The sequence below is a fragment of the Saccostrea echinata genome, unplaced genomic scaffold (genome assembly GCF_033153115.1).
Source record: "Saccostrea echinata isolate AGI-Se365-2 ecotype Australia unplaced genomic scaffold, CSIRO_AGI_Sech_v1 ptg000023l, whole genome shotgun sequence".
Taxonomy (NCBI): domain Eukaryota; kingdom Metazoa; phylum Mollusca; class Bivalvia; order Ostreida; family Ostreidae; genus Saccostrea; species Saccostrea echinata.
This window is the reverse complement of record NW_026889772.1, coordinates 15348080-15420168: the sequence shown is the minus strand read 5'-3', so window position 1 is coordinate 15420168 and position 72089 is coordinate 15348080. Positions and strand designations below refer to the sequence as shown.

The window sequence follows — 72089 nt, the reverse complement described above, 5'->3', positions numbered from 1 at the left end:
CTCCTCAATGGCCCTTTAGAGCCGAGTATAGGTAAAATATTTGCAGCTCTCCACCGGCAAGCGAAGGCGTCTCCATATAAGTGAAAATTCTCGAGAGGGACGTTCAACAATTAAAAAAACAAACAAAAGAAACAAACATAAAAGTAGTATTCAATTAACATTTACAACAAATTTTACACAGTAAACTTTGCTAGGAAATAAAGATATATTTATTGATTGATTGTTTATTGTTTAACGTCCTTCTCGAGAATTTTTCACTCATATGGAGACGCCACCGCTTGCCGGTAGAGAGCTGCAAATTTTGTCCTATACTCGGCGCTTATGACCATTGAGCAGTGAGGGATCTATTTCGTGCCAGCACCTACTGCGACACGGGACCTCGATTTATACGGTCTCATCCGATGGACTGGTCTCCACGTCCCACAGTGGGATTTGAACCCGCGACGTAAGGATCAACTCCTTGCTTCGCGACTCTAGAGCAGACGCTCTAACCACTGCGCCACGCAGGCAACTAAAGATATATTGAAGAAGTCAAGATAAAATTTACATTTTTTTTAGGAAAATTGTACATTTTGACCAATATCTCAGAATTTAAATCAATAGCCCTTACTTTTTCTTTCATTATTTTAAACTACACGATACGTCCAACCAATCAACACTAAAGTCATGAAAAGCTTGCACAAGAAAATGTCTTATTTACTGTTAAGATTTTCAATACCCCAAATATGCTATTTTGTAGTACAAAAAGATCACACAATAATAATTATTTATGTGCGTGAATTTGGAATTTTTTTGGGGGGAGGGGGGTAAAGTATAAGAACAAGTATGCATCCACAGACCAAAATCAATGAGTGTGAGTGAGAAGGTGAGAGCGAATGGTTTGTGAAAAGAAAAGAATTTAGTATTTCATACTGTAATATGTTTGTATATAGACGAAAAAATAAATAATTTAAAAAAGAATATATTTATCAACAAGATTACATCTTGTAAAATATTATACACGTTAAATTAATGTACTTAAAACTTACAGTTTTAGTGCCAAAAAGTCAAGTTAATGGTACTGTTGCCCAGTAATATGCACACTGGCCCCTAAATTTCTTTGTGATATTGACACATGTTATATGAGTACTTATCTAATTAAAATATCCTTCGAAAGAAATCCTTGATATAGCTCATCTCAAGAGTGACATACCTTAATACTTAGTGCCTGCATACAAATAAACGACAGTTTCAGTTCACGAGGGAATGCAAAGAAAATAAACGAATACATTCATAAAAAGAAATTAGTTTAATTTCAAAGACTTTGAAAATCTTCAAATAATATTTTATTTAATTAAGAATTTTTTTGTTATAAATATATTACTAGATTCGCCTCCAACTGCATACGAACTGTTTCAAATTTTACTTGACGTCATATCGACAAGTGCATTGCGGCCACTAAGATGTTCATACTGAACTATTGACAAAAAAGCAAAATTACGTTTTACTATAGTTAAATGCTATCCTACAGTTTAAAACCTGACATTTCATTTTGTGGTATTTTTAAGAATTGTCAGTTTTGTATGATTTAATAGTTAATACTTCTCGTATAAATTAGGTTCTGCCTATAGCTAAGTTAGAAATGAAATCTAGTACAAAGCAGATATCATCTGAATTTCCTCTGACCTTATTTTAAATGATAAAGTCATGATCTACACTGATTGTAGAAAATAATAAAGCCTTACCCTGAAAGTAACCTTTTTCCGTTGAATGTAAATTATTTTAGAATATGGGACAAATTGATCTAAATAGGATGTAGATTACTGTATATTCAGAGTCTAATCTCCAAAAAAAAAATGCAATCCCAAATTCATCTATTTAAACTCAAACTAACACTTAGAAGCTTTATCTGACTAGATGAAAGGCCAAAGAATAAAACTGACATTACCAATGACATACTTTTAATATGCTCTACTTGAAATAGTTTAAAACTCTACAACATATGGAGTAAACAGTCACCAGTATAAAATATCCATCTCAATAGAGCATAAACTGTAAGTTCTCTTCATACAGAATGGCATTTTTCTACAGTCTTTTGTAGAAGAGCGAACTTCCTTGACATAATGTATCTTTTCTTTTTCTTTTCTTTCTTTTCAACTGCAAGTTTCTTTGCAACTGGCTTTGTTGAAATATTGCAGTGGTGACTGGTTTAGGTCTTTTGAAGCAAACATTTCGATCATTGTGACAAGTGACAAAACAAAAACCGATGTGATTCTTAGTCTTGAAAATAAATTGTATTTCGATTTTAACCTTAATGCTAAATGGACATGGATTATACATTTAAATATTTAATATCTATTTGAAACTTTCTAGATTACTGCTTTACATTTTGATAATAATAATAATAATAATAATAATAATAATAATAATAATAATAATAATAATAATAATAATAACAATAATAATAATAATAACAATAAAATTAATATAATTTGTTACCTTTGCAATTATTAATTGAATATATACACGTCTATATATGTACTAGTGATACTCCTTAATGTTATACAAGTATTATTAGTCTTTCTATGATAGTTTCAGCTAATTAAAGGGAGGGGAATTTGATTCTGAAGGCAGATTTTGGTAATTGTCTGACATACAAGATGATCAAAAGATATTTAAATTATACTCGACTGGCGAGATTCTTTTGCTTGTCTAATTTTATTCATTGAAAAGAAAATAAATAATCTGTCGTAATCTGTCTTTGGTGATCTGGGAATTAAACCTGTCCTACGAAGGTTTGAATTAAATAATCTGATTCCACCCCTCGCATCAGAATCAAATGGCAACCCCTTATCTTTTTGAGTTTGAATAAACACATTATTAATTCATTCTAACCCATTTATATGGCTACAACATAAAACAGATCTATCAATGCATCTGGATAAAAGTAACATGCCATTAAGAGTCGAATGATGTGTGAGGTTTTGACTGCTGACTGATGTATTCCCTCTAGAAGTTATTTGATACCTGTTAAGGTAACAAATCAGCCACAAAAGTATATAATATACCAGTAAATTTTCCAGACATTCCTTGAATATGTACAATGTATGTCAATTTCTTATAATAAAAGAGGCTCGTAATCAGCCAGTGAAAAAGTGATAATACTCTTCGACAATACACCTAGAATTAGATCATACAATAGGCCAAATACATGGTGTTTCATATAATTCACTTTTACATTACGTCAAAAAGCAATTAGGTCTTCATCACATCGTACTAAACTTTACTTGAAAATTTTGAGTTGACTATTTGAAAAAGCTAAAACAAGTCCATCCTTCGACTTTTCAACTACAGAATACAAGCTAGTGTTTGTGATTATTGTTGTTCCCCAGCATAGGCATAGCACCACGTGTGCCAGAAGATAATAAATCCGATTCAACCCGTCCGTTTCTTAAACTTAAGTTTTTCATCAAAGGAATAGATGCTGTAGACATTAGTAACATTCTTAATCATAAAAAAACTTCAGTCATGCATTAACCATTTTCTAAGTTGAAAGTCCACAGTAAGCATTTCCTACAGATATTCCTCAACTGTTGATTCCACTTTTCAATCAATGCAAACCCTACAGTACTTACATGTAGATATCGATCGTTAATAACAAAATCACTTTAGGTGATCTTGATCGTCCTCTAATTTCAGCTAAAGTCTTGATGGACACTTCACTACTTGTGATGAAAATATAGTTGAAAATGACACCCTATAAGCAATCATTTTACGAGGGGCATTTGAAAAGTTCTGAGAACTGTTCGATGAAATATTAACCGTTTAACGGAAATTACTGAGTTTGATATCATTGGACAGATCACAAAAATATACACATATTGTGACGTCACTTCGTCATTTTTATTTCGTAATGACTCCAAAAATGACGTCAGAATCTCGAATGTCTAGCATATTGACCATAAAAATGACGTAACAAAAGACACAATTTCACAGAAGTAAAATTTTAATGTCAACTTTTGTTCGTTACTGGGATGTACGCTAACGGGCACAACTAACAGTTCTAAGAATGTTTACATAGACTACAATCTATCATATGCAGATTATATTCAGGAGCTCCTGTAGATTTTAGGTGGTTTAAGAGTCTGTCAAACATAGCTAGCATGTTATTATCGAATCTCGCGAAAAATATGCCGTAAGAAAATCAAAAATTGACATACACAGGAGAATAGTAAACGGCGTTACAGAATTTACTAGCATTAATTCGTAAGGTGTTTTAACCAATTTTGCCGCAACGATTAAAGCTCAAGAGAGGTTAAGCTACATGTAAGAATGTCCCATATTTTCTCGTAAAAACCAAAATGGCGCCGGTGTAGTTCTAACCCGTCTGTAACTCGATATGTTCGAAAATTTTAAATCAAGAAAAATAAATAAGATTGTACATGGCAATGAAACTCAGATTTATTTTTTGAGTCGAAAGTTAAAAGCAATAATGAGTTTTGGATTGCTAAAGTTTAAATAATATGAGCAATTACGCTCAGAAACTTGTCTAGGGGAAAATCTTTGTACGTCTTATTCGTATATGGTAAGAGTCCTAATACTCAAGATACATTTGTGGAAAACTGCATTATTACACTTCAGTTTTATACAGAATATGTTTTATTTAATACAGTGGAGCGCTATATAATAGACCGGAAATCCAGCTAAATCATACAAATAAAAATCTGTTATGAACGCTTAAGATAACATTACTGTGTTTATTAACCAAGCAAAAAATAAAAAATGGAATCGCTGATTTACCATACCATTTTTATAGTATTACTCTACTTCCATGCAATTTTTCTTTGAAATATCTTTTCAAAGAAGCCTTTGACAGCAGTTTTTCTATGTTCTCATGTTGACAAAAAACGCGACTTTTCAGTATGCTAAACATTCGATATTCTGACGTCATTTTTGGAGTTATTACGTCATAATTATTAGAAAATGACGTTCATGTTAGTGCAAATTTCCCAGCTCTTTTCAATGGTATCAAACAAAAAATTTCTGTGAAATGGTTTAATTTTAGCCAGAACTTTTCAAATGCCCCTCGTAAAAAGTAAGAATACATGGAGCCCCGAGAAGATCGGGACACTTTGTCAGAATGGATTAAGTGTTTTAAGAAATATATTAATGAATCTTGTTAGAAAGTAAAAAAAAAAAAAGCAATGTGTAGACCATTTTCACTAAATCTGAAGCGGTAAAAGAATTAGAAAGACCACATGAACAATACCTGGTTCAGGCAGACATGGCTTGTACCAATATTGTCCTTGTTCGTAATTCTCATTAATACAACTGTATTATAGAAGAACTTGGTATTAAGAAACCAAAGAGTCTGACACATCTGTTTCATATCTGGATATTTTACTAGAAAAAGATGTTAATGGTAACCTAACAAGAAAGCTTTATGATAAACGTGATGTCTTCAACTTTTCAATCGTCAACTTCCCTTACTTATGTAGCAATATACCCTTATCACCTTCATATGGGGTTTATGTCTCTCAGTTGATTCGATATGCAAAAGCATGCTCTACGTATGAACAATTTCTAAAATGAGGCAAGCTATTGACAAACAGGTTGATGAAAAAAAGATATCAACAGTCTCGTTTGAAGTCATCATTTCGCAAGTTTTATGGTCGATACAATGACTTGTCAGCACACTATCATTGAGTCAAACTTTGACTGACGTTTTTCGTACTAATTGTTAGGCCATTATTTTTTTTTACTGAAATGTATACAGATTTTTTCCGATTTTCTTTTCAATCATGTCAAGGAGCACATGACGGGTGTGACCGATTGGCAGGGGATGCTCACTTCTCCATTGCACCTGATCCCACCTCTCAATTTTGATGTTCTTGTTTGCTCTGCTCCAAATTTGTATCGTTTCATTGGACTTTCGAGATTGAATACTGTTCGTTATCTTCATATTTCAGTGATATAGCAATTAGATATCGGCTGTTCCTTTCGTTGAAGTGGACATGAAGTGGACGAATTATCTTAAGCTGGATGTATGATAATCATTGTTAAAGAACAAACGGAAAAGGATACAGCTGAAAAACCATAAGCATAACTGAAATATTGCAGGATAGAGCAATGTTCTCTATGCACTGGAGACATATAAGCCTTTATTTAATTCAATTTTCCAACATTATTGGTTATTCTAAAGAATATTATCTTTTTGGAGATTAAATATATGGAGATAACGAACAGTGTTCAAGCTCAAAAGTCCATTAAACATTACAAAATAGGTGCAGAGCAAACACGGACCTCCAAAACATCAGAGGTGGGATCAGGTGCCCTTACAAAAATATTAACTGCAATGCAGAGAAAACTTTTAACTTCACACTGTTTGTTTTGTGCAACACAATATTACAGAGGTGGTGCTATTCAAGTTTTGATAAAAAATATGTATATATAAAAAACGTTTTTAAAAAAATTTAAATCACAAAATGTCTCCAAAATTAACAGCATTAATACAAATTTTGCCAAAATCAACAGCATCAAAACGTACGTATTTTCGACACTTTATTTTTTCCATTCCCACGAAAATTAAATGCCTGTCTCTTTGACATCATAGACAACAGCATCTTCAATACAAAATGGAGCTCGCAAATCTTTTACATATTTTGTTAGTGGTAGGCTACAAACTTAATTAGAAATGTTCTGTTTCTACAAATCAGTATCTAAGATTTTTAATCTAATTTTAAGATGAATTAAAATCTCCGAAAACGACAGTATCCTAAAACATAACCAATAATGTTAGAAAATTGAATTAAAATTAATGCATACATGTCTCCAGTGCACAGAGAGCATTGCACTATCCTGCAATATTTCGCTTGTACTTATGGTTTTGAAGCAGTATTCTAACATTCTTTTCCATTTGTTCTTTAACAACGATTATCATTCACCCCGCTCAAGATCATTCGTCCACTTCATGTGCGACAGGAACAGCCGATGTCTAATTACTATATCAATTGATTTTAATTTCCAGCCTCAGCAATTTGATTTTGGAAAATTATTAAATAATTACTGTTAACTTACTTTTTTCTTTGGGGCCTTTTGTTCAGCGGAATATCAATTTCTGTTCAATCCGCGGTAGAAAATTACGCTGGTTGCTTGCTTGATTGATTGTATATTGTTTTACGTCCCGTTCGAGATTTTTTCACTCATATAGAGACGTTACTATATGCCGGTGAAGGGCTTCAAATTTAGACCTTTACTCGGCACTCAGGGTCATTGAGCTGTGAGGGTTCTTTACCGTGCTAACACCTACCGTGACACGGGACCTCGGTTTTTAAGGTCTCATCCGAAAGACCCGCAACTTTCACTTTATAGTGCCGTGACGGCCACTGATTTCTTGGATTGCCACTGTATGTCCTAAATTCGCGTTTACATGTGACCGTTTACATAGCGTAAATTAATCCCACACGGAAAAAATGTACCTCTACAGTATTCAGATATTGTTTCCACTGCCGAAAAATAGAAAAAATAACAAAAGGAAGAACATTTTGATTTAAAAAGAAGTTTTCTATTTTTTTTTTAAATAATAATCTAAAATATTTTTCTCCGAAATGGAAATGACACTTGTGTTATTATAAGATCCTAAGGTCTGAAGTTGTTGTGGCAAACTCTGTCATGTCTTTTATTTGAAGTTCAATGAGATAGACCGAGTACGTATAAATGAAAGTTACTACTAATATCCTGTTGAAGAGTTTTCTTCCTCTGATACAGAACTTTATGAAGAAATTTTGATTCATAAGAACATTAAAAGAGTTAGGTTAATAAAAGAAAAATGTTAGTGTCTATCGAAATGCAAACAGAATATTGAAAGGCCTGTTCTCCAAAGTCTAAATAGATATTGTTAATTAGGAACTCCAGCATTTTTAAATATCAAGTTCAGGGTACCCTTGCGTAAAATAAGAATGATTTTGATTTTTGAATTGTAATTTTCAATTTTCCAAAAGATATTTGGGTTTTCAAGAATCCATGTTTGATTTACACCACTTCTCAAACAGCAGTTAAAGTTTTTATGAGGAGCAAATCAGGGGCTTGGTTGAGCAGTTGCTGGACTTGAAATGTATTTTTGTAAGGATTTTTATGACGTTTAGGATTCCAGAATAGGGGTAGATCGAACTCGGTTTTTTTTTTGGTCTGGAATGTTAAAAGTTTAAAAGATTGACATGTGCCTTTGAAGAATTTTATCGTTAGAAAGTGAACTATGGGTATAAGTTTGATTTCTAGATGTTAAATAAAATATGAAGATAACAGTAGTCAAGATCAAAAGTCCATTGAAACAAGACAAATTCGGACCACTAAAAGCATCAGAGGTAGGATTGAGTGCTATGGAAGAGTAAGTATTCCCTGCTGACGGGTCACACCCGTTGTGCAATCCTTATCATGATCGGATAAACGGAAAAATCTGTGGACAATTCAGTGTGAAATATTGGCCTTACAATTTGTATGAAAAGTCCATCAACATTCGACTTAATGAAAGATTGTATTTGATGGGATGTCATTGTATCGACCATACAACTATCAAAATGTTGACTTAAAACGAGACTGGTAATATCCTTGTTTCATCAACTTATTTGTCAATAGCTTGCCTTGTTTTAGAAATTGTTCGAACTTAGAGCTTGCTCTTATGTATCGAATCAACATGGAAACATAAACCCCATATGCAGGTGACAAGGGTTTATTGATTTATACCTAAGGGAAGTTGACGACAGAAAAGTTGAAGTCATCTTGTTTATCACTAAGTTTTGTTGTTAGGTTATCATAAACGTCTTTTCCTAGTAAAATATCCAAATGTGAAACAGATGTGTCAGACTCTTTGGTTTCTTAATACCAAGTTCTTCTAAAATACAGATGTATTTATGAGGCTTACGAACAAAGACGATATTGGTATATGCCATGTCTGCTGGTACAGGGTATTGTTCAGATGGTATTTCTATTTCTTTTTCCATTTCCGATTTAGTGAATTTGATCTATATATTGCCTTTTTACTTTCTAACAAGATTCTTTAATATATTTCTTAAAACACTTGATCCATTCTGACAAACAGTGTCCCGATCTTCTCCTTCATATTTCGCCCATCGTCAAGCATAAACCTCAGCAGAATTCATTATAAAGTTCCGTCGGAAGATCGGGGCTCCCTGTATTCTTACCTTTTAAAATGATTGCTTTTAGGGCGTCATTTTCATCACAAGTAGTGACGTGTCCAGCAGGACTTTAGTGGAAAGAAGAGGACGATCAAGATTACTTAAAACACCCCTGCCAATGTTCGCGGTAGCTTTGGCAGTAGTTCTGGCGAGATGTAGCGAGTCTACAGCGAAATAAGGTAAATCATTCACGGAAATGTGGCTGTCATGTGGAGACATTGTAAACTGAAAAGTTATATGTCTTTCAGTTTTCACCACTGTAAAATATCTGTAGAAATGTACTTCAATCTCTCTTAGATTTATTCAAACTTTTTGGACAAACATATATTTGCATGGGAACTGAGACTATATTTTTGGCTTCATGATTAGCAAATGAGGTAGCATGGTTTGAACAGGTATATCAGCTGAATGAGTTGAATTGCACTGTGGATTACTACAGATACTACAGGAATTTTAAGCTTGAAAAAAAAAAAAAAAAAACAACAAAACAAATCTACATTGCAGGCGATCGGAAAGGCACAAAGAACTTTCTTTTCCATGCACTTCGTAGATGAATAGCAACCTGTCCATTTTTATTCTATTCCGTGCTCAAAATTAAAACAATTCATTTGTTAAATAAACGTGGAATTCTAGGTTTCTCAAAGCCATACTATAAGGCGAACTGCGTCTGTATTCCTTTGTTGTACTATTGGTGAAAACAATCGTCAGGTGAGCTCCGTGGCCAAAGACAAATGTGATCACGAATATTGTAATGTGAAAAAAACTCGGTTGTTCATTTAAATGCCTAAGAGATGCTCGTTTTCCTTAAACTTGAAGGTATCACACCGGTAATTGACCAATCAAAATGAACTTAGTCAATTGTAGTTCCATACATAATAAAGAAATATTTTTTTTATTGTGAGAAATTTTTTAATTTCCCTTATTCTATTTTTACATTTTTGGTATCTGTGCTTAGGATATTTTATGTACTTTGTAAAATATTAAAGGTTTTTGACAGGAACTATTTCTTTCGGGGCGTAGGAGGCCACTTCCTGGGGTGCACACAGGATGTTTATAAACACATTGAATACACGTGGTTTTGAGGGTATTCCTGTTTGCGGATGGAAAAAATCAGAAAATGCCGTGTAGGTACCCTATTTTTTGGTGTCAGCTGATGTGACTGGTAACGTTTAACACTTCCTGCTAAATATTTTTTCATGAATTCGAATACCTGATTTTTAATGATTGTTTATTCTATATAGAATTACATAGTGAAAACAATTACCGGTGTGATACCTTGAAGCGCTATTGTTCTGAACGTACGGAAGCCCAATATTGCAAATCAAAAAAATAAGAAACAAAAAAACGAAATTATTATATAAAGAAAACGAAATTATTAAACAAAAAAACGAAATTATTAAATAAAAAACGGAATTATTAAATAAAGAAAACGAAATTAATAAATAAAAGACAAACGAAATTATTAAATAAAGAAAACGAAATTATTAAGTAAAGAAAACGAAATTATTAAATAAAGAAAACGAAATTACAAAATTAAAAACTGAAACTGAAAATACAGAATTTATAGATGTGCATGGTAAGGGCCTGAACCCATGAATCATTCCATAAAGCGCACGTGTTATAAAGCATCACTTAGTAATTCTATAGACCTGATTTTTTTCGACATTGAAACAAGTGTGGGGGAAATGAAAAAAAACTTAGATAAATGTCAAATCGACAAACGTAGAAAAACATTATGTGCTCACAGCCTATAATTCGCATTTGTAAAGTAAATGATTAATAACTGTTCAATTTTGTTTACGGGAATTTGATGCTGTGTCGCATCCCCACAACGTCAAAGTTTGAGCCTGTAAGCCTGGACGTAGCGAGGATGGCTGTTTCTGCTTACATAAAATTAATGACATTCCAAAAGAGCTCATGAATCGCTGAAAGGTCAAGGCCTTGCGTATCGTATCGCTGAAATCCCCCCGAACTAAACCTAGTGCCCTATCTGTGTACCCATAAATCTTAGGTTGTTGAAACAATAAAGAGAATGATTTGAATACTTGTTGGATTTGTTATGCAAGTGTGTGCATTGTTTGTTCACAACTACCACTGACTTATAAATACAGATTGAGAATTTGTCATTTAGAATATGTGAGAACAAATAGTTAGTGCATCACTTATAATTATGCTTTGATAAATGACCAAGAAATCACAGGCGCTCCCCATGTAATTCTGTAAATGACGAATGATAAGTGATGAGTAGTAATTAGGTTTAAAAGTAAAGAAGTGACTTATGATTAAATGTTCAGAGTTACAGGCATAAGGATGCGTTGCCCAGACTATTCGAGCTGTGTTAGGGTAATTAAGAGTAGAGCAATGTCTACTGTGGCCAAGAATAATGAGGTTTTAATCAGTGGAGCAGTGGGAGCTATTGTTCGTAGAACTGGGAGCTGTGTATTGAGTTAAGGTCAAATTAGAGTTAGGACAGTTTGATAAAGATATATGTAGAGTTGGAGTTAGTTAATTAGTAGATTGGAGCTAATGTTTTAGATAATCATCTATTAGAGCTAAGATTCGTATATAATAAGTGTGAAATGTTCAGAAGTCGGGAGTGCTTTACTAGAATTTAGACAGTACATATGCTAGCATAAATGAACATCTTTCGTTTGTACAGTGCCTCCTCAATGTATATATGTAAATAAATTAGTGCATTGTTTACTGACTTTTTATTTGGAATGAGAATTACAAGAGTTACAAGGATTTACTAATCACAGATTTATACCAACAATTGGATATATATATATATATATATATATATATATATATATATATATATATATATATATATATATATATATATATATATGGAAATCATAAAAGTTATGATTGCTCGGTCACCTCCGTGACATAAGTGTATATATATAGGTCTACCCCTCAATACTATAAAATCAACAAGGTTGATTTTATAGTATTGAGGGGTAGACCTATATATATATATATATATATATATATATATATATATATATATATATATATATATATATATATATATATATATACTTATCATTCATCATTTACAGAATTACATGGGGAGCGCCTGTGCAAGAAATTAGAGGTGTTTTGCTTAATTTTTAATAAAGTAAGCAATCATTAAAATCTACTCATTGTAACAACTTTGTCTTGTTTAATTTTTGCACTTGCTTTCTTTAAACAATAATTTATAATGGGTTCCGATCGGTAACGTATCATTTTACAGCATTTTTTGTACTGTGCTATAATTGAAAAAAAGATGTATAACCATGGGAATTTCCTAAATGTTATAAGGTTCAGCAATTGTAAACAACGGAATCTTAACATACATGTATATCTGTGCAATTTATTAGCATAATCTCTTTGATGTTTCATGTCCAGATTCATTGTTTGTTAATAATTAGACCTTCTGAGTTGAGGGTTTAAGAAAGCTAATACTAACGTAAACTTGTCATCACTGGCCAATTCATCAGACTGGTCAAATTAAGTTCACATTAATCATGTTAATGTAAGATAAAAACATAGATCTAAGCATATTGGATAACCAAAGGTAAAATTCTCCCCTATTCATCTATTATGATTGTCTACTCCAACTGGTTATGTTATCGATACGGGAATAGCTGAGTGTAAATGCAAATATCACACTTGTTTTAATGTCGAAACAAAATCAGGTCATAGAACACGTGTGCTTTATGGGATGATTCATGGGTTCAGGCCCTTACCATGCACATCTATAAATTCCGTATTTTAGTTTCAGTTTTTTATTTAATAATTTCGTTTTCTTTATTTAATAATTTCGTTTGCCTTTTATTTAATAATTTCGTTTTCTTTATTTAATAATTTCGTTTTTCTTTATTTAATAATTTCGTTTTCTTTATTTAATAATTTCGTTTTTGTTTATTTATTTTTGGTTTGCACTATTGGGCTTCTGTATGAACGTGACACAGACTACATTTTTTTTAATATGTACATTTTCTAGTTAACAACATAACAACGAATTAAAACGCCCATGACATCTTTCATAGTCTCTAATCTTTGTATTTTTTCATATTAGTTTTTTTCAAATTGGTTTTTTGCAGTCAATTTAATATCAAATTGACCTGAATCACGTGTTCGAAGTAAAATGTAAATATGTAGTCGTTCAGTAAACATTGCTATTTATTTAACGATTGGTCAATTGTTCGTGGTAAGATCCTCTGTGCGCATTAATACATGTAACAGTGGTCATATAAGGTAAACAAAGGTTTGTCATTGAAGAAGATATTACACATCTTTTTTTCTACCAGCGTATCGGGCGATTTTTCGAAAAAGAAAAAGTCAATACTGAGCTGTTTTGCCATAAATGATCACAGAAGCGAGGATTAAGTAGATTGTGATCCCCTCCCCTTTTTCTGTTTAAAATTATGAAAATCTTTCAGAAAGGTCTGGAAACACATTTTTCGTAGGACATGTTTTTAAAAGAAACAGAGTATAGTAATTTCCTGTTTACTGCCAATTTTATTTATTAAACAGGTTCCACCCTATAACCTTTGAATGGGTCAATAGTAGGGGTGTAAAAGGGTTTTGTTTTGAATGATCGATATCTAGCTACTGTAAGTTTTGTTTGCGATTGAAAAGTGGAATCAACAATTGAGGAATATCTGTAGGAAATGCTTAGTGTGGGCTTTCAACTTAGAAAATGGTTAATGCAAGACTGAAGTTTTTTATGATTAAGAGTGTTACTAATGTTCACAGCATCTATTCCTTTGTTGAAAAATTTAAGTTTAAGAAACGGTCGGGTTGAGTCGGATTCCTTATCTTCCGACAAACGCGGTTCTATGCCTATCCTGGGGAACAACAATAATCAAAAACACTAGCTTGTATTCTGTAGTACGTTGAAAAGTCGAAGTATGGATTTTGCTTTAGCTTCTTCAAATAGTCAATTTAAAATTTTCAAGGGAACCTAGTAAGGTTTAATGCGAATGTGATGAAGGCCTAATTGCTTTTTGACGTAATGTAAAGTGAATTATATGAGTACATCATTTATATTTGGTCTATTGTTTGATCAATGCCCATGACCACGCCTACTTCTAGGTGTATTGTCAAAAAGTATCATCACATTTTCACTAGCAGATTATGAGCTTTTTACTTATTATTATCAAATTGACACAGATGTAAATATTCAAGGAATGTCTAGAAAATTTACTTGAAAATTGAATACTTTTGTGGCTGATTTGTTACCTGAACTTAAGGAAGAGATTGCAAGGGTCCATGAAAAAATCCGCTCTATGAATTTTTCTCATTTTTACATATAATTTGCCTTACGTTAATGGTATCATAATATGAAAATATCAACCATGGTCATCCCGGTTATAAAGAAGATATGGTTGCCATGGTAACCACCGTTTTTCAATATTTTGATATTTATGTAGTGAAATTTTAAGTATGTCATACAGATATCAAAATTGAAACAAATTATATAATTTTCACCAGATATTAAATAATATGTTTTATATTCATTGAAAATAAAAATTGTATCGGAAACAATTGATAGATATAGTAATGCCACAGTTGCTTTGGGGAGTTGTCATTGTAAATTTGCAGTTATATTTTCACCCCAGGAACAGTTTTCAACGTCTTGACAAAAAATTGCCCAATGAATTTCCCTTAAAATGATATATTTTGTAATAATTATTATAAGTGAGTGACTTATGGTTAAAATATGAAGTGGGGTCATCACATTCTTTTTTAAGCTACATGCATTTCAATACCCCCCCCCTTCCTCAAATATTAAAAATCTTCATAAATTTTAATCTGATGGTTTGTTGCTGAACTTTCAAAAGTGCATAATCTGTTAAAAGACTATATAAAAAAAACAATAGGTACAGATTAATAAAATATTTTTTTTCTGAAAATCTTGTGGTGGTTGCTCATTTTATACGTAGAGCAGAATGATATAAGTATCATATACACAAAAAAAAACACCAGTATGCACATTTTTTTTATTTTTCCATCTCCAAAATATTCATTCCGTTATTATTTCAATAGAAATATATACATTCTAAACCAGTGCACAGTGGCCCAAGGGCCAAATTGTTCATGCTCTGAACACTCATCGAGGTCTCTGCACTGTGACTTGGAATTGGAAAGGGGGTAGGGGGTTAGTCTCTTGAACATATTATTTCAGAGAACTTTTATTTGCGATATATACCGTATATAAAATGAATTCTAGCTATTATCTTATTTGACAAATTTTATTGATTTGCTATATAATATTTTCATTTGCAAATACTTTTCCTACACAGTCATTGCAAGTTAGAAAACAGTTCATTTTCTCATTCAACTAGGTAAGCCCACATATCTCCATTGTGACGTCATAATGCCACATTTGACGTCAAAACTATAGGCCTAGTGCAAACTGTTTTGTTTCCAAAATAATGGTTGAATGACTTTTATAAATTTGCGCTTCATGATCACGCGGTTCATGAAATATGCTGAGGTGAAGCGTCTTTGTTCATGTCCTCGTGAATTTTCAAAAATTAAATTAATTTTTCAAATATATTCCCTTGAGCATGATGAGTTGAATTTTTTTTAAATGTATATAACGTTATGCTCAAAATAATTTCCTTTCTCAGGTATGCCTGGTACCTCCGTAGTTCCTCGATTGTCAGAGTTAACCTTCTTACATGCGTATTTATTGCTAGATTTGTGAAAACTTGCAAAAAGAAACCTTTCTTTTCTTTTCAGAAGAAGTGTGTTGAGTTTCAATTCTTTTACCAAATACGACGCATAAAACAATTTACTACAACAAATGTTTACGTAATATATGTGCCGATGATTCAATGTTTACAATGTACATGGTCGATGTAAGTGTTGAAAATGGTAGAGAAGATCTTACAGGGGAAAACAATTTCCTCTGCGATTTTTTTTTAAAATACGTTCTTGTCCAGCATGCAACCTGAAACTGGTCTATACACGTATGAAATATTATATGAAAATCGCATTCGTTTATGCTTCCATATAGGCCTATATTCATTATAATCACTGAGAAAATCATGCCGTCTGAAGCTTCTAGGAAATGATTGTCTATTCATAGATGTAAACCCTATAAAAAAAGATCTCAAATAAAAAAAATAGTATTTTAATTAAAACTAAAGGACGTAAAGATCCAAGCATGAATTAAATTTATTTATGAAACAGATTACAGCGTTCAGAACTACGACAAAGGCTAGACGTGTCAAAACGAAAAACAAAAAAAAAAAAAAAAAAACATGGATAAAAAAAATCTGCGTCGACGCTCACCAACACTCTGCAACATCACATCTTTAGGGCCTATCTTATTCTTTCTCCGTTTTAAAAATAATGCCACGAAAACCTTTTGTCATGGACGTAATCATTATCACGCTCCTTATTCCGGAAATGGTTACCATAAATCTTCTTTTTTTTAAACATCACACGAGTCGATCACGTGACGCCATGCAATCGCTTCCTTAACTTCATCAGTAAGCAGTCAAATTCTCACACCTTGTTCAACCCTTGACAGCATGTTACTTTCATCCAGATGTATTGAAAAATCTGTATTTTGTTGCAACCAGATAAATGGGTTAGAATGAATGAAGGAATGATGTGTATATTCAAATTTAAAAAGATAAACGGGTGGCCATTTGATTCTGATGCGAGGAGTGGAATCAAATTTCAAGCCTTCATGGGACAGATTTAATTCCAAGATCACCAAAGACAGATTACGACAAATTAATTATTTTCTTTTCACTAAATAAGATTAGACAAAAAAGAATCTCGCCAGTGGAGGATAAATTACATATATTTTAATCGTCTTCTATGTCAGATTTTTTTTCTTCCATAATCTGCCCTCAGAATCATATGATCCTCCCCTAGATTTGCTGACGCTAGAATTACTCAGAATATAATATTTAGGAGTTTCACTAGTAGATACATGTATATATTCCATTAATAATTGCAAAGATGTCAAATGAAATTATTATTATTAAAATGTAAAGCAGTAATGTAGAAAGATTTAAAACGATATTAAAAATTTTAATGTATAATCCATGTCCATTTAGCATTAAGGTTAAAACCGAAATACAATCAATTTTTCAGGCTAAGAATCACATTGGCTTTTGTTTTGTAACTTTTTGCTTCAAAAGACATAAACCAGTCATCAATTGCAAAATTTCATCAAAGTCAGTTGCAAAGATACTTGCAGCTGAAAATGAAAGAAAAGAAAAAAAGATACATTATGTCAAGGAAGTTCACTCTTCTAGAAAAGACTGTGTAGAAACTTCTGTCGAGGTTAAGAACGTCATTCTGTATGAAGAGAACTTAAGGTTTATGCTCTTCCGAGATGGATATTTTATATACTGAAAGGAAAAAGAAACGCAGGGTAACATAATATGCGATTTTTTTACTGCTTAACTGAAAATTATGAAAATTAGTCAATGGGATATCTTGGTTACTGTGCATTAAAATAAGTGTTCAAAATTACTCAACCGTGAAATGTATGACGTCACGTAGGGAAAGTGGTAAAAAGCCGAAAACACGTGCATATTGATGACGGCATGTTTTTCAACATATCTCTTAGTACCACTTGCTGCACTTAAGATATACACATCGGTTTTCGGTATTTACAGACGATGTGCATTTCTTGCAATCATGGTACGGTTGACGGAAGTTCCATGGGGTCTGGCTATTGCATTGCCTAAGTAAGGACAAAGGCAACAACAGGTTTCTAAGCAGTTTTTTTTTAATTTTTTCACCATAGAACGTCTTATCCGTCGTCAAAGAGGGCCTAGAAAGGTTTCCACGCAACCGTGACGATGACGTTGACATGTAACAACGCCACGTCATGATCGGGCGATTCATCATGCCACCTGTATAATCACCATCACATTACCCTAAAACTGCTATTATTACAGAAGGCTATGATAGTCGTTACATTCACCCCAAAACTGAAGGAAATCGATTGCGCGATTTTGGTTTGTGAGCTTGTCAACTTGACGTTGGTGTTCCTCTCACTCGAGCACGCATGCATCGTTTGCCTATTTTATTCGGTATGTTAACCCTCGCTCAAATTCTGCTTGGGTTTGTCGACTTTCTCGCAAACTGTCACATTCATCCACTCCACTGGTCTCCGTAAAGTCCATCTTTTCCGCATCGAACATCCTTGGGACTACGTGGACGATAGGGTTCAAAATGCCCAAGATGGTGTCAATCAACTTAGGGATGCCTTGTCGAAAGGGTTGAATAATATCCCTATGGGAAGGATAAACACACTGATGAACTCCTTGCATGGGGGATTCAAGACTTTGACAGATGCGCGAGGGAAACGTGAGATAATGAGAATTTCCAATTTTCACTTTTGGGGGGTACCGTCATACGAGTTTCAATAACTCATGAATTATTGAGGAAAATCAAATGAGATTTTGGTTACATGTTTATTAAAGATGATTTAATGTTAGATAGGAATACTGAAAAAAACGTCTGAAAAATATAACCTTATTTCACCTAAAAAGTTTACCCTGCGTTTCTTTTTCTTTCAGTACTTATGACTGTTTACTCCATATGTTGTACATTTTAATATTAATTCCAAGTAGAGCATATTAAAAGTATGTCATTAGTAATGTCTGTATTCTTTGGCCTTTCTTCTAGTCAGATGAAGCTTCTAAGTGTCAGTTTAAGTTTAAACAGAGGAATTTGGTATTGCAATTTTTTTTGAGATTAGATTCTGAATATATAGTAATTTACATCGAGGCGAATCAAGTAAAATTTTTATAACAAAAAAAATTCTTAATTAAATAAAATATTATTTGAAGATTTTAAAAAGTCCGTTTAATTAAATTGATTTTTTTTTATGAATGTATTCGTTTATTTTCTTTGCATTCCCTCGTGAACTGAAACTGTCGTTTATTTATATGCAGGCACTAAGTATTAAGGTATGTCACTCTTGACATGAGCTATATCAAGGATTTCTTTCGAAGTATATTTTAGATAAGTACACATATAACATGTCTCAAAATCGCAAAGAAATTAAGGGGTCAGTGTGCATATTACTGGGCAACGGTACGATTAACTTGACCTTTTGGCACTAAACTGTAACTTTTAAGTTAATCAATTTTATCATATTTCACAAGAGGTAATCTTGTTAATAAATATAATCTTTTTTAAAATTATTACCGCATATTTGAGTTCCTCTCACAATATGCGTCGTTATCAAAGCTCTACCCCGTTATTAATGTCATCATTCGTCTCTTATTTTGTGAGAAACTGATGATTGAGTAAAGTCAGAATTTAGTTATCCATCCATACAGTGTCGGTACTTTGTCACTATGTTTCAGGGTCATCTCCCCTTCTCTATGCATCAATGAAAGTGAAAGGTAGGTGATGAAAGTATCTGATTTAATTTCTGTATTTTGAAATTGTCTATCACAATTTCTGTTTTTTAAAGTTAATTTACAGTCGAAATAAGTAGCATTAATTATTTTGTTGACATTTATAATACTCGATGGCGAATATTACTACCTTACGTAAATCTACAATTAGGTCTACATCATATTCGCACTAAACTTTACTCTGTCCCTTTGCAACTTTTAAATAGTCTTCTTGAAAAGGTCAAGAAAAGTCCATTTTTGATTCCTCGACACCAGAATATAGGCCCGGATCTGTGATTATGGATATTGCAGATCATAGGCTTTTTAAACCCCCATGTTTTACTGAAGAAAATGCAGCTAAAACAATCCGTTTTTTCCTTAAACTTCAATATGCCAACAAAGGAATTGACGCGGTTAATATAAGTAATATTCTTAGTCACAAAAGGGTCCAGCCTTGTATTCCACCACATTTCAGGTTAAATACTACACCTTGTATTTCCTACAAATATACATCGACTATTGCTTCCAAACTTTTCAATTACAAGAAAACTTTACAAAACCTGGATGTCGAACATCTGAAACATAATCCTCCATCGTGTTCATGTTCTTCTTCACCTTATAACTATAGTCCTGCTGGACACATTATGACTAGTGACGTAAATATAGTTGATAATGAGGACCGTAGATCACTAATTTTAAAAGGTCCTAAATATAGGGAACCCCGATCCTTCAACTGGCGTCGGAATTTCATAAATATTATGGATTCTGTAGAAGATTACGCCAGGCGATGGGCCAGACATAAAAAAAGACCTTAACACTTTGTCAGAATGGATTAAATGTATCAGATGTATGTTAAAATCGCGCATTAAAAGATCGAGGGGCAATATGAGAACCATCTATCCTTCTGTATTTAATAATCCAGAAGTGAAAAAAGAATTAGACAGATTACATGATCAGTACGTACTGGTCCCTGCTGACAAAGCAGGTAACAACATTTTCTTTGCTTGTAAGGCTCATTATATTAAATGTATTTTAGAGGAACTTGGATTTAATTCTATAAGTGGTAATCCAACTTATACTCATAGTTCCCTTTCTAAGGAAGAAATTCTTCAAAATCATATGTCAGTTTTGAATATTTTTAATATTCCAAACAACAAAAATGAATTTGAATTACCATATCTATATTGGATTCCGAAACTTCATAAAAATCCTTACAAACAAAGATACATAGCGAGTTCCAGTTAATGTTCAACCAAGCCTCTTTCTTTACTCCTCACTAAGATATTAACAGTAGTGAAGGAGAAACTTCAAGAGTACTGTGTAACAATATATTCGAGAAGTGGTGTAAATCAGATGTGGATACTTAAAAATTCCAAGGAACTTTTGGAAAATTTGAAATCACTAGATTTTACCAAAATAAACAGCTTAAAAACTTACCACTTTTCAACTTTATACACAACCATTCCACACGAAAAATTAAAGTCCAGGCTTTTTGATATCACTGACAGCTGCTTTTTCAATAAAAATGGCACGCATAAATTTACTTACCTTGTCAATGGTCATTTGCAAAATTATTTTGTTAAAAAACATTCTGATTGTACACACAAGTACTCTGAAGTTGACATTAAAAAGATGCTTGAGTTTCTGATTGACAGTATCTATGTGGTTTTTGGAAACCAGGTCTTGCAACAATCTATTGGAATTCCCATGGGTACCAATTGCGCCCTGTTATTAGCAGACCTATTTTTGTATTCATTTGAAGCAGAATTTGTCCAAAATCTTATACGTGAAAAGAAGAAAACACTTGCTGTGGCCTTCAACTCGACATTTAGATATATCGACGACGTATTGTCAATTAACAATGGTTATTTCCATTCTCATGTCGATACGATATATGACGGTGAGCTTGAGATAAAAGATACTACAGAGGCTGACACATCTGTTTCATATTTGGATATTTTACTTGAAAAAAACGTTAATGGTAATCTAACAACCAAGCTTTATGATAAACATGATGACTTTAACTTTTCAATCGTCAACTTCCCTTACTTATGCAGCAATATACCTTCATCACCTGCATACGGGGTTTATATCTGTCAGTTGATTCGATACGCAAGAGCATGCTCTACGTATGTACAATTTCTAAAACGAGGTAAATTATTGACAAACAAGTTGATGAAACAAGAATATCAGCAGTCTCGTTTAAAGTCATCATTTCGTAAGTTGTATGGTCGATTCAATGACCTTGTCAGCAAATACAATTTATCATTGAGTCAATTGCTGACTGACGTTTTTCATACTAATTGTTAGGCCATTATTTACACACTGAATTGTAGACGGATTTTCCCGTTATTTTCCGATCATGACAAGGAGCACACGGCGGGTGTGACCGGTCGGCAGGGGATGCTCACTCCTCCATGGCACCTGATCCTACCTCTGATGTTTTGGAGGTCCGTGTTTGCTCTGCTCCTATTTTGTATTGTTTAATGGACTTTTGAGCTTGAATACTGTTCGTTATCTCAATATATATCATTTGATTGGATGGAAACAGATCGATTTGCCACCCCGCCCTTCCATTGCACTTGTACATGTTACAAGGGATAACAATGGCAATAACTAATTTCATCAAAAAATTTTGAATAAAGAAAAGGTTATTTAATCGAATAATCATAAAAAGTGAGTCAGTGGGAAAATGATGAATATTAAACATCAGTTTATTCGGTACTATGTCTTCAAGGTCAAAAACGTATCTGGATATTTAGATACTTATGTCCCTTGGGCACAATCTTTAGGGGAATATCGATATAATTCTCGCAGTGGCTTTTGTAACGTAGATTTGTTTTATATATTTATCAGTTTACTTAAAAACATTTAGTGACAGAAAAAGGGTATTGTACAAGGATAGTGCTACCCTGTACCTTTAAAGCAGTAAGTAAATAAATATAGATTGAAAATTAATTAAAATACAGTGAATCTATTGCAGTGCATCCAAATGTTATATAGCAGAACTCACAAAGGGAAGTACTTTATTTATTTTTAAGTGTATATAATAGATTTCCAATCACCCCCCTCCCCCAAGAGAGGCATGAAAAACATACAATTGTATATAAAGGCAATATTAATTGTGAGATAAAATCGTGTAAAGAAAAATACATGCAGAGCAAGTTGTTGTGCTTTACAATGTTGTATTACAATAATGCATTATATGTATATGAATAAAACATGAGTAGAAATGTGTTCAATTGTACAACATATTTACTGTTGTCACATACAATGGCAAAACTCTAGGTAGGTAAAAATGAATGCATGGATGATGACTTAATATATTTGAGACATAAACATCAGTTTGATTGAAGCATTACAATCAGTAATTCAGATTATTATCACATTATATAGAATATTTCTCGTTTAGGTTTGGGAAAGTGTTTGATTTTACATGTAGGAAGTACTAGGAACTAATTTCATCATGGGAGTTTCCTTGCAATGTAATAAAAGCTTCTGGTCTTGTTTGATATTTTTAGGCATATAAGGGTCTTTTAGGTTCAAATATAAATACAATTCTACAAATACAAGTCTAAGTGAATAAAGAAAAAATAAATAAATAAATAAATTAATTAATTAGGTAAAATGAAAGGCAGATAATTTTAGCATAGCTTCAGGATAAAATTGTCACAGAAGACATTTTAACTTGACAAGATTATTAGGAATATGTACATTAAATCCATTGAGTTATCTGTCTTATTAGAGGGTTAGTGAACCTTAAAATATGATTATGCAACTTAAATTTCCTGACCTTTTACAATTTTACTCGAGTAACTTAGTTTGGCCAGATAAATAAATTTATAGGGTTCCTAAATTGCTACAGTCAATGCAGGCATATCGGGACGGGGCTGTGGATGTGATTTGTTTTGTGTATTTTGGTTGGGAAGGAGCATTGATCAATGGTCAAGCAGTTAGGGGAAAAAAGGATATAATAAAACACTATGTTAAATTGGGGCCTAGTTTATGGTCATTGATAGTTTCTGTTGTGTCTTTAAGTGGGAAAATAAAAATAAAGATTTGTAATTTAACTCAGGTAAAATTCGCTTTAGTTCAAATTTTAATTCACGGTTCTTAAACTCACAAAAGGTAATATGTTTGGGAAACTAGTTTTATTCATCATAAAATATAAAACATTAAAAAAACTAAACATAAGGCAAGATTTACTATTAATCTGCTATGTTAGTAGATGCAGATTCTTGGGGTTCAAGGGGGAGGGGGTTAGACACATATTGTTCCACAGACCTGAATTGAATAGAATCTGAACCACTTCCTGTAATTTTTTTGTATGTTGTTCTCAGAAATGAGGCTACTGGTTTGTTAAAGACAGCAATTCTGCAAAAACTGCTGACACATATCATGCATATATCTAATGGGCATTTCTCTATTGAAAAATGTCAGTTTAAACCCAGGTGCCAATTATATGTATGTCACTGTTGTACATCCCTCAACTGAGCATTTAGCATACATAAATTTAAGTTTACTTAAAATTTTTTATTGTAATCAATAAGTGTCCTCCTTGAATGTTCAAGTCTGAAATATTGTACAGTGATGTATTATAATGGTCATTTTGTTTCATGTCTTAGGAGAGGCAGAGATTGACCAATAAAAATCAAGCAATTATAATTCTGGCCACGCGGTGCGTCACTCTGCCTCTTCTCCCACCTACAGCCTTGGAGGACGGACGTTTTTTGAAGTTTGTTATTTATTTTATCAAGTATTTGGTGAGTAAAATTATTTTATCATGTCTTCAATGGGCAAAACTTCGGTTGTCATTCTTGGTCATTCAATTGTGCGTCGTTTTCACGAATTCTTGAAACATGGTGATGACATTAGATATTCTGCAAATCTTGGTCTGGAAAAAACGCATTCCGTTTTGTACAGGGGTGTGGGTGGAAGGAAGGTTCGTGATATAATATCTAAGGATATGGAGAGTGTATTTGCTTTAGGTCCCGAGGTAGTTGTTTTAATGATCGGGGAGAACGACATCGTTCTCAGTACAGATCCTACATTGTTGGCCGCAGAAAATGAAACTATGGTATCGGTGATGCATCGCCGCTATATTGTTGCGAAAATAATTGTTTGCAAATTATTGCCAAGATTTAAGGTTAATTTCGAGTACAATGATGTAGCAGACAAAGTGAATGAAATACTGAGAGATGCATTGCCATCACTAGGTTATTGTGTATTTTGGGAACACGGGAATTATTTTGTTTCTCCCCGGGACGGAGATTGTAGTCGGAAATTTGTATCCGACGGAGTTCATCTGAACAAACAAGGGAATGTACAGTTATATAGGAGTATAATGGGAGCGTTAATTTCAGTGAGAAAATAGATTTTCGAGAAAATGTAACAAGATTGTCACTTTTATCCTTTCTTCAAAATCATTTGGATACGGTACATGTAACAAAATTAAATTTGGCAGTTTTTATAAATTAATTATTTAGTTACAGTGTATTATTTAAAAAAAAAAAAAAAAAAAAAAAAAAATTAAATCTGCTTATCAGATATTGGCTTGCCAATCATTGCCTTTTTTCACTTTAATTTCAACCTTTACGTTGAAATTCATTATTAAAAATTTTGTGACTTTTACAGTACTATAGGCATGACCTAAGTATGTGTTTCAGGCATTCAATGTGCTTGCCAGTTTAAACCCGTTTGGGGTTTTTCATTTTAGTTTCATCTTTTACCCTGGCGATTTTTCCATCGATTTTATTTGATTTATCCAGGAATGTATTTTAATTAATGCGTTCCGGATTTATCCTTTTTTCTGTGAAGGAAAATCGTTAAATATGCCTACTAAGTTACTCGTTTTGAATTGTGGCTTAATAATTAAAAATAAAAAAATAAAAAATAAAAAACAAAAAAAAAAAAAAAACAAGTTCTACATTTTAGGTTTATTGCTTATAGATGCTTTATATAAAAGTATTATTTTGAGTGTTTGGACGGCGTTTCTTTGTGAATTAAATCTGCTTTGATTATTTTAGGACCACCATGTTCAGTTTTATTGCTTGTTTGAAAAACAATTAACATTGCGTAGTTGTCTTTGGTAAAGGCACTACAGCCTACTTTGGGATTTGACACGGTACGAGGTAAATCGACTTCAAAAGTGGTGATTTATTACTGATGTCAGCGTTCTGTTTATGTGGCTGCTAGTCCTTACTGACCAGCAGCGGTTCCAGAGAAGTTGATTAATGGCTTCTGCAGTCGCTCAATGGGTGGTGTGATTGCTGGTACAGTAGTGCGGGAAATGTCGGTCTGTTTCAGAACAATACTGGTTCTATTCTTTATTGTGATATTTCCGGGATAAATTTTGTCATCAACTGTAATCAGGTTGGGCACACACCGCCAAATGGTCATTTAACCCCCGTTTGGCGGTCAATCGTCCATATCGGAGTCGGTATTTACTGACCATTTGGGAGAGAAAAACCGTTTTGTTCAATTCTGTGGAATGGGGTGAAATGGCGCATAATATTAACTCGGGGAAAAAAAATATATAGACATTTATCAGTACTGTGGGAAAAAAAATCGGAAATTCAACGCGGAGTTTTTTGCGCAGTGTCGTTCAATTTTTTGACCAAATCGTCACCAACGTAAACAAGTACAACGTTTCTGTGTTTTTACTTTAAAAAGAAATTTTCTTTCCTTCCCGAACGTTGTTGCACCTGTTGATCGTGTTTCTTACTTTCTATTTTTATCATCCGGGCAACCAATCAAATAATTTAAACCAATAAAAAATGATGATCTTTTTCGAACCGGGTTAAAAGTCTGATTTAACTACGGAGGCACATTAGTGTCAATTTTCAATTAGGAAATAAAAGGAAAGAGAAGAATTTGCTTTTATTTCGTTTTATTTTGTACGCGATGGCTTTATTCCTCATAAAAATAAAATATACAGTGAGATCATGATATAATAATTGCTTCAAAACGATGCTCTTGGAATTAAAACAAGAATAATTGCAACTGTCACTTTGTAAATCTTTTATTCAAAATTATTGACTAAATATAGTAAATTCATCCCAAATATGCATACTAAATCACAAAAGGTCGTACAGAAATCGCAACTTCATCCTAAAAGTAAATAAAGAATAAATGTTACATTCAAATGAAGAAAAAAATGAATATTATAGCAATAAGTGCCCACCATACCAGTAAAGTATGAGGAGCTCGTGTTTAACGGGATTCTATAGAGATTTATTTAGACGAAGATCCAAAGATCGATTGAAAGTTAACTTCTAAAAAGTTAAACCACTGGTCTAAATAGAATTTTTATTAAACTAGACACAAGAAAATATTTTTTTTGATTGATTAAGCAAGAAGTTCGGTCGTAACGGACAGCTGTAGGTATCGTTTTTACGAAGTTCCACAGAAATTACACATGGAAAATCGATCGAACTGTATTAATTGTGCGAGGAATATGTTTACTAAAATTCCCCGAGGCCTATACGAATGCGCCTTTGCTTTATTTTCATAAAAATTGGATTTGAATAAAAAAGACCACCATTTAGTTAGTAAATACGACTCCGATATGGGCGATTGACCACCAAACGGGGGATAAATGACCATTTGGTGGTGTGTGCCCAACCTGGTAATAGGTACAGGGTGTAATTTAACGGAAAGTACGGAAAGTGACTGTTGGAAAAAGTCTCAGGTTAGACAACTTTCAAGTTGGTTTTATCAGATGTACACTTTGTATTCCATGCTTTCAAGTGGTTATACAATCATTACAATGTATTTTTAAGTATTAACATGATCACATGCGTGGTCAAGGTACTTATACGATCTGACTCGTGCAATTCTGGTCAATTGACATTTAACGTTTGGCCTATACGTCTTTGTATTTGATGCATTCAAGTGGTGATATAATGTATTTTTTAAGTATTAACATGCTCATATGCGTGGTCATAGTACCGGTATATCATATCTGACTCATGCACTTCCGATCAATTGACATTTAGGCCTATATTATGTTAAATATTGGAAATGTACTTCTGCCTCAATTTTACAATTCTATAGGTTTACCAACATTATGCCAGCAGCCCAAAACAAGTCAGGCGAAAAGACCACACCATGGCCAAAAGGAAACAAGAGGGCCCACCACCACTGATGCTGTGGCAAGCGATACCAGCACTCCATCCCTCGGTATACCTCCTGAAACCTTGGCTGCATTAACCCAAACCATAACAAAGTCAGTCACGGAGAACAAAACCATTGCTACAACATCAGGGGAGTATCTCTGTTCATAATATGGGGGTGAAAGGGGTAATAATGCTACCACCTCTGCAAGCAACAGCTTAACAGCTAGCCCTCCTGGGTTGGATGGTCACACAATGAATAAGTCAGGGGATGCAGGTATTTCAGGTTTGGTATCAAGTGTTGTAACCGAACACAGTTCACAGATTGTGGGTACTGAATTCCCACCTGTAGAAAATGCAGGTAAGAAATCGGGAGTTGTGAGCTCTCAGTGCCAATAGAGACAAGGGTTTCCGATAAAATCAAATCTAAAATTTGGTCAAAACAATATGTTGATATGGCTTTTTTTGTTAAAAAAAAAAAAGAAGTAAGTATTCTATCAAAGTGGAAGAACAAGATCAGACAGGTAAGGTGGTATTAAATCCACGATATGCAGTCCACAGATGATGATGAATTTAGGGATGGCTCCTATATCCCTGCATGACTGGGTAACTGCATAGAATAGGTAATCGACAATATATTGCATTAAAATCAGCACAGGACTTACACAAGGTTATCAGCAGGAAGTTAGAGAAGGAGATACATTTGGGTAGAATTATGGGTCCTTTCAAAGAAAAGCCAATGCCCGTTTTACATTGTTCCCCTTTAGGTCTAGTTAGCAAGAAAACAGAGGGTGAGTACCGTATGATACATCATTTGTCATATCCAGAAAGTAAGTCTGTCAATGATGGCATACCTGAAGAGGAGTCATTTGTTCAATACTGTTCTGTAGAGGATGCTATTCAAAACATTAAACAGTGTGGGAAAGGATCATATTGTTGCAAAACAGATATTTCTAATGCATTTTGAATTATCAATTTACATGCATCGCAGTCCAAATACTTTGGTTTCACAGGGCAAGGTCAATGGTATTTTGATACATGTCTTCAGATGGGTTGCAGTTCTTCTTCTTGTATATTTGAAAGGTTTAGTACAGCACTTCAGTGGATAGCTCAAGAAATATTAGGTATTAAATTTATGACTCATGTATTAGATGATTTTCTAATTGTTGACAAATCTGCTACAGGATGCTACGAAAAACTTGAGGCATTCTTAACAGTTTGTGCTGACATAGGTATACCTATGGCTAAGGATAAAACATTCGGTCCTGACAAGGTAATGACTTTTCTGGGTTATGAATTAGACACTGAGGTGATGGAGGCAAGACTACCTATTGATAAAGTTAAAAAATGTAGGGATACAATTGAGGAGCTTTTACCAACCAAAAAGATGACTTTGAAGGATATGCAATCAGTAATTGGTCTTCTTAATTTTGCTTGTAATGTTGTATTGCCAGGATGAGCATTTCTAAGGCGACTTATGAATACCACTATTAGCATAACAAGAGCATATTATCGCATTAGACTAAACAAAGAGGTAAAAGCAGATTTGCATACTTGGCTAGCCTTCTTGGAACAATTTAATGGTAGATCAGTTTTCTTACCAGATAGGTGGGTAGATTCTAATGAATTGGAATTGTATACAGGTGCTTAATGATCTATTGGATATGGGACAGTGTTAGGTGGGCACTGGTTCTATGGGACTTGGAATGATAATTGGTAAAAATCTAATATTACTCTCTTGGAATTTTATCCAATAGTGTTAGCTCTTAAGGTGTGGAGTCATATTTTGAAAAACAAGTGTATTTATTTCTACACCGACAAGTATGCCCTTGTGCATATCATTAACAAGCAATTGTCTAAGGATAAACGTATAATGTATCTCGTAGGAGAGTCAGTGCTCATTTGTTTGCAGTCTAACATTTTGTCTCAAGCTAGGCATCTTGGTTCCAAAGAAAATATTCTATGTGACTGCTTGTCTCATTTGAAGGTGCAGCAGTTCCATCAACTGGCTCCTTAGCTGGACAAAGAACCAATGGTGATTCCTCAGCTGCCAGCATTACCTCCTTAGGACCAGTCTTGAGGAACCTGTCGACCCCAACATTGGCACCAGCTTCCACTCAGGCATATAAACAAACATGGTCTATTTATAGAAATTTTGTGAAAAAATTTAATAGCAGTAATTATCTTCCATTGTGTCAGGATACTTTGGCTTTGTTTATCTCTTATTTATTTGCTGAAGGTCAGGCAGCCTCCTCTGTTGTGTCATTTATTTTATCAATAGTATGTATACATAGAATTAATAACTTGCCTGATAATACGTCATGCTTCCTTGTTCAAAAACTATTAAGTTCTTGTCGCAAAACAAGACCTTCAATGGATATTCGTTTACCAATAACCATAGTAGTTCTACATAAAATTTGTGATGCACTAGAACATACAGTATCAAACATGTATAAAAAAGTATTATTTCAAGCAATGTTTTTATTGGCTTTCCATGGCTTCCTCAGAATAGGAGAAATAACATCAGTTTGCACTGCTAATCATGTCTTACAAATGTCACAAGTAAGGTTTTGATTCACTTTCAAAATTATAAACATTCAGGCGGTCAAGTTTTTACCCTTACAATTAATTCCTGCAGTTCTTTAAAATACTGTCCTATTGAGGAATTAGAACACTACTTGAAAATGAGAGGGAGGGGTGATGGGCCCCTTTTTTGCTACCCCCCAAACGGTGCAGTCACAAGGCAAGAATTTTCAAATGTATTAAAGCAAAGTCTCATGTTTTGTAATTTAGATTTCAATAGTTTCAAAGGACATTCCTTTCGAATTGGGATAGCCTCTTACTGTGCATCAAGGGGGATGAGTGATAGATTAGATTCCTGGGTAGATGGAAATCGGATGCATTAAATCTTATATTAGACATGTGACACCATGTTGATACAGTATATGTTTGAGTGGAAATGGAGCCTTGGGGCAGATCTTTTGTTACTCATTGAGGATCTTGATTTCAAAGTGATTTTCGCGAATATTAACTTATGGGGGCATACGACTATCCCTCATCCAGAACAATAGTGCTTAAGTCATTTGTTAATACTTAGGCTAGTAGGTGACAAGACTGCATACATATAAACTTTGAAAAAAGACAGCGATGAAATTTATGGTGTGATGTATTGTTAATATGGGGGCATATGTCTATCCCTCACCTGGCACATTTTTGCTTAAGTCTATTATTGATACTTCAAACTGATAGATGAAAAGTCTACACATGTGTGAACTTTGTAAAAGACAGCGAGGAATGTGATGCTTTGTGAATATTGGGGCATATGTTTATCCTTATCAGGCACATCAGTCCCTGAGTCATTTGTTAATACTCAGAAGGGCATATGAAATGCATCCACTTATAACAGTAATCTTCTGACTTTGTTATTATGGAGCATATGTTTATCCCTCATAGACCCCGAGAAAAATTAATTTTTTATTATACATGTAACTGAATTGTAATAGATCGATACATTTACCTATATGTCTCATGAACAGACGGTGTTTTGTTGCATTATTGGACATATGTTTATTCCAATATTGCAATGTGCAGATTAGGGAAATGGTATGATTAATGTTTGATGTGTGTTGCCATTTTTCTTCATGGATCTGAACTTTCCCTAGTGCGGTAAAGTCAGTGGCGTTTTCAGACCCATTTTCATGATTTTTCTGTTAAGTCTAAGTTGTAATTACTGGAAATTTGGATTATCTCCCTTTACAAAATTGGTTTATTTCTCATATTTATATTTTGTGTCTGCTAAAATTATATGCCATTGTTAATAATACTTTTGAGAATTTCAAACAAATTATTAAACGTCACAAAGGTGGCAACACACGACAAACTGTTTTACAGACTTTTTATTCATTTAAGGAGGATAAGATATGGTGTTCTAGTGATGAGAGGATTATGGAAAGAAATAAGCAATTTAATGTGTAACTGGGCTATCAAAATACTTATTGCATTAATATAAATGTACTTTATGTTTATATATTAATGTTAAAGGTGAATCAGATGCATCGTCAATGCATATATAGTCTACATCCATGTATCAGCTGGTGGGTACAAATGCAAATCTGAAGGAGTTGAAGATTCATTTGCGTTTTAGCAAAACTTCCCCAGTATTTTAGGGTATTAAATAAAGGATAGGTTGCCATTGCCCTAGCTCATACTTGGACAATTAATTTGTATGCTGGCCTTCACATATGCACATTTACAACTTGAAACAAATTTGAAGTCCACATTTTTTCCCCTAACCTAGTCTTTACCATATTTTTCCCTTGGGGTTAGAGATGATGGTAACCCATTCTGAATTTATGTTACAGTTTCAGTATTCCTGAAGTTAGAAGTTTAAGGTGATAAGTTGCAGATTTTGAGAGAGCATCAGCTGGGCAAGGGTCTGGAATATAGAATTTAGTCATATAGGTACTTCATGTCTGGTGCAGTGCATATACATATACAAATACTTTGGAAACATTTCATCGTCCTCCATTGAGTCTCCTGGGTTGGAAGATAATTAGTATGTTTTAATCAATTTTAAATGGAGAGGCTTTGGCAGAGTTTGGTTTCAAAAATAAGTGGAATAACCTCATTCCTTTAGAACCAGCACAGCTACTGCTGAGCAAAAATGGTTTTCCAGATTAGGTAATAAAGATAGAAGGGAGATAGATACCACTTAATCTGTTCTGCAATTTAATTACAAAGTGGGAATGTGATAACACTTAAAATTTTGCCATTGCAACATCGTCAACAATGCAGGAACTGCAGCCATATGTAGATGGAAAAGGGGGGGGGGGGTTAAAGAGGATTTGTGCTTGTTGATTACTTGTTTGCAATCTTAGCTGGAAAGTAGTTTAGAAGTCTCCAAATTACTTTAAAAATAAAATAAATAAATGAATAAAATATATAAATGAATAAACAAATAAATAAAAATACAAGAAAAGGGTTGATGGGATTAGAGATTGGTATTATCTACATATTTTCTTACACCAGACTAGCTTAGTTCTTATTCAAGCTTCAGTAAAAGAAACCTGGTGTTACTAAAAATATCAGGGTAATAAAAATACCAAAAGCAGAATAAACAATAACTTGTACTAGATTCCAGGGAGGGGATGGGGTGTTGTTAGGCACACTTAATTTGTATGGAAACCTGATCAATTATCTTAATAAAGCAGGGATGGCTGATAAAGAATTGATATAATCTTGCATTAATTAAAGATACAGTGGGTAGTGGAGACAATGAGAATGTGGTATTCACAGTGGGTAGGTGCTGAGGGTTTTGAGTAGGCTAGGGGTCCACGGTGTGCCCATGTGGCGAAATCGTCACCTTCAATTTAACCATTGAACTGTTTATATTCTTGACTTGTTTTGGTTGATGTTCATATATGTGATGGTTGATGTTGATATAAATGATCTTGACTTCGATAATTTTATCTGATATAGAGTAAATCTAAAGCAAAATTATATGATATAATTGATATAATTAATTATAATTAATATAATTAAAGATAATTTGTGTTGAAATATGTCCGTAGCACGATTGAGGTCAACCCAGTGTGCTACTTTTCCCGTAAGGGAGGGCACAACTTAATTGTTCATGTTGGGGGGATGTGCCAGTTTGCCGGCTGCCCCACTGTTGTGTAGACCACTGTGGACAATACCTGCCAACTGGAATAAAACATAAAATAAATAAGGCATTTTTAAAAAAAATAAATTTAGGTCTTTGATAATTATTTTTTCGCCTAAATACAAACATATTAAAGAATGAAATACTAAATTCTTTTCTTGCTGACACACCATTCGCTCTCACTTTCTCACTCATACATTCATTTTGGTCTGTGGAAGCATACTTGTTGTTATATTTTAACAGAAAGAGATAAAATTTATTTTAAGTAAAATAATTTGAATAATATTGCAAAAAAAATTGCGAATTCACGCACATAAATAATTATTATTGTGTGATCTTTTTGCACTAGAAAATAGCATATTTGGGGTATTGAAAATCTTAACAGTAAATAAAACATTTTCTTGTGCAAGCTTTTCATGACTTTAGTGTTGATTGGTTGAACGTATCGTGTAGTTTAAAATAATGAAAGAAAAAGTTGGGGCTTGTGATTTAAATTCTGCGATATTGGTCAAAATATACAATTTTCATTTAAAAAAAATCACAGTGCAAATACAGTGCAAATTTTTTTGTGGAAATATTAATAGAAACCTATTTTTATGTTTGTTTGTTTGTTTTTTTTATTGTTTAACATCCCTCTCGAGAATTTTCACTCATATGGAGACGCCACCACTTGCCGGTGGAGAGCTGCAATTTTTTTTACCTATACTCGGCTCTCAGGGCCATCGAGCAGTGAGGGATCTTTTTCGTGCCAGCACCTACTGTGCCATGGGACCTCAGTTTATACGGTCTCATCCGAAGGACCGGTATCCCTGTCCCACAGTGGGATTTGAACCCGCGACGTAAGGATTAACTCCTTACTCCGCGACTCTAGAGCTAGAGCGAACGCTCTCACCACTACGCCACGCGGGCGACGAAACCTATTTTTAATATTCCTATTTCTAATATTCCAAGCATATAATAAAGAAAAAAGTCCTCTGAGTAAAAAATTGTAGAGCTAAAGCGCCAAGATATTTAATTAAACAAATGTGTAGATTTGAAGAATTTTCTTCTAAATATTCTTCCACCACAAGAAATAAATCTTCTTTTTACGATTTTGTGAGCAGTTTTTAAATTGATTATTGTTTAATTTGCATTGTTTAATTCAAATACATGAATATTATAGAAATTGAATTGTAATGAATAGTTTTGAAGTTAGAGGTTTTGGCCAAACTGTTCTCAAAAGCTGGCGAGTGACATACCTTAAGCTATTTGAAAAGTGCTTTGATCATGTTGAAATCCTGAAATTGAATTGATTACTTCTATATCGGATGCAGTTGACCAGCAAACGATTCAGGATGCTATCTTAAAAATATAAATTTGATTTGATAAATTTACTTAAATTATAGTAGAATCTATACAGGATTGCAGAAAGTTTTGCAAATTACAATCATATGGATGTTGAAAATATGTATAAAATGAATTTAAGAATTTAACTTTTTAAAGTCCTTGTTATCAATTAATTACAGTGTACTAAAGAGAATGGCCATCCTGATTAAGAATATATATTTCATCACAATAAAATCGCCTACTTTTTCATTGCGCACCTTAATTTTACTGCTGTATAGTTTTGTAGATAAATTATCGTAAAGGAGAATGGACATAAACAATTAAATTTTGCCATTGCGTTTACTCTCAAAGCACTGTGATATAGGTAGGGATCTACTCCATGTAATTTGGAGTTCGATACCTTGTGTAATATTGAACTATGGCTTAAAAATTATTACAGAAAAAGTACCTGTGTACTTAAAAGATAAAAGTTAGTCTTAAAATTGAAGTTTTGTCATTTGATGTGCATATATATGAGACAATCAATAATGAAGTAATGTTCCTTCTAAAATAGGTCTTTTTATTATATTGATTTATGCCCTGTTCAAAATAAACGTGTATACCTGCAGGAGTTTTCTCGGAAAAAGAAGTTTGACGACAATTGAAAACAATTTTTATATAATTCAAAATAAATCATTTAACTTCCCTAATTGTAAATCATTCATTTTTAAGAATATAAATGAAGTAAGAAACCTCATAGAAACCTACATAGAAAAAACCTGTTTTCTCTTCGAATTACACACAACACAATCAAGATTTGTAATATGGAAATCAAATTTTTATACCTGATTAACTGTTACATTTTCTTCCATTTCTCAAACCTTTTTTATTGTTCTTTCAAATTTTCAAATTTTTTGGCAGTTGTTTTAATTCACAAAACTTAATCTTTGGGATTTCAAAATTTCATTTTATGCATTATGAGCTATTATATAATAAGAGCACTTTATTTCATTTTGTAAATTGTATAATGAAATATAGGAAAATAACGAACAGTATTCAAGTCAAAAGTCCATTAAACAATACAAACTTTGGAGCAGAGCAAACACGGACCTCTAAAACATCAGAGGTGGCATCAGGTGCCATGGATGAGTGAGCATTCCCTGGCGACCGGTCACATCCGCCGTGTGCTCCTTGTCATGATCGGGAAACAACGGAAAAGTCCGTCAACAATTCAGTGTGTAAAAGAAAAATTATTGCTTAATAAAAGATCCCGAATATAGTCAATCTTAAATACCAATAAGTGAAGATTTTTTTTTTCAATCTCTCATCAGAAATAATTTTGGAATTGTACTATTGAATGGAAGTGTGATTCATGAATGCTACTTCAAATTAATTAACAATCAAAGAAATCATCGCATATTTTGTCTGTACTTGAATTGTTTACATATTTTAACATACTTGACAGTGGAAAGAGAACAATATGCTCTTAAAAATCATCAAGTACATCAAATATATATATATACATATATATATATATATATATATATACATATATATATATATATATATATATATATATATATATATATATATATATATATATATATATATATATATATATATATATATATATATATATATATATATATATATATATATATATATATATATATGAAAAATATTCAAACATATAAAAACACAGAGAACGAGTAAAACATAAGCGCTTTCATTTCTTCTTCATGATGTTTTACAATATACTCATGGACACGTTTATTCCTAGTCCATGAACAACAAATTAATGTGCCGGAATACCGTAAACTTAAAGTCACTGAACACCTAGACTTATGCCGAAAAAAAAAAACATTCAATGTCTTTCCATTTTATAAATTGTACAACTCTAATGCAATTGAAAGACGAGATAAAGAAAAACATTTTATAGGGACTTTCAAACCTAAATTAAATAGTTTAATGTAAAAGAATTGCATTTTATACATGTAGAGTATTTTGCTGAGTCACATTTATTTTTTAGTTATTGTATTTTTGCCAAAAGTACGGGAAATCAGAGACTTGTTAAAGTTAAGTTATTATGACGTCACAGTAAACGTTACCATGAGTATAATGTAAAACATCATGAAGAAGAAGAAAGAATATTTTCATATTTATCACCGACCACTGTGATTTTTCTTGGATTTCTCTCTCTCTCTCTCTCTCTCTCTCTCTCTCTCTCTCTCTCTCTCTCTCTCATATATATATATATATATGAATTTGTGAATATGAAAGCATCACAAGTTGAAGAATTTTTATGTGAATGTTACAAGGAATTGTAAGTTTGCTACAGGTTAATGTCCAGGGGGTGACTTTTTGCACCCAAAGTCTATTGAAACAGAATTATATAACAACCATGGTTTATCTCATAAATCCTGTAAACAATACGTAGGGCGAATCACAGACCGACCCCTGGAAATTTCAGAGGTGAGATCAGGTTCCTAGGAGGAGTAAGCATGCCCTGTCGACCGGTCACACTCTCCGTGAACTCTCTGTTATGATCATGTAAAAATAGAGTAATTTCAGTTTAAATATAAAACTTTGGCCTAACATTTTATATCTGCAATACGGAACAAAGACTTTTTTCAGATACTCACAAGAGAGTACAATCTTGCACGGTGGGTTTGAGCCAGCTACATAAGGATGTCAATTAATCTATAATCTCTACAATCCATGTGACTACCAGTTGAGCTGAGGATTTTAAATTTGTAAACTTGCAACCATAAAGCTAGAGACAGTCAACTTGAGATGCTGATTATCTGAATTTTCTACTTTATTTAATGGTATGAAGTGAAAAGGGAAATTTCAAAATTTATCATAATGAATTGACCATAAAACCCATTCATATTCAAACTTTTTATATAAAACACATACATGTTTATCAAAGTGTCGATTTTCTTTCAGGTTTTAACACTCATCAGAGACAAAATGTAATGTGTACATGTAGATTGATGTACATTTCACTATATAAAGCCTGCGATCACGGATTTGAGAGTAATAAGCGATATTGAGAGAAGTTATATCCAGAAAAATCTGTACCTTTAACTTTGATTTTACTGAGGGCTGAAAAGTATAACGGTATTTAATCGACTGCTTCCTCCATTGTTTTTAATGAATACTGACCACAAATACCCTTACTAAAACTATGCGTTTCACATTTTATTCTAGCCACGCTTATAGTTAAATCAATCATCTTTTAGCAAATATTATTAAAATCTAATCAGAATAAATGTATCTAACATAAACGGATGTGTCTGTAATGCATGCATATTGTGGATTCACCTCAATTTCCCCTTCCCCGCTGCAGAAATAAAAATATAAAACTTTTTTTTTCGGATTTCGGTTTCGATCCCGACATTTCCTGCCATGAAGACCTCACTTCAATTGAGATCGGATGTCACAAAGGCCAGAAAAAATTCTTAACATTATTTACAAATTATTTCATACCATTTTAGTTATTTCAGAGAAAGGTTTCAGTTTTTACTACTTTGGGTTTACACCGGGAGCGCTTCCGGTGGATTGTTTTTGTGGTCGATTATCGATTTTAATATGCATGTTAGTTTTATATGCCTTTATTTAAAACAGTTAATTTTGCTAAATTTAAAATCCTTTCCGGTGTCGACCATTAGTACTGGATAAAAAAAAAAAGAAAAAAAAAAGCATAATGCATAACTAAAGGAGACATTCTATTTTGCCCGAAAATATCATCAAATGTATGGAGATAATGAACAGTATTCAATCTCAAAAGTCCATTAAACAATGCAAATTTTGGAGAAAAGCAAACACGGACCTCTAAAACATTAAAGTTGGGGTGATGTGCCCTGGAGGAGTGAGCTTCCTATGCTGACCGATCACACCCACCGTGGCTCCTTGTCATGATCGGGTAATAACGGGAAAATCTTCTACAATTCAGTGTGTAAATAATGGCCTAACAATTAGTATGAAAAACGTCAGTAAGCATTTGACTTAATGACTTAAAGAAAAGGCTTAGACGGCTATGAAAATCGAACAAAAAAAGCGACAGGGAGTAAATTTCCCCCCCCCCCCCCAAAAAATTAAAATAGTGTTCCGAGTCATCAAAAAAGAGCCTTTTTTGATAAGTTCCAGTCTAACAGGAAATGATTTTATTTCTTTTCACCAGCTCTACTTAGTTTGAACAACATTGCTTTTATATATATTTTATTACTTGTTGTAATAACGAAAAAAAAAGTTTGGCCCCTATGGATTCCTAGTTAGAGGGGCAGGCTCCATTTTCATGAAAACACAGAAACTTTTCATTTTGAACAACTTTTATTCTACATATTATGACAAAATATTTCAGGCAATAAATTATTGCAAAAAAGTCTTCAAAAATTAAATTTTGCGATATGCGCTTTACCGGACAGTTCCGAGCGTCAACGTGTAGCCGCTGAAGACGAAGCCTAGTAATTATAATCGAAAACAGAACGAAAACAGTTAGATCTTCCGAACGAAGATGGAAGATCTCAATAAAGAATAAAGTCATTCAAAATCATAAATATCTTTGTCAGAATGGATTAAAAGAATCAGATGGATATTGAAATCTCGCATTTAGCGGTTAGGGGGCAATATAAAAACCAACTATCCTTCTGTCTTCAGTAATTCAGAAATGAGAAAAGAATAAGATAGGTTACACGATCAATATGTACTGGTCCCAGCTGACATACCAGGTACCAAAATTGCATTTGTCTTTACGGCTCTTAATTTTAATTGTATTTCAGAGGAATTTGGATTTAATAGTGCAAATGGTATTCCAATTTATACTCAAGATACGCTTTCTACGGTGGAAATTCTTAAAAATCACATGTTTTAAATATTACAATTTTTCCCATCAATCAAATTGAATTTGAATTACTATACGTATACTGAATTCCTAAACTACATAAAAATCCTTAAAATCAAAGATACATTACCAGGTTGCTGTAAAGGTTCTAGCAAGCCTTTTTCTTACTCCAAACTAAAATACAACTTCAGGAGTATTGTACAACAATATATTCAAGAAGGGGTGTAAATCATATGTGGATACTTAAAACCTCCAAGGAACTTATATAGAAAATGTAAAATGAAAAAAAATTACTAAAATCAATAACATCAAATCGTATAACTTTTCAATACTTTATACAACCATTCTCCACGATAAATTAAAGTCCATGCTTTTTGACATCATACACAGCTGCTTTTTCAATAAAGATAAAACTCGTAAATTTACTTACCTTGTCATTGGTCATTTGCAAAATTATTTCGTTAAAAAACATTTTGCACACACATGTACTCTAAAGTTGAAATTAAGAAGATGCTCAAGTTTCTAATTGACAATATCTTTGTAGTTTTTGGAGATCAAGTCTTCCAACAATCCTGGAAATCCCAAGGGTACCAATTGCACCCCGTTATTAGGAGACCTATTTTTGTTTTCATGAGAATGAAATGTATAGAGATAACGAACAGCACTCAAGCTCAAAAGTCCATTAAACAATACAAATTTTGGAGCAGAGGAAACACAGACCTCTAAAACATCATGGGATCAGGTGCTCTAGAGGAGTGAGCATTCCCTGCTGACCGGTCACATCCGCCGTGTGTTCAATGTCATGACCGGGTAATAACGGACAAATCCAACGAAAATTTAGTGTTCAAATAATGGCCTAACAATTAGTATGAAAAACGTCAGTCAGCATTTGACTTAATGATAAATTGTATTTGCTGACAAGGTCAATGTATCGACCATAGAACTAAAGAAATGACGACTTTAAACAAGACTGCTGATATTCTTGTTTCATCAACTTGTTTGTCAATACTTACCTTGTTTTAGAAATTATTCATACGTAGAGCATGCTCTAGTGTATCGAATCAACAGAGAAATATAAACCACGTATGCAGGTGATGAAGGTATATTGCTGCATACGTAAGGGAAGTTGACGATTAAAAAGTTAAAGTCATAACGTTTATCATAAAGTTTGGTTGTTAGATTACCATTAACGTCTCTTTTTCTAGTAAAATATCCAAATATGAAACAGATGATTCAGCCTCTGTGGTATCTTTTATTTCAAGCTCATTTGGATATATCGTATTGACGTATGAATGAAAAAAACAATTGCTAATTGACAATACGTCGTCGATATATCTTAATATCGAGTTGAAGGCCACAGCAAGAGATTCCTTCTTTTCACGTACAAAAATTTGAACAAATTTTGCTCCATATGAATACAAAAATAGGTGTGCTAATAATGGGGCCAATTGGTACCCTTGGGAATTCCAATAGATTGTTGGAAGACCTGGTTTCCAAAAAACCCCATAGATACTGTCAATCAAAAACTCAAGAATCTTTTTAATATCATCTTCAGAGTATGTGTGTGTACAATCAGAATGTCTTTAACAAAATAAATTTGCAAATGACCGATGACAAGGTAAATAAATTTACGAGTTCCATTTTTATCCAAAAAGTAGCTGTCAATGATATCAAAATGCTGGACTTTGATTTATTGTGGGGAATGGTTGTATATAAAGTTGAAAAGTCGTAAGTTTTTAAGCTGTTGATTTTGGTAAAATCTAGTGATTTCAAATTTTCCAAAAGTTCCTTGGAATTTTTAAGTATCCACATCTGACTTACACCACTTCTCAAATATATTGTTGCACAGTACTCCCGAAGTTTCTCCTTCACTACTGTTAATATTTTAGTGAGGAGTAAAGAAAGAGGCTTGTTAGAACATTTACTGGAACCTGCTATGTATCTTTGTTTGTAATGATTTTTATGAAGTTTCGGAATCCAATATCGATATGGTAATTCAATTCCATGCTGGTTGGTGGGAATATTAAAAATATTCAAACCTGACATATGATTTTGAAGAATTTCCTACTTAGAAGGGGAGCTATGGGGATAAGTTGGATTACCACTTGTTGAATTAAATCCCAGTTCCTCTAAAATACAATTTAAATAATGAGCCTTACAAAGAAAATGTTGTTACCGGCTTTGTCAGCAGGGACCAGTATATACTGATCGTGTAATCTATTTTATTCTTGTCGTGCGCTAAGGAGTTGATCCTTACGTCGCGGGTTCGAATCCCACTGTGGGACGTGGAGACCGGTCCTTCGGATGAGACCGTATAAACCGAGGTCCCGTGTCGCAGTAGGTGCTGGCACGAAAAAGATCCCTCACTGCTCAATGGCCGTAAGTGCCGAGTATAGGACAAAATCTGCAGCTCTCCACCGGCAAGTGGTGGCGTTTCCATATCAGTGAAAAATTCTCGAGAGGGACTTTAAACAACATACAAACAAACAAACAAATTTAATTCTTATTTCACTTCTGAATTATTGAACACAGAAGGATAGTAGGTTTTAATTATGTCCCTCAATCACTTAGTGCAAGATTTTAGCATACATCCAATACATATAATCCATTCTGACAACGTGTCAAGGTCTCGTTTTTCATGTCTGGCCCATCGCCTGGCGAAATCTTCCACAGAATCCATAATATTTATGTAATTTTTACGCCAGTTGAAAGATCGGGTTTTCCTAAATTGTGGCCCTTTTAAAATTAATGATTTAAAGTCCTCATTAATAAGTATATTTACGTCACCAGTAATATCGTTTCCAGCAGGACTAAAGTTGTAGGGTGCAGAACATTAACAGGAAGGAGGATTATGTATCAGATGCTCAATATCCAGGCTTTGTAAAGTTTTCTTGTGATTAAAAAGTTTGGAAGCAATATTAGATGTGTATTTGAAGGAAATACAAAGTATAGTGTTTAACTTGAAATATGGTGGAATACAAGACTGTACCCTTTTGTGATTAAGAATATTACTTATATTAACCGCGTCAATTTCTTTGTTGGCATATTAGAGTTTAAAGAAAAAAACGGGTTGTTTTAGCTGCATTTACTTCTGTAAAACGTTGCGGTTTAAACAGCCTATGATTTGCAATATCCATAACTACTGATCCGATGCTGTATTCTGGTGTCGAGGAATCATAAAATGGACGATATTTGACCTTTTCAAGTAGACCATTTAAAAGTATCAAAGGGACAGAGTAAAGTATAATGCATATGTGAAGAAGACCTAACTGTTGATTTTCATAAAGTAGGAATGAATCAAAAGAGACATCATGTATTAAAAGTTTATTGTAAGACCGATGCCCATGACTACGCTTACGTCTCTGGGTATGGTCAAAAAGTCCCATCACATTTACATTGTTACACTGTGAACTGGAAAGATTCCCAACACTATCGACATTGTCATTGTATCCATAGAAAAGGCCGTGCCTAGTTTTCTAATCAAATATTCTTCTCGTTCTCTTACGGAAAGGTGTACTCATTGATGAACTATTTGTAAGATGGTAAATCATTTCTAGAATTCTAATTTTCATTGACAAAATAGAATGATCAGGTAAGTTAAAATGCTTGTACAGAAGCTGCTGGCCCCCCATTGTTAATTTGGAATCTGTGTCCTGATGTTCCTTTATTAAGTGAACCCTTGGTTTCACCAACATAAAGATTACATTCTATTCCGTAGACAACATTAGAAGATTTTCAGTTCAGATTTGTCCAAGTTTTGGTGTAGAAGCTCTGTCCAGTAAGATTACTGGTAAAAGATGTGTTAATTATCAAAATATCACAGGTTTTAAAGTTTTTCGCAGAACATTTTGAAATAGAAGACATGGAATTGGAAAAGGATCCTTTAAATATATCTCTAATAGAAACTTTATATTCTTTCAATTTTTTGTATGAACATTTGGTTTTTACCAAAACTGGGAATTGTAGACTGCACATATGAATATGTTTAATATCCCTGAGGATTATCCGAGGGGTACCGAATGAACTCTTTGAGTCTGTGTCCCTTATAGACTCAAAAGAGTGAAGCAATTTTATACTGGACGACGCGTCTGTCAGTATCATTTCGTTATTCTGTATACTCATGAATGAATAGGCATCGAACGACAAGTATCCTTAGGGACAAACTGTCAACCTGCAGAGATACATGTTCGGTGGTTAAAATGAAATGTATGGAGATAACGAACAGCACTCAAGCTCAAAAGTCCATTACACAATACAAATTTTGGAGCATGAAACATTTATTTATTTAGTCTCTCAAAAACGATATGAATGTTACAAGAGGTACATATATACATATTTACAATAATTATGGACGAGCAAAGATTACAGGAGGGCAGACAGTGTGAAAAATTATGATGATAAATATACACAATTTTCTTAGGAATAATGGATCAGTATTTGTTATTAACTCACAAAATTTTATAATATTAAAGTTTTATAATGCATTTAAAGTCGTAATACGTTAATTCCAAATTTAAATACTGATCACAAAATTCGGAGCATTGCCTACCAAATTATGCAGAAATTATTTTCATCGATTAGTTTTACAACAATTTTTATTCATGAGTTTCCCTCTTCTTCTTTTCTTTTTTCCTATGAAATCATTTACTATTTATCATCAAAAATGTATTACAAAATTATCAGGACTGAACATTAAAAAGAAAGTGAAATTCAAAATATCGGAAAAAAAGAAATGTTTACTTCGATGAGTTAATTGAAATCATTGTAGAATCTTTCCATTAAGTACGCTAAACAGACAAAGCAGTTCTTATATTTCCATTTTTAGGAAGAGAATTGAAGACAATTCACGAAGTATTACGGAAAATTTTGGCCTTTTATTTTACCCTAAAATTAACTTCGACACATTGAATCTAAACTTAAAGTAAAAATATTGAAAATATTAAAAACCGGAGCTAATTTGCTAAGAACGGTTTTCATCATTTGTGTCATTAATGATTGAACATATAAAAAAATTCCAGGCATAGAAAAATGCACGAGTCATATCAATGCAGATATAACTGCGTTTACGTATTGTCAAGGACAGTCTCTACATAATTTCAACTTGAGCGAATCGTGCCTATGTTTTTTTTATCTGCATTTGATAAATTTAAAGTAAAATTACATTTAGTGTTTAAAAAAAGGCCTAACAATTGGTATGGATCAGGTCAGTAAAAATACGACCTAATGATAAGTTATATTTGTTAACAAGGTCATTATAGCGACCATTGAAATTTACAAAATGCTGTCTTTTTGTTGGACGCGTTCAAATGACACACAACCTTGCAGTTTCAAGTGGAAAATTTGTTGTGTTAGTGAAAAATTAGAAAGGTGAGAAAGCAAAACCAACTCACCAGTATTGTCAGTCCGTGCTCAGTGATATGTACAGTGAAACAAAATGAGAACACCCAGTAAAACGTACAATTAACAATATCAGAGAGCTCGCGTCCGTGTTTACAAACATAGGTCTTTGACATGATGTTATGAAGAATGTTTTTGTCTTTAAATTTAAGGATCTTCATGTAATTTCAATTTATTAAGCTTTTTTTTAAAGAAATTTAAAATTGTAAACAATAATGACAATGCAACTGTGTCCAGTCTTCTTTAAAGTTATGCCCCAAAAACTGTAATTTAAAATGAACGTGTTTAATATCATAATTGTTTTATTTTCCTCTACAGAATTAAACACTACGTGGATAACTTGTTATTACAACGTCGATATCTTTGATTCCTTATTTTAATGTTCACAGACATACCCAGTATAGCAGAAGAGATAGATATATAGAATTTGTTGAAGATTTGCTTAAACATTTGTTTATTATAAAACAAGACTGATACCTATATTGGACATAATTATCAATAAAAATTACAATAGTTAAGCACAATAGTGAATGGGCTTTGATAGCAGACACAGGTTCTTTTAGCCTTCTCCCTGTGTCCTATGTTGGAATCAAAGATTTTTGGGATAGTTCTGATTTAACAAAACCCAATATGCAGTTTTGATAATTGTTTTGTTCATAAAAGATTAACAATGCCGCTGCCTAATTAAGAATCAAATAAAAATCATTATGCTTATGAAAAAACCGATAAATTGCATCCATCATTTTAGTGTTGAGACATGACACCTATCAATCTGATTGTCGGGATATCAAAAAATATTATGCAATATCAAATGAAATTTTTACAACTTTATATTAAAATAACTTTGAAAACAAAAGGCTTGCAATTAAAAACTATTTAATTTTACAAATGTTATTTATTCAATTAAGAGGTCACATCATCAATTTCTCTGCCCAACACCCAAGCGATAGGGATAACACCTGTTTTATCGGAGATGATCTTACAAAAATAATTAAGGCAACTTTCTTACATCAAACTCTTTTATTAATCTGACCGTAAAGAAGGGCTTGACACACCTTCTGGTTAAGATGTATCATCTGTCTAAATTTGATAATTCTAGGACATATTGGTTTTTTTTTTCAAGTTATGAAACGGAAATGGTTTTGTCATATTAGACCATATCAATCTGAATTAAAGGTCACAGTGTCCTTAATATAGAATACAACACTCCTTCTACCTAAGATCCATTTTCTGTCGGACAATTCTATGCCAAGTGATTTTCCAGTAATGAGCAGGACAAGATTTTGCAATGTTTGGCAATATCATCTTAACCAAAGGTCCAGTGACTTTAATCAGGACATGAAACATCTTCTACGTAAGATGCATTATCTATCCAAGTTTGATAATTCTTGGGCAAAATAAAGTTATGAGCCGGAAAGGGCTTTGCTATATTTGGCCATATCTGCGTTATTAAAGGTTCAAGTGACCTAAGTTTTTAACCTGACACAGTTTATACCCAAGATGCATTAGCTGGAAAAAGCTTGATGATCCCATACCTCATAGTATTAGAATTATGAGTCTGACACGAAAATGTAAATATAAAAACAGACGGACAGACATAATTGCTATACCATAATAATAAAAATGTTTGCAATTGTACTTTCAAGGTTTCTTAGATTTATTCATAAAGAAACAAAACTTTGAAAAAATCTTATCTTTTTATCCAATTTCTTTGAAAAAATTGTTCTGGAAAGCAAATTTGATCTTTTCTTTTAATTGTTTCATATTATTGCCATAAATTGGTACAGATTTATCTTTTATTCAAGGACTTAAGTCATGGAAAAATTAACGTTTTATTTGATAGTACAAAGCTCTTATTATACACCATCACAAACTCAATACTTAATGATAATGTAAAATGTATCTCTTGGTGCCGAAGTAGGTATCCTTATAAAAAGTGAATTTCTTTGTGCTTTCTATATTATTCACTTAGGGCAATAATGTTAGATTAAGAGTTGTTTTCAAATGTGCTTTATAAATAAAATTAAAATCATTATAATTTGTATCGGTAACGATCCTCTAATAAAACTTATGTCCAAATAATTGTATACCTCTTCCATTCTTAATAACCGTGTAGTGTAGGACAGCGCCGCGAGGTTTCCATCGGCATCGAAAGCAAAGTCTTTAACTTGCCTAGTTGCCCTTAACTCTACATATTTAAATTCTTTTTCAATTCAATCTATTAATTGATGGGCAGATTGCTATTACTATTCTTTAATAAGGTTAATGAAGTCAGAAGCTTTTGAAATTTCTTTTTAAAACCTTAAGGATAATTATCATTTGGTTTTCCAAACCATTCAAAAACATTGACATCATTTATCTTTTTGCACAAGGTTTCTAAGAAAAATTTATACAACATGGAAATTGTTTTAAACGCATTGATTGGTGGATGTAGGTACTCTGACAGTATATAAGGCATCAATTTCGACCATCTAGTTATCTACAAATTCCTTAATCAACATGAGAAAACTCCTCGTTGTATTTGCTGTTCTCTGCCTGGTGGCCCTGACAACCGGTATGTTTACTTGATACTTTTTACTCTCTCTCTCTCTCTCTCTCTCTGTTGTCTCTCTCTCTCTCTCTCTCTGTTTCTTTTTCACTGTTAATCTTGTTTCCGTATCAATTTTAGAATTTTAATCAAATCTGTGGGAAAAAAACCTCTTTAGTCACGGATGCAACTAATTTTTATCTGCCAAAAACTAAACTGAACATATATAATTTATTATGAATGAAAATGTTAATTATAGCATAAATGTATATTTGATCTGGTGATGTAAGTCCGTTTTTATTTGTGAGAATTCTATTTTGCAGTCTGCTCGCAAAAAAGCTTTCTCGCTTATAATTGTATTAAGATAGACTATGTTAAACAAAAACCAGAATTCGTGAAAATTTACTCTTGCCTTAAATGTTTTTACCCTGCGAATAAAGAATAAAAATATGGTTATTTACAGTATTTAAATTATAACCCAGAAGTCTTTGTGGTACAAATTGATACAAAGTGAAAACACGATGCTTATTAAATAACAATGCTTAAAAATAAGATCTCTCTAAAGGTAGCATCATTTCGTTACCTTTATTTTTCTTTAAGGATCCAAAATTAATTGCGATAGAATATATGAACTCATTTGAAAGCGCATGAATCTGCATAAATGCAGAATTCTTTTTAACAGAAAAGTAGTAACAGTGCTTTAACCAGTGTTTTTAACAAGAATAAACCGTTAATTTAATAAAAAATAAATATATGAATAAATAAATCACGGATTCATCATTTCTGTCAAATCTTCAATCTGCAGATCGAATTTTAATTGAAGACTTATATAAGTTAATATTCATTGCACAAATGTTCTTAATTTTAGCTTACTGGTCTCCTCCTGGCGGAGACCAACCATGTGACTTCCATCGCAGATGTCGTAATGACTACCACTGTTACCGTGGAGAATATTGTCAAACTATGCCCCAGTACCCACTCCTTAGTGGCTACTCAACTTGGCCCCAGGACTCACTACAGAGTGGCTACTGCTGTACGCATTGTAAGTATCTGTCCATGTCTATGATGTAAATACAACAATGACGATATATTATGTTTAATCTCTTCATTATAATTGACTTTACTCTAAACATTACTAATATGTCAAATGTTTTACAAATCCCTTATTCTAATCATCTCTCTATTCACAGAAGTAAGAGTGTTGACTATCACTATAACAAGAGTCGCATTGCAATATTAACTGAAATATAAAATACAGTCTTAATTATGTATATTACAGCTCATAATGGAAATGGAAATGGAAACGGACATTATTAGACCTAAAATGGAACAAGGTAGATCACTGGCTTATTGACAACACAGCCTGAAGTTTTAATTAAATGTAACTTGCAGTGATAAATGGTCCGTCAGTATTTGAATAAAATATTGCATCTAACGTTAGCTGTCTTTATTGATAAGATTTACTATTGCATACTGTAACTACACAGGGAAAAGTGGCTCGCATGATTTTCATGCGTTTGCCTTTTCGCATGAAATTTATGCGAAAATCATACAAAAATCATGCGAAAAGTCCCACATGTGAATTCCATGCGAATGTTATCACACAAATTTCATGCGAAATTCATGCGATTTTCATGCGACTAAAATTTCGCATGATATCCATGCAAATTCCACTTTGTCTGTTTTTCGTGTGAAAATCGTGCGATATTCACAAGAATATTATGCAATATTAATACCATATGAGGAAAAGCAATGAACAAAAAAATTTAACATTTCAATGTTTATTTAGATGCATCTATCACAGTGAGTGGTAAAAAATTGCCAGTCTCTGATGATCCTAATATCATATTGTTTGGATGCTCCTTATGAATCCATTTACATGAATGATGGCTGTGTTTAAAGGCAGTTTTTCAGTCTTTTTCAGTCTTTTGTCCTGACAAGCATTTCCTCCAAAGAAATTAAATCATAAAATTTTTTATTAACTACCCATACTGATATTCCAATTGTTTCAGTCAAAGGGGCTAACTCCTATAATTACTGAATAGGATCTGTCATTACATACAATAAATTCCATGTTATCACCTGAAAGGTCCATGTTTTTTCAACTTGTTTATGTTAAACTGCACTTGTATTTCATGTTTTGAGCAAAACAGAAGACCCTGTGTTTTGTACATTAATAACTGCACAATAGAGGCATATGTCAGACATCAGAACATGATATTGACCATACAACTCTCTATATAAGTGGTGATTTCCCTAAGAACCAGCTACCGGCCAAATTAATCGCTTCAATTGATAAAAATCCGCTTTGAAATAAAAAAAAAATAAAATAAAATAAAATTTAATTGTTGTAAGGTCCACAGAGATTTGTCATAAACATCAACCCAAAGCCAGATACAATTGATCTCTAATGCTTTACTTTGAAATAAAGGGAAAACACTGTATAAGGTTGTTATTGGAACCTATTGTCCAAATTAGATATAAAAGTCCATTTTAGTTATGTATTCCAATTTGATTTATGAGTTTTACAGACATTATAATGCTGAAAAGATGGATTTTTTAAATCTGCATAAAATAATTAGAATATATCAAATGCAACAGTTTAATTATTACATGGAATTTTTTTCATTCATAACCCTCACATTTGTGAGATTAATCCCCAAGAAAATTGGATCTTTTGTGGGACCTGCGTCCTAAAATATTTTGTGTGATACACTGTAAAAGTCGTGTTTACTAGTCTCTGCACATGTGTCAGAACAATATACACAATTAAAAATCACTTTTAATGTTAATTACTTACTCAAAATTTAGTAAAGCCTTCAAATAAATGTCGCTTAGCATAAAAAAATGCATAACTTCATTATGACTTCGATGAAACGGAACCATTCGATTCACCTGGCCATGTTACGTTGAACTGTTGAACCTGAAACGAAAACGAGATCCGAATTTACTCTGAAAATTTTCGTTGCAAAATGAATAACAATAAGAATCTACAATTTAAACACAAAATATGACAAACAATTAACAGTACATACATATTCACCGTCGTTTCAAGGGATTAGAGCACATAAATCCCAAAGGAAACTCTGGAACAAGCCACAGGAGGGTATACTCGTTTTTTTTTCTGTAACAGGAAGTGCAAGTAGAACCAGGATATATCTGCCAGTCCATTTCGTATTCATCACAGAATCGGGAAATATCTAAATAACTATAATTTTTGTCCTTTAAATCTTTATTTTGAAAATTTATTTCCGCGTCGAAGTCGGAACTTTGATGACTACGGGGTATACACTTATTTTACGAAACTAAAAGAAGTTTTTTATGGAATGCCGTACGTCACATATTACGTCATGATGCGGCTGAGAAAGCAGACAAGAAAGAGCAGAGTAAATTCAACTGCATATTTTCTGTAAGTTTGTCATATTTTTATCATCTCCTTTATCACCAGATGAATGTAATATAATTTATTGGCAATATACATGTATGCTGACAGCTTAATAAATAGATATGTTGAAATAAGATGGACCTGGCACAGGCACTCTTTGCCTGTTGCACCTGGGTCTGGTGTAACCTCACCTAGCAATATACAGCACTGTAAAGTTATACATGTTTATTAGGATATACCTAATTTTTAGGTCACCTGAGTCACTCAGGTGACCTATTGCTATCCGTTCTCGTCCGTCGGCGTGCGTCGTTCGTTAACATTTGAACATTTTTAGCTTCTTCTCTGAAACCGCTTAACCAATTTCAACCAAATTTGGCATATAGCATCTATGGGTGAAGGGGAACAAAAAATGTGAATTTCATGGTCCCTGCCCCCCTGGGGCCTAAGAGGTGGGGCTAAAACCACCAAAAATAATGCAATCTTTAAAAATCTTCTTCTTTACTCCTGGACATCAAGCAGTCAAACTGTTGGCATCATTGTAAGAAGCATTGAGCCCTCTACCAAAATTGTGAAATCCATGGCCCCAGGGTCAGGGGTTCTGGCCCCAGGGTGGCGCTATATAGATCATATAGTGAAAGTGCATTATTTCTTTGAAAATCTTCTTCTCTGCTCCTGGGTATTAAATAAGGTAACTAAGCACATAGTTATGATGAGCAAGAGTGCCTCTTTCAAAATTGTGAAATTCATGGCCCCAGAGTCAGGGATTCTGGTGTTAGGGCGGGGCTCTATTGATTATATAGTGAAAATGCATTAATTCTTTGAAAATCTTCTTCTCTGCTCCTGGGTATTAAATAAAGTAACTAAGTACCTTGGCCACAACTTTTGAATAGTTAGTACTAGGGCTTTCAAATTTCACAGGTGTATTTCTTGTGACAAGACCTTAGGATATCAACAATTTTGACCTTGCCCTTTGAGTTTGACCTACTTTTGAAAAACTTTAACCTTGACCATAACTTCTGAACTGTTGATGCTAGGGCTTTTATATTCTGCATGTATATTTCTTATGACAAGGTCTTCCCCCTGAATACCATTAATTTTGACCCTTTGACCTTGGAGTTTGGCCCACTTTTAAAAAAACATTAAGCTTGACCATAACTTTTGAATGGTTGTGCTTGGGCATTTTTGATCTCTCGACTTTGCAGTTTGACTTGCATTTGAGAAAGTTTAACCTTCACCATAAGCTGCCATACGGGGGCATCAGTGTTTCACAAACACATCTTGTTTTTTCCCTACACTTTGTAATTACATATGAACTAACTGATAACAGGAATTTACAGACTGATTTGTCAAACTTTTAAAAAGAGGAATAAGAGAATTAAATTCTAATTTGAACATGACTTTGTAACCAAGGAAACAATCTTAGGCTCATAACTGATATAAAGGTAGCTTGTGTCCAGAGATGAGTCTTGACCCAGTACCAAGGGCATTTTAGATATGTTCAAGGTCAAAAGGGTACAAATGTATTAAATTATTTTCATTCACAACACAGTAGACATACCTGAGACAAAACTCACCTGTGACTCAAAGATATATCCCAAGACTAACATAGGGTAATTTGAACTAGATATGTTTTAAGGTTGCATAATTATGACTTGAGGCAGTGAAACAATCCTGCCTGTTGGTCATTTAAGCAATGTAGAGGTAACAGGAATTGAAGTTTAAAGTCTTGGCCATAACATAATTGTATATTGAAAAAAGTAACTCCCAAAGATCATACTGCCCTAATGGTTGATAATGATCATAAGATATGCCATTTTCATGACAGAGGTCATAAGACAAGGTCAAGGTCATAGACTTGATAGAAGTATCTCAGAAAATGCAACTTTTTATTGGAGTAGTATGTGGAGAACATACTTGGCATACAGGTGATTATGACCAAGAGGTATTAATCCTACTTAAGGGCCTAGGGTTTTAGTCATAGTTATTTTAAAAAAAATATTGTCCATTATGAATTTCAATAACCTGAGATTGTTTACTATTGTATTTTCAGCTATAACGACAACACCCTCTCAACAGAATCCTCAAGATAAAGAAATCTTATGTGATGAGAACCTCAATAAAGAAGATAGAAGAAGATCAATTGTTTTAGTTTTCAATGTAGAAATTGATGTCACAGATGTCTTTATTTAGTCAGGGAGTCCAGAAAACAAGTTTTGATTCTTACAAATTCAAGGTTACTTTTTGTATAATCATGCATTACTTGTGTCTGGATTAACTGACTAAGTAAGAAAAAGAGAATTTTTCAAGAAAACTTCATTTGCAAGAAGCAAAAATTCTGTTTCCAAGGAAGAAGGATAGAATTAATGGATTAGGTTTGGTGCACTCATAGATAATAGCTTGATATTAATATCTGTGGTACAAAAAATATGCTTGTCTTCGCATGATATTCATATAAAACCTGGGTTCTTTTTTTCACATGAATTTCATGCGATTTTCTTTTCGCATGATATTCGTGTGAATTTCATGTGAAAATTGCATGATATTTTCGTGCGAATATCATTCGTGGTACTTTCCGTCTCCTTCTCATGCGAAGAATTCGCATGATATTCGTGCGAATTTTATATGAAGTTCATGCGAGCCACTTTTCCCTGTGTAGTATTGTAACGGAGACAGTTACAAATATTCCCAAACGCTCTCCCTACTCCCTTTTGGTGCTTAATTCCCTATAAGGTTCATTAAATTAGGCAAAATCTTTGTAGACTTTCACAACTTATTTTCCAAAGAACATGTATTTTGGGAAATAACAATCAATGAGCATATAATAGATACTGCTGTACGTGATTTCAAGAATTTCACTGAAAACCTCAGAAAGTTTAAGCAACCCTAATATTAACTAATCAGAATTCAGCATACATGCCTGCATTCCCTCGTATTCATTCCTGATGATTCCATAATGTAGGGACTTGTTTTATTTACATACACTTTGAATTTCCTTTTCTTTTCCTTTCTGTTTCTTCTATTTAAAAAAATCATTTGAATAGGCTCCAAAATTATTCAAAGAAAATATATCTTAGTTTTGTTACAGCAGAACATATTCGTTCAATCAGGAATTTCGCCGAGGAAGAAAAAAGGCTTTGTTTAGGTATATATAACAATAACATATAAAAATAAATAACAATAACATAACAAGAGTCGTATTGCAATATTAACTGATATATAAAATACAGTCTTAATTATACCCGCACTTTCTAAAGAAAGTTCGGGTATATTGTTTTTACTCATGTCCGTCCGTCCGTCTGTCACTTTTTCTTCTTCCTCAAACTCCTCATATACTCAAACTTTTACACAGTAGCCTAATCATCTTTTGGGAGATGGTTGGTGGTGTCCTGTACATGTGCAGTAAGGTTTCGGAATTTTCATTTTCACCCTGGGGTCAGATGGGGGTCGAAAAATGACTTTTTTATGCAAAAAGCCTCTGGTTCCTTGAACTCCTCTTACATTTTACACAACAGCTTAGTCTTCTTTTGGGAGATGGTTGGTGGTGTCCGTAAGTGCAGAAAGATTTCGGAATTTTCATTTTCACCTTGGGGGTCAAGTTGGGTCGAAAAATGAAAGAATAAAGAATGATAAAAGAAAAGTAGTAAGAATGTGGTGCTTTAACCAGTGTGTGTAACATGAATAAATCATTAATTTAAAGAATAAATAAATACGGTCATTTTGAATCACTGTGTTAGCATTTTAACCACTGTGTTAAATTTTAACACAGATACTAAGGGTGGATCAAAGTTAACGCATTGTTAACACATGGTTAAATGCTAACAAACCTTTGAAAAACACTTAACCATGTGGTCAAATTTAACGCATAACAATAGGTTAACACCAGGTTAGAGTTAACCACCTTTTTTAAAAAAAAAAAACGGGCCCAGGCATTCATCACCGGGCCCAGGCATCCTGTCAAATTTTCAATCTGCAGTTCGAATTATTTAAAATAATTGAAGATTTAGAAAAGTTAATATTCATTCTACAAATATTCTTAATTTCAGCTTACTGGTCTCCTCCTGGCGGAGACCAACCATGTGACTTTCATCACAGATGTCGAAATGACAATTGTTGTTACCAAGGAGAATATTGTAAAAGGATGATGCATGCCCAACTACTCATTTAAGAGTGGCTACTGCTGTAGACATAGTAAGTATCTCTCCATGTGTATGTAAACAAAACAATGAAGATATATTATATTTGGACTCTTCATAATAATTGTTTTTACTCTTAACATTACTAGTTTGTCAAAATGTTTTACAAATCCCTTTTCCTAATCATCTCTCTATTCACAGAATTAAGAGTGTTGACTATCACTATAACTAGAGTTGTATTGCAATATTAGTATGAAGTATAAAATGCAGTCTTAATTATGTACATTACAGATTATAGTGGTAGTGGATAAAATGGACAAGAATGGAACAAGGCAGATCACTGGTTTATGGACAAAACAACCTGAAGTTTCAAATAAATGTAACTTGCAGTTATAAATGTTCCATCAATTTATAATTGAAGCATTTGAATGAAATACTGCATCTAACGTCAGCCGTCTATACTGATAAGATTTTCTATTCAATACTGTACTTTGTAAGGAATGATACAATGGGCCTACCTTCCAAACACTGAACTGACTCGGACTAATTTAATGGAATGGTCCGAAATCATGTTTTCCCCAGTTTGGACAGGTATAACCGTCGGCTATATAAAGCGCTGCAGAGGCAGCATTGCTTATTCTGATGTCAGAAGTAAACTCGACAGGAGTTTAAAAAGTAGAGAAGGTAAATATTAAAGCAGTTATTTGCTTAAAGGGAGATAGACACATCTTCGTTACCAGTTTCGTTAAAGATTTTGATTTCTCTATTTATTTGAAAAAATAATTAACCTCAGTTTGATAAATTGAAATTGTTAGTAAACAGTGCCAACGGTATTCATCAAAACCATACAACAACACCTTTGTCTGTAAATATGATTGATTGATTGATTGATTGTTGTTTTACATCCCATTCGAGAATTTTTCGCTCATATAGAGACGTCACCATATACCGGTGAAGGGCTTCAAATTTTGACCTTTACACGGCACTCAGGGCCATTGAGCAGTGAGGGATCTTTATCGTGCCAACGCCTGCCGTGACACGGGGCCTCTGTTCTTAAGGTCTCATCCGAAGGACCCACAATATACTTTAAAGTCCCGAGCGCATGGCGAAGGAACAGTTGCTACCCATTTTTTATCGACTTAGGTCTGTCGCGGCCGAGATTCGAACTCACGACCTCCCGATCACGGAGGGAGCGCTCTACCGACTGAGCTATAGTGAACGGTGTCTGTAAATATGAGCACGAGCTCTATTATTGTTAATGTGTACGTTTGAATGTTTAAATCACTTATCCCAAATTTTTTTAAATTTTTTGAAGTTACTTGTACATAATTCTTCTTATCAATCAGCACTACATTCATATAAAAAAACTCGATATAAGAAAATTTTATGTTGAGTGTTCAGATTTTCAGTACCAGAATTATGATATCTTATTAGTGAAGAAAGTTCACACAATAATTTACGCGCATTAATTGGCATCATGTATATTTTATTTTTACTAATTTACTTAAAGATTTAAATATCTATTCATTTCTATGATTATATCTGATAAAAAAAAGATTGAGGTTCAAGTTATTGATAAACATTTTACATTTTCAGATTAAAGAACTAAAGTTTATAGCACTGTTCTGTTGCTCACTGATATGCATATTACCCCAAATTTCCAAGTTTTGTGTTATGCTGCATTAGCAGAAATATGAAATATACTTCTCATAACACTCTTCATATAACCAGAGGAAACATACCTTAAATTTAGCTTATGAAAATTCAAGAATGTTTGACAAATGCAGACAAATTCGTAATTTGATTAAGTCGTAGCTAAACACGTTTTCATAAAAAAAAAAATCAGTCTTGCAATCCTCCATTTTCACGTTGAAGTCTAGAACAAAATCCTCTTCAGTGTTCTTGTTCTTCTTCTTTCAACTACAGTCATTACCACTTATATTTTTATTTATAGTTAAATGTTGAGATGTCAGTTATACACCTTTAGAACCCGAATAGATCAAGGAAACATCAAAAACGAAATTTTAACAAAATTTTATAAACAAAACAAAAGTAAATTTTTACATCAAAAACAGATAAAAAAAAATCTGCAGACCGTCCCGGGAAGTGTCATGGAAAGTGTAGTTAACTGATCACAGTACCTCTGGTTCATATTTTCAGAATATTTTTTTTTTTTTTTTTTTTTTAGAATTTCCTCTCACGTATTTTCAAAAATGAAATTGAATATAAATTCACAAATAACACATAAATCACTGTTTCCTAAACTTTCACAATGTTGTTTGGATATCTTTGGATTTAATCAATATATTTTCAAAGAGTTGAATTCTTTTAAACACATACCTTTTAAATGCTGGTCCCGAGTTGTCCGTTAGGGCTGCCGTATCTTACTCTCTCACACATATGCTGATGTAACTGCATAACCAAGACAATCCCTCTCGCCCTTGACTGGCTATTGTATCCATGGAATGTAAGTACCCTGCCCAAGACCTGTGTCATTTTACAAACGGGACAAAAGCCTGAGGAAATAGGACCCTGGGGAAAAATTGTAAAAAAAAAAAAAACCCAATACTAAATGTGTAGATTCTAACTATATAAACATATTTTACAAATTACATTTTCATGTCCGTAAATACCTGATGTACTTTTGGGCACCCGCCCCTGCTACTTCATAACAAACCAAACAGGTCTAATCGTGGCTATAACTTCCCGGGTACTACCCGAACACGAGCTCTCAGGTAGATAAAATTGCTAATCGAGGGGCTCCCCACAGGATGAAGACCAATATCTATTATCACACGATAGGGGTATCTTAAGGAATAAATTTAGTTTGTTATATTAAAAAAGACCTAAACAATCACCTTAAAAAGTCCTAAATACAGGGAGGTCCACTCTTCCAATTAGCGACAGGACTTCATTTCTATTATAAATCTGTCAAAGATTATGCGCGACGTTCGGTTCAGTATGAAGGGGAAGACCTAACACTCTTCAGAATGGATGAACAAAGATCCCTTACAAACAAAGATACATAGCGGGTTCAAGTAAATATTTTACAAAGCCTCTGTCTTTAACCTCACTAAAATATTACCAGCAGTGAAGGAGAAACTTCAGGAGTACTGTTCAACAATATATTCGAGAAGTGGTGTAAATCAGATGTGGATACTTAAAAATTCCAAGGAACTTTTGGAAAATTTGAAATTCGCAAAATTTTACCAAAATCAATAACATAAAAACTTACGACATTTCAACTCTGTATACAACCATTCCGCATGATAAATTAAAGTCCAGGCTTTTACATATCACTGACAGCTGCTTTTTCAATGAAAATGGAACTCGTAAATTTACTTACCTTGTCATTAGTCACTTGCAAAATTATTTTGTTAAAAAACATTCTGATTGCACACCCAAGTACTCTGAAGTTGACATTAAAAAGATGCTTGAGTTTTTGATTAACAATATCTATGTGGTTTTTGGAGACGAGGTCTTCCAACAATCTGTTGGAATTCCCATTGGTACCAATTGCACCCCGATGTTAGCAGACCTATTTTTGTATTCATATGAAGCAGAATTTATTCAGAATCTTATACATAAGAAAAAACTTCTTGCTGTGGCTTTCAACTCGACATTTAGATATGTATCGACGACGTATTATCAATTAACAATAGTTCATATGTCGACATGAGATACCCCATTGATCTTGAAATAAAAGATACCACAGTCTGACACACCTGTTTCATATTTGGATATTTTACTAGAAAAAGACGTTAATGGTAATCTAACAACAAACCTTTCTGATAAACGTGATGACTTTAACTTTTCAATAGTCAACTTCCCTTACTTATGCAGCAATATACCCTTATCACCTGTATATTGAGTGTATTTCCCTTAGTAGAGCACGCTCTACGTATAAACAATTTCTAAAATGAGGTAAGTTATTGACAAAGAAGTTGATGAAACAAGAATATCAACAGTCTCGTTTTAAGTAATCATTTCGTAAGTTCTATGGTCGATTGATTGATTGTATATTATTTTACGTCCCATTCGAGAATTTTTCACTCATATAGAGATGTCACCATATACCGGTGAAGGGCTTCAAATTTTGACCTTTACCCAGCTCTAAGGGCCATTGAGCAGTGAGGGATCTTTATCGTGCCAACGCCTGCCGTGACACGGGGCCTCGGTTTTTAAGCTCTCATCCCAAGGACCCGCAACTTTCACTTCAAAGTGCCGAGCGCATAGCCAAGGAACAGTTGCTACCTATTTTTTATCGGTCGAGATTCGAATTCACGACCTCCCGATTACGGAGCGAGCGCTCTACCGATTGAGCTACCGTGAACGGTTTCTATGGTCGATACAATGACCTTGTCAGCAAATACAATCTATCATTACGTCATATGCTGACTGACGTTTTTCAAACTAATTGTTAGGCTATTATTTACACACTGAATTTTAAATGGATTTTTCCGTTATTTACCGATTATGACAAGGAGCACACAGCGGGTGTGACCGGTCTGCAGAGGTGCTCACTCCCCCATGGCACCTGATCCAATCTGTTTTTGGAGGTCCGTGTTTGCTCTGCTCCCAATTTGCATTGTTTTAATGGACTTTGGGCTTGAGTACTGTTCGTTATCTCCATATTTCATGAAGTGTTTTAGAAATATATTAAAGAATAGTTTTAGAAAATTAGAATGCGAACCATCTATCGTTCCGGTTTTACTAAATCAAAGGTGATAAAAGAAATAGAATTTGATTGATTGTATGTTTTTAACTTCCCTTCGAGAATTTCTCACTCATACAGAGTTGTCACCGTATGCCGGTGTAGGGCTTCAAATTTAGATCTATACTCGGAACTCGAGGCCATTGAGGAGTGAGGGTTCTTTGTCGTGTCAACGCCTACCGTGACACTGGACCTTAATCTTTAAGGTCTCATCCCAAAGACCAGTGAATCACTTCTAATGCCGGGAGCTTGGCAAAGGAACAGTCTCTGTTTATGTTTTTGTCTTAGGTTTGACGCGGCGCGGCGAACGATAATCGAACCCGGGCCTCCCGATCACGAAGCTAAGCCCTACCACTAGGCTACCGTGATCGGTAAATAGAATTGGAAAGATTATGTGAACAGTACATTATGATTCAAGTAGACAAGACTTGTAACAAGATCGTGTTTGTCTGAAAGGTTCATTATTTTAACCGTATTATAGAAGAACTCAGTTTTATTTCTATGTCTGGAAATCCATCTTATACTCACATTTCACTTTCTTTAGATGAAATTCTTCAAAATCACAATTTGATCTTTAATGTTAAAGACGAGTTTGATCTTCGTTACCTATACTGGATTCCATTCCTAACTTCATAAGAAATCTTACCATGATACATTGTTCATACATAGAAATCCAGCAAATGCTCTACCAAGCCCCTTTCTTTACTCTTCACAAAAATATTAACCGCTGTAGGAGAAACATATTCTAGAATAGGTGTAAATCATTTGTGGATTCTCAAAAACTCCAAAGAACTTTCAGAAAATTTAAAATCACCTACTTTTTCAAATGTAAGTAACATCTAAACGTACGACTTTTTAACACTTTATACAACCATTCTTTACGATAAATTTAAAACTAGGCTTTTTTTTAAATATCATATGCCTCTTCAATAAAAATGAAACTCGGGAACTTTCATATCTTTTGATCATCAACAAAATTACTTTGTTAAAATTAACCGCATATACACACCAGTACTTTACATTTGATTTTAAATGATCGCTGGAGTTTCTCATTGACAACATCTATGTGCAGGAATATAGAAAATACTTTTAAATATTGCATAAATAAAGATGGCTTTGATTCAATCTTTCGTAGTTATATTTATTAATATAAAATAACGCCGTTCCATTATTTGACATAACGCTTTTTCAAATAGGCCGGGAAGGGGCGGGGGGGGGGGGGAAGGGCACCCCACCATAATTTTTGGGAGAATAGTTTTGCTATAGTTTAAATATAAGAATTCATTTATTGGCTGCTTGGTTTTTCGGGGAGGGGTCTGTTTTTTGTTTGCTTGTCAATTTTTTTGGGAGGTTGCCCCCCCCCTTATATAGATATGATAGATTATGAATTGATGTCTGCATGATAAGTTTTTGTATCTAATAAGATTTCTCAGAAGTTTTGGGGGAGGGGCTGCCTGTGTTTGTGTATAGGAAAGACGTACATGGTCGGAAGAGAATTTTTTTCTATTGGCTAGCACATTTAAAGAGTATGTTACAACTTCGTACAACTCCGTAACCCCCTCCTCTCAAAACTCGCCACTAAAGATACGCTGACAAGAATCTCGCACGGTACTTGATTCTAACACAATGTGTTACAATATTTTTTGTACAGTTCTCTATTTTTTGCATACGCAACTTCAAATGTACTAATATTGCCAAGCATACTTAGGAATTTTAAAACAAATGTAAATTAAACCTTTTTTTTCATTACGCACTATTCGTTTTTTTTTTTCTATTGGTAAAAATTAACTGAAAAGAGGAAAGACGATACTTTAATTGTTATTAGACTTTTGTCTATTCTTGGTATACCAAACACCTCTTTTTTAATTAAACAATTTTTTTTAATGTAAAAAGCTTCATTTTGATTACACTTTGTTGAAACTAGCAAACGAAAAAAGACATTGGTAAAGATTTTGAGCTAATCACTCTTTGGGCCCCTGAGATCGAAGATCAGAGGCATCTTGATTTGATCCTGTATGTTATTTTTACAAATTTAATTTTACCTATGTTTCTATGAGAAAAAGTCTATACTTTATTCATAGATATTCATATTTATGAAATTTAATTTTCTCAGAAATTGCCTATATTTTTTTAAACCAAAATTTATTTGGGCAAGGTAAAAAAAAAAAAACGGTAACATTTCTTATAATTTCTGAAGAAAAAAAGTTTGACATTTCATTTTGATTCTTTGTACATTATTTACCCAGAGTGAAATCAAAGAGAATAACAATTTTCGAAAACTATTTTTTATTTATGTGTTTCTCTTTCTGTCACCAGCTGACAAACCGATCTTGAACTTTTTTTTTAAATAATGACAATTTTTGAAACCTATTTTATAAAATGTGATAAAACAAATATAAAAATGCGCATATTCTTGCTCTAATAGCTATAGAACATCATTATAGCCTTGTTACTTTCCTGTAATACTACATAATTATTATTTAAGTATTCAGATGGTAATGGTGTACAGTGGCGCCTCGTTTATCCGGACGCCTCCGTCCCTAACGAAAACGTCCGGATAAATGAATCGTCCGGATAAGTGAATCGTTTCTATAAAATAAAATAAAATAAAATAAAAAAAACAAAACCTCCAAGCATGTGTATATGAACATACTGGTATCAAATGTGAAGGCAAAGGAGAAAAACTTTGATATTTTGGTTTAATGACTTTATTTTTTAGCTTTAAAAGAAGTAATTAAGTAAAGAAAAATATATTAAAATGTATTTACACAATAATAAAAAAAAAAAAAAAAAAAATAGGCAATTTTACGCTGCGACCTCCTTTTTTTTTATGCAGGGAATTTTATTCACCTTCTCTGGCATGTGAATTCATGGGCTGTGCAAATTTTGATCTACTGTTGTTTTATTACGCAATATTTTATAATTATTGAAGCTCATATGATATGAAGAACTGTTCGGCATCATCACTGAAAATGTTCAAATATAAACTAACCCCGTATATATCCGTATATTCTTTACACAGGTCTACTATAGTAACTGAACACTGCAAACTAACTCAAACACGCGCAATCAGTGAAAGTATTGTAAATATTCAACGTAAACACGAGCAATTTTAATGATTATCAAAATTTTTTCTAAAGACTCTAAGTTTGAATTTCGGATACCTTGAGAAACGTAATCAACTTCTATACGTATAAAGCCAGTTTTATATTTCTTTTCTAAAGTAATGTACGTTTATAAACGGTAGTGCATTAAACAGAAAGATATTTCTTCAACAATGTACCTTTTCTAGCTGTCTAATGGGGAGAAAAGCGTTTCAAATACATTTACGTTTTTAGAAATGGAAAATTAAATTTTAAACTAACGCAATCAACTTGATCAACACCATTACGAAATCGCTCGTAATTTGTTGTTCATTTTATTTACAACATTACTCTCCACAATTCTCATGAATTTAACGATGTATATACGGTTAGCAATATGATTTTGAATGGATGATTATTTGATTAATGCACAGCGTAAGCGAAATTCTTCGAGCTGCATAATAGACGTGTGATTAAATTGGGGTAAACACACGTTAAATATAGACGCTATTGTTTGTAGGTCAGTGGTAACCGCCTTCAAACTGACTGCATGGACAATGTTTTTACAACAATTAACACTACTGCAAGATGAGTGTTAAAAAGCTGTTTCTTGAAAAATTACCGTCCGGAGAAACAATTCACTTTTCAACGAACTATTACGTTTTGTAGAAGAAATCGACCGTCTGGATGCGGAACGCGAATTTCCGAATTAATGAGACAGAATAACGTGGAAAAAACCGCTTCCCACAAAATATCGTCCGGAAAGTGAAGCGTCCGGATAAACGCGGCGCTACTGTATAATAAAAGCTATTTACTGTTAAATAGAACGCTAATTATTTCATGACTTAAATCCAAGCATAACAGATAAATCCGTACCAACATATGGTAATAAGATGAAACAATTAGAAATGAAGAAGACCAAATTAAGCCTCCAAAACAATTTTCTAAAGAAATTGGCTGAGAATATAGGATTTTTTCAATATGTCCTGTAAACATGCTCAAAGTTTTGGTATTTTTTAAATAAATTTTAGGAACCTTTTAAGTTGTATGGCCGGCAGAATTACACAAGTTGCTACTTCGTTGAATAATTTAATAACGATCCAAAACTTGGCGTTTTCTACACGATCTGGAGTCGGCGTGGATAGTGCAAAGTCCAGTCTCCAACTGACGATCGCGATCTTGAATGATGGATTTTTCTTTACGGGTTGTCCGAAATTTTTCTCTGTCTCTGTGCTTTCTTTTTGATTTTCCTCGCACTGTACAAGTTTCGTCAGTCTGTGTTCCGATGGAATGTATCAGTATAGAAGGGACAGAGCAGATGGTTTGGGGATTCTGTGTCGTACACATCCGTGCGTCGTGTACTATTCTTCCACACTTGAAACATGTTGACATCCTTGCGTTGCATACGGACCATCCGTGCCTTAATTCATTTGCAGCGTCCATATTGTTTCAAGGATGGTAAACTCGCTTTGCTGTGACGAAAGCACTGGGATCTAACCACAGCAAAATATATGCAGTAGTCGGATTAGTACGGGGTTAAATTATCCGAATTCTCCATTAAATATGACCGGCAGAAATACACAAGTAGGTACTTCGTTTGATAATTTAATAACGATCCAAAACTTGACGTATTCTACACGATCTGGACAGTGCTAGGTCCAGTCTCCAACTGACAGTCTTATATGAAACAACCAATTTATAACAATGATAAAAGAAACGATACATGTAACAATGAAGAGTAACTTTAGGCGGAAGGACATAATTGATATAATTGAGAAATAATTAACATGTTCAATTAGGTACATGTGGCATTAAATGCCCTGTGGTCAAGGTCTGTTATGTTACAATTAGCACTATCAAAGAAAATTATTGTTACTTAAAAATCTGTTCATTTCACACGGTCACACTAGTACTGCAAACATTTTTATTATTATGGTATTTCGATTCTGTCCTTCCTTAGGTCTGTCTATTAACGTTTTCGTGTCCGACTCATAATTCTAATACTATGAGGTCTGGGATCATCAAGCATTTTCAGCTGATGTACCTTGGATAGAAAGTATGTCAGGTTTAAACTCAGACACCTTCAACCTTTAATAACGACGATATGGCCAAATATAGCAAAGCCCTTTCCGGCACACAGCTTTGTAATTTTTTGGCCAAGAATCGTCAAACTTGTATAGATAATGCACCTTTCGTAGAAGATGTATCATGCCCTAATTATAGTCACTGGACCAGATATGACGAAGCCCTGTCCGGCTCATTACTGGACAAATCATTGTAATTGTGGAGTACGGCTAATTTTTTTTTTTTGAACAAAAGTGTTATCAAGGAATTATAATTATTTTCTTCCAGTCGCAGAAATTTTCAATAGTCACATTAAAATAATTATAAGAATTTAAAGATCAATGACTGAGATCTGAATAAAACAAGGTTAATATTGTTTTTTTTCTTTTAATGATTTTTCAAAATTTTTGAAAAGAATTTTTTTAAATGTGAATATATTTAATTTATATGTAAAAGAACAAAAATTGAACCATGATTACAATCTGCCTGTTTGTATATTAAATTGTCGAAAAGTACTTCTAACTCTGCGTTGAAATATTCGATATTAACATATAGTGTCCATCTTTTTCTTTATGAACAATCATTTAATAGCAAGTATATATAATAAAACACTTTTTAAAAGTAACAACAAACAATAACGAGAAGAACAACAAAAAACTTTAAAAAACTTTCAAAAAGGGTTAAATGAGGAAAATGGCCTATTTGCTGAGTGGTATTTTTTTATTCAGCCTCTGCATCATTTATTTTTGAATATATTGACCTGTGATAAACATGTTATGTACTTGAATGACTATATTTCATCATTATAACGTCATATACATGTACATATTTAAACTACTCAATTAAAGGTTTTTGTTTACAATTCAATGATTCATTAAAAAGTCTATCAATGAATTTGAAAACTTTGTCGGCAATCAGAAGTTAGAAGGTTATTCCCTATTCCCTATTGACTATTCGAATGGCGAACCGGATGCTGCTACCGGTTCCCTTTTCAAATTACCGTAAGTGTCCTAATAATTTTAAAAAAAAAAAAAAACTTGAATAACTCATTATAATACATCTTAAAGAAGCAATTCAAAGACATCACTTAAAAAAGAAGGGTGAGGACCCCAAGCAAATGTAGCTAGCCTGACCAAAATGATGACAAAGGATAGAAAAGGTAAACCTTGAACCAGGGGCTGGCTAACACCCTGGATCCCATATTTTGACCTTCATCTTTTTACAAAAGAAAGGTCTGGGCGAGACCCCTTGACTGTCAAAAGGAATTGAGTTTACAAGAGCGGTAACCCATTTAGCTAGCCCGGTCAAAATCGGAGAAATCCCTTAAAATAAGTTATAAGAGTACATAGTTTTAGGGGCTGGCTAACACCCTGGATCCCATATTTTGACCTTCATCTTTTTACAGGAGAGGGGTCTGGGATGGACCCCATGACTATAAAGAGCAATTGAGTTTACAAGAGCGGTAACCCATTTAGCTAGCCCGGTCAAAATTGGAAAAGTCTCGTATAATACAGTTATAAGAATAGATAGTTCCATGTTCTGGCTAACATCCTGGATCCAATATTTTGACCTTCATCTTTTAACAGGAGTGGGGTCTGGGAGGGACCCCTTGGTCGTCAAAAGGAATTGAATCCACAAGAGCGGTAACCCATTTAGCTAGCCCTCTCAAAATTGGAAAAATCCCGTATAAATAGTTATAAGAGTACATACTTCCAGGGGCTGTCTAACATCCTGGATCCAATATTTTGACCTTCATCTTTTTACAGGAGAGGGGTCTGGGAGGGACCCCTTGGCTGTCGAAAGGAATTGAGTTTACAAGAGCGGTAACCCATTTAGCTAGCCCGGTCAAAATCGGAGAAATCCCGTATAATACAGTTATAAGAATAGATAGTTCCATGTTCTGGCTAACATCCTGGATCCAATATTTTGACCTTCATCTTTTTACAGGAGAGGGGTTTGGGAGGGACCCCTTGACTGTCGAAAGGAATTGAGTTTACAAGAGCGGTAACCCATTTAGCTAGCCCGGTCAAAATTGGAAAAGTCTCGTATAATACAGTTATAAGAATAGATAGTTCCATGTTCTGGCTAACATCCTGGATCCAATATTTTGACCTTCATCTTTTAACAGGAGTGGGGTCTGGGAGGGACCCCTTGGCCGTCAAAAGGAATTGAATCCACAAGAGCGGTAACCCATTTAGCTAGCCCTCTCAAAATTGGAAAAATCCCGTATAAATAGTTATAAGAGTACATACTTCCAGGGGATGGCTAACATCCTGGATCCCATATTTTGACCTTAATCTTTAAACAGGAGTGGGGTCTTGGAGGGACCCCTTGACTGTCGAAAGGAATTGAGTTTACAAGAGTGGTAACTCATTTAGCTAGCTCGGTCATAATTGGAAAAAAAATCCCGTATAATTCAGTTATAAGAGTACATAGTTCCAGGGGCTGGCTAATACCCTGGATCCCATATTTTGACCTTCATCTTTTTACAGGAGAGGGGTGTGGGAGGGACCCCTTGACCGTCAAAAGGAATTGAGTTTACAAGAGCGGTAACCCATTTAGCTAGCCCGGTCAAAATTGGAAAATCCCGTTTAATACACAAAGACATCACTTAAAAAAGAAGGGTGAGGACCCCAAACCAAAAAAGAGTTAGGTTAATAAAAGAAAAATGTTAGTGTCTATCGAAATGCAAACAGAATATTGAAAGGCCTGTTCTCCAAAGACTAAATAGATATTGTCAATTAGGAACTCCAGCATTTTTAAATATCAAGTTCAGGGTACCCGTGCGTAAAATAAGAATGATTTTGATTTTTGAATTGTGATTTTCAATTTTCCAAAAGATATTTGGGTTTTCAAGAATCCGTTTGATTTACACCACTTCTCAAACAGCAGTTAATGTTTTTATGAGGAGCAAATATAGGGGCTTGGTTGAGCAGTTGCTGGACTTAAAATGTATTTTTGTAAGGATTTTTATGACGTTTAGGATTCCAGAATAGGGGTAGATCGAACTCGGTTTTTTTTTGGTCTGGAATGTTAAAAGTTTAAAAGATTGACATGTGCCTTTGAAGAATTTTATCGTTAGAAAGTGAACTATGGGTATAAGTTGGATTTCTATATGTTAAATAAAATATGAAGATAACAGTAGTCAAGATCAAAAGTCCATTGAAACAAGACAAATTCGGACCTCTAAAAGCATCAGAGTAGGATTCGGTGCTATGGAAGAGTAAGTATTCCCTGCTGACGGGTCACAGGGGACGGGAAAAACGTCAACATTCGACTTAATGATAGATTGAATTTGATGGCATGTCATTGTATCGACCATACAACTATCAGAATGTTGACTTTATAAGAGAATGGTAATATCCTTGTTTCATCAACTTATTTGTCAATAGCTTGCCTTGTTTTAGAAATTGTTCGAACGTAGAGATTGCTCTTATGTATCGAATCAACATGGAAACATAAACTCCATATGCAGGTGACAAGGGTTTATTGATTTATAGCTAAGGGAAGTTGAAGATAGAAATGTTGAAGTCATCTTGTTTATCACTAAGTTTTGTTGTTAGGTTATCATAAACGTCTTTTCCTAGTAAAATATCCAAATGTGAAACAGATGTGTCAGACTCTTTTTTTTTTTATACCAAGTTCTTCTAAAATACAGATGTATTTATGAGGCTTACGAACAAAGACGATATTGGTATATGCCATGTCTGCTGGTACAGGGTATTGTTCAGATGGTATTTCTATTTCTTTTTCCATTTCCGATTTAGTGAATTTGATCTATATATTGCCTTTTTACTTTCTAACAAGATTCTTTAATATATTTCTTAAAACACTTGATCCATTCTGACAAACAGTGTCCCGATCTTCTCCTTCATATTTCGCCCATCGTCAAGCATAAACCTCAGCAGAATTCATTATAAAGTTCCGTCGAAAGATCGGGGCTCCCTGTATTCTTACCTTTTAAAATGATTGCTTTTAGGGCGTCATTATCATCACAAGTAGTGACGTGTCCAGCAGGACTTTAGAGGAAAGAAGAGGACGATCAAGATTACTTTAAACACCCCTGCCAATGTTCGCGGTAGCTTTGGCAGTAGTTCTGGCGAGATGTAGCGAGTCTAAAGCGAAATAAGGTAAATCATTCACGGAAATGTGGCTAGCATGTGGAGACATTGTAAACTGAAAAGTTATATTGTCTTTCAGTTTTCACCACTGTAAAATATCTGTAGAAATGTACTTCAATCTCTCTTAAATTTATTCAAACTTTTTGGACAAACATATATTTGCATGGGAACTGAGACTATATTTTTGGCGTCAGATTAGCAAATGAGGTAGCATGGTTTGAACAGGCATATCAGCTGAATGAGTTGAATTGCACTGTGGATTACTACAGATACTACAGGAATTTTAAGCTTGAAAAAAAAAACAAAAAACAAAAACAAAACAAAACAAATCTACATTAAGAACTTTCTTCTCCATGCATTTCGTAGATGAATAGCAACCTGTCCATTTTTATTCTATTCCGTGCTCAAAATTAAAACAATTCATTTGTTAAATAAACATGGAATTCTAGGTTTCTCAAATGAAATATTTGGAGATAACGAACAGTATTCAAGCTCAAAAGTCCATTATACAATACAAAATAGGAGCAGAGCAAACACGGACCTCCAAACATCAGAGGTGGGATCAGGTGCCATGGAGGAGTGAGCATCCCCTGCCGACCGGTCACACCCGCCGTGTGCTCCTTGTCATGATCGGGAAATAACGGAAAAATCCGTCGACAATTCAGTGTGTAAATAATGGCCTAACAATTAGTATGAAAAACGTCAGTCAGCATTTGACTCAATGATAAATTGTATTTGCTGACAAGGTCATTGTATCGACCAAAGAACTTACGAAATGATGACTTTAAACGAGACAGCTGATATTCTTGTTTCATCAACTTATTTGTCAATAATTTACTTCGTTTTAGAAATTGTACATACGTAGAGCATGCTCTTGCGTATCGAATCAACTGAGAGATATATACCCCGTATGCAGGTGATGAAGGTATATTGCTGCATAAGTAAGGGAAGTTGACGATTGAAAAGTTAAAGTCATCACGTTTATCATAAATCTTTTATCTCAAGTTCACCAGGATATATCGTATCGACATAAGAATGAAAATAGCCATTGTTGATTGACAATACGTCGTCGATATATCTAAATGTCGAGTTGAAGGCCACAGCAAGTGTTTTCTTCTTTTCACGTACAAGATTTTGGACAAATTCTGCTTCATATGAATACAAAAAAGGTCTGCTAATAACGGGGCGCAATTGGTACACATAGGAATTCCAATAGATTGTTGGAAGACCTGGTCTCCAAAAACCACATAGATATTGTCAATCAGAAACTCAAGCATCAAAGCCATACTATAAGGCGATCTGCGTCTGTATTCCTTTGTTGTACTATCGGTGAATACAATCGTCAGGTGAGCTCCGTGGCCAAAGACAAATGTGATCACGAATATTGTAATGTGAAAAAAAAACTCGGTTGTTCATTTAAATGCCTAAGAGATGCTCGTTTTCCTTAAACTTGAAGCACTATTGTTCTGAACGTGACACAGACTACATTTTATTAATATGTACATTTTCTAGTTAACAACATAACAACGAATTAAAACGCCCATGACATCTTTCATAGTCTCTAATCTTTGTATTTTTTCATATTAGTTTTTTTTTTTCAAATTGGTTTTTTGCAGTCAATTTAATATCAAATTGACCTGAATCACGTGTTCGAAGTAAAATGTAAATATATAGTCGTTCAGTAAACATTCCTATTCATTCAACGATTGGTCAATTGTTCGTGATAAGATCCTTTGTGCGCATTAATACATGTTACAATGGACATATAAGGTAAACAAAGGTTTGTCATTGAAGAAGATATTACACATCTTTTTTTCTACCAGCGTATCGGGCGATTTTTTTAAAAAAAAAAATGTCAATACTGAGCTGTTTTTGCCATAAATGATCACAGAAGCGAAAATTAAGTAGATTGTGATCCCCTCCCCTTTTTTCTGTTTAAAATCATGAAAATCTTTCAGAAAGGTCTGGAAACACATTTTTCATAGGACATGTATTTAAAAGAAACAGAGTATAGTAATTTCCTGTTTACTGCCAATTTTATTTATAAAACAGGTTCCACCCTATAACCTTTGAATGGGTCAACCTACACCACGTGTCATTAATTTAAATCAGGATAACATTAGTAGGGGTGTAAAAGGGTTTTGTTTTAAATGATAGATATCTAGCTACTATAAGGTTTGTTTGCGATTGAAAAGTGGAATCAACAATTGAGGAATATCTGTAGGAAATGCTTAGTGTGGGCTTTCAACTTAGAAAATGGTCAATGCAAGACTGAAGTTTTTTATGATTAAGAGTGTTACTTATGTTCACAGCATCTATTCCTTTGTTGAAAAATTTAAGTTTAAGAAACGGTCCGGTTGAGTCGGATTCATTATCTTCCGACACACGTGGTTCTATACCTATCCTGGGGAACAACAATAATCAAAAACACTAGCTTGTATTCTGTAGTACGTTGAAAAGTCGAAGTATGGATTTTGCTGTAGCTTCTTCAAATAGTCAATTTAAAATTTTCAAGGGAACCTAGTAAAGTTTAATGCGAATGTGATGAAGGCCTAATTGCTTTTTGACGTAATGTGAATTATATGAGTACATCATTTATATTTGGTCTATTGTTTGATCAATGCCCATGACCACGCCTACTTCTAGGTGTATTGTCAAAAAGTATCATCACATTTTCACTAGCATTTTATGAGCTTTTTACTTATCATTAACAAATTGACACAGATGTACATATTCAAGGAATGTCTAGAAAATTTACTTGAAAATTGAATACTTTTGTAGCTGATTTGTTACCTGAACTTAACTTCATCAGTCAGCAGTCAAATTCTCACACCTTGTTCAACCCTTGACAGCATGTTACTTTCATCCAGATGTATTGAAAAATCTGTATTTTGTTGCAACCAGATAAATGGGTTAGAATGAATGAAGGAATGATGTGTATATTCAAATTTAAAAAGATAAACGGGTGGCCATTTGATTCTGATGTGAGGGGTGGAATCAAATTTCAAGCCTTCATGGGACAGATTGAATTCCAAGATCACCAAAGACAGATTACGGCAAATTAATTATTTTCTTTTCACTAAATAAGATTAGACAAAAAAGAATCTCGCCAATGGAGGATAAATTACATATATTTTAATCGTCTTTTATGTCAGATTTTTTTTCTCCAAAATCTGCCCTCAGAAT

At 33.6% G+C, this 72089-nt stretch overlaps 1 protein-coding gene and 1 long non-coding RNA gene across 3 annotated transcripts; one reads left to right on the top strand and one right to left on the bottom strand.

Annotated features, from left to right (window-relative positions):
* Positions 1–27818: 27818 nt before the first annotated feature.
* LOC133191532 (uncharacterized) lies at positions 27819–30284 on the top strand. 2 transcript variants are annotated; one of them, XM_061327279.1, is made up of 2 exons: positions 27819–27943; positions 29654–30284. In XM_061327279.1, the coding sequence occupies exons 1-2, from the start codon at positions 27922–27924 to the stop codon at positions 30238–30240; spliced, it is 609 nt and encodes a 202-aa protein (XP_061183263.1). In that variant the 5' UTR covers positions 27819–27921; the 3' UTR covers positions 30241–30284. The 2 variants fall into 2 exon arrangements, with proteins under 2 accessions (XP_061183263.1, XP_061183262.1); XM_061327278.1 differs by having other exon boundaries at positions 27819–28027.
* An 18884-nt stretch (positions 30285–49168) lies between these two features.
* LOC133191531 (uncharacterized) lies at positions 49169–50258 on the bottom strand. Its single transcript, XR_009721721.1, has 2 exons — positions 50204–50258; positions 49169–49350 (listed from the first exon to the last, which is right to left on the bottom strand). It is a non-coding gene; the product is annotated as an uncharacterized LOC133191531 (long non-coding RNA).
* Between the last annotated feature and the right edge of the window lie 21831 nt (positions 50259–72089).

Bases quoted from the DNA above. Each gene is read 5' to 3' on its own strand.
- LOC133191532 (XM_061327278.1), top strand. From the start codon at position 27,922: ATGAATAAGTCAGGGGATGCAGGTATTTCAGGTTTGGTATCAAGTGTT. The intron at 28,028-29,653 runs GTAAGAAATCGG...TCTCATTTGAAG, and splicing joins CCCACCTGTAGAAAATGCAG to GTGCAGCAGTTCCATCAACT.